The 61,228-nt window shown below is 43.3% G+C and overlaps 1 protein-coding gene across 1 annotated transcript; it reads left to right on the plus strand.

The window, feature by feature from the left end:
• The first annotated feature begins 43,509 nt into the window (after positions 1 to 43,509).
• Positions 43,510 to 50,394, plus strand: LOC124677802 (protein LIKE COV 1-like). Its single transcript, XM_047213757.1, has 7 exons — positions 43,510 to 43,807; positions 43,952 to 44,004; positions 44,631 to 44,740; positions 45,453 to 45,620; positions 45,710 to 45,807; positions 49,562 to 49,688; positions 49,784 to 50,394. The coding sequence occupies exons 1-7, from the start codon at positions 43,619 to 43,621 to the stop codon at positions 49,888 to 49,890; spliced, it is 852 nt and encodes a 283-aa protein (XP_047069713.1). The 5' UTR covers positions 43,510 to 43,618; the 3' UTR covers positions 49,891 to 50,394.
• The last annotated feature ends 10,834 nt before the right edge of the window (positions 50,395 to 61,228 follow it).

The raw sequence follows: 61,228 nt of genomic DNA on the forward strand, positions 1-61,228 counted from the left end.
TCACGCGTAGCTGATCCGACACCGAAGCCGGTCCTAGTTGAGCCAAATATCGGCCGACGTGCTCGATGGAGCTGGAGCCATCTGATCCACTAAATTTGGAGAAGTCGGGGAGCCGATATTTTGGTGGCAGCGGGATCATCTCGTAATCGTCGTGGTACGGCTTGGAATAGCCGACCGCCCTTCTTTTCGGCATCATGCCGAACCGGTCTCTCGGCATGGTACCGATCCGATCCGCCGTACTGGCCGTAGGAGTTGCACTCCGAAGATTCGCCGGGGTGGCGTACTTGGCCTGCCACATTTGCTTTTCCAGCTCGAGCCGACTGCGGGAGCTGGGCTCGGGAGTTTCGTCGGTGTGGCGTATTTAGCTAGCCACGTCCGCTCTGCCGCCGACGTTCCTCCCTGTCTTCGCCGGAGTCCCCGATGTTGTGGCCTGGTTTGTGAGTGCCCAGTCACCACAATCCGGCACATACATGCATGCGTACCCATGAGGGATCTCCTTAGGCGCCTCCATTAAGAACTGGTAGTCACTGGCAGGGCCGGCCCACAGGCCGGGCAAACGGTGCGCCTGCACTGGGCCCCAGCAAGCCAGGGGCCCTAGCCCAGCTAATAGTTCTATTACTAGTAGTTGAATTTTGGTAAAGGCCCATGTGCAGCCCACGGTGCCCAGGCAGATTAGCACGTATGGAAACAATCACCGATCCATTGATTCTGTCTTAAAGAAACAATCAATCGATTGCTCTGCTCGCGACTTCTCCTGTAACCTCTCGATGATTCGACCGCTCCCAATAGCCCGACGAGATGACTCATCTCCTCGAGAACTCGACTCCTCCTTCCCAAAATTCCTAAAACGGCGCCACCGCCTCTGTGCCTTTCAGAAGTTGCAGGCATTAATGGAGGCCGAAGCGCAGCTCCATTCTTCCCAAAACTTCTCCCCTTCAATTCTCAACGGATGAAATAGCGGTTTGGGATTAGATTTTCCTGCCCTTACCGTGGCTTCTCAGACCTCAATCCACTCTTAAATAGCCCCCTCTTCTATTCTTCAGGTCAAGCAGTCAAGATCTCCATAGGAAAAACGAAAAGTGATGGATTGTGGTCTTGATTGGATCTCACAGACCGAGAGTGCTCATTGAGAATGAGAAGAATCGTTCAGTTCGTGAGGGTGTGGTCTTCTTATTTGTCCGAATCATCGAGCAGGCCAGGTGCTTCCGTTTCATCTCTTGGCCTTTTTTACTTTTTAGGCAATTTGTATTTATTTATTTCTTGATATGTCTTCTAGAAAGGAATTACCTGGTAATATAAAAAGCAATAAAAAAAAACATAGAAATGCGTTCAAGAATCTCAAAGCCATCTTTTGTTGAACCATTATGGTTCCTTACTAGGTATTAGCATGATTTATCCGCTCGACTAAGACAACTGCAAATAATGTCATTTTGGGAGTCATGTTCAGTCATTTTGAGTTTCAAAAGATCAGGATTAGTGCTACGTACTTAATATTATTGGGTAATTAAATATGAGTTTTTTTAGCTTGAAATATACTGTTTTGAGAGTTTGTTGTTGTGAATAGGGGCCCGTTTTTCTCATTTTGCACCAGGGCCCCGAAAAATGATGGGCCGGCCCTGGTCACTGGGGTCGCCACCAATTCTGTAGACGAGGAATGCCGGTGTAGTCGGCACTTCAGCAGGTGCTGCCAACGCAAATGGCAGCGGTGGACGGGACTGGAGTGGCAATTCTCCTTGATGCGTCCCGAGAGCTGGTCCCGACGGCGAGTACCGGTGGCTCATGATCTCCTGGATCACGCGCGAGCGACACGCTCCAGCACGTTGACCAAGTTCTCGAGTGGCGGTGTAGCGAGTGAGCCACCGGGTAGTTGGTCTCCTGCCGCGGACCCCCGGTGCGTTCCTCCGACGGGGAAGAAAGGTCTATCCCATCGAGTGCACCTTCCGGTGAGAACCCCTTCCATCCGATGCCACCGGAACGGGTTCTCTCGAAAAGAGCCGATGAGGTCGGCTTCGAGGGTAGCCTTGATCTCGTTGTATTGCTTCTTGAGGTCGTCAGGCAGTTCCTCGTAGGTGACTGGCGTGCCGTCCGCCATCTCAGACGTAGATGGCGATGTGGATGATGTAGACGATGTCCCACCGGGCGTGCCAGAATGTGTTGACTGCCAAAACCCACCGGCGGGCAGCGGCCTTGTCAACACTGTAGAGCCGGGGGGAGCCTAGAGCTGCGGCTGGCCGAGACCCCTCCGAGCGACGGCCCGCAATGCTCTTCTGGTCACACGCGGCGTTGCGAAGTGCAAGGGCGTGCCACCTGACCTATACCTGGTCAGGAAGGTGATGAGATTGCCTCGCTTAGTTTCCTGCGGGGCATACATGTAAACGTTAAATACGAGCCTCGATCGGCTCTCGGGTTATCCCGTGAATCGGCTCAAAGAGCCGATCCACCCATGATCCGTACGGGGTGTACGAATACTTGGTGGTCCTGCTTGATCAAGATGAAGCTAATGAGATCTACGACGATTTAGGGTTTTCACCACATAATCGGATCATCCTACTCCGAGGTTGGGCCGGATGGCCACGCACGGTGCTCGTAAGCCGATCCTAAACAAGGCCAAAAACCAACATGAAGTTGATCCTAGGAACATCCCGTTTAGGACTTGCGAACGCCACCCTACGTGCCACAGGATCCTCCCCCCCTTTGTAAGGCCAAACTATTGCAGATATTAAACTAATCCTTGTAGAACAAGGAGCAATCGTAACGGACCAGATCTACTAAATAATGATCAAGCGGGGTGCCGCCCCCACACCTGAGATAGGCGTGAGGACGGCTAGATATGCAAGGGTTGCACTACGTAAGCATGCTTAAACGAAGAACAATGCTAACCCTAACACATCTAATGATAACTACGTTGCTCGCCATCAAAAGCGCTTCAGTACGAGCAACGCATGAACAACGTGGGGCTTGTGCTGCCTAGATCGCAAGATGCGATCTAGGCAGCATGTCGCTTACCCGATAGAAACCCTCGAGACGAAGGAGTTGGCGATGCGCCGAGATTGGTTTGTTTTTGGGGTTGAACGTGAGTTGTTGTTTATTCCATAAACCCTAGGTACATATTTATAGTCCGAGGGACTTTCTAATGTGGGCATGCACTAAACCGTGCACGACTAAGATTCTATCTCTAAACTAAAACGGATCTAATATGTTACAGATACACGGGCAATTAAACCCAACAGGCCGATTCATAGAATTCTCCACATATACTTCCTTAAGCCCATCTTGACTGCGGCCCACCTCTGACTCGGTTAAATCTTGGTGATAACAATGGTTACACTAGGTTCAAAGGTTGATAATGATACATCTCACTAATGATCTGGATACTTTGTGTGGAAGATCACCACTTTCGGTTTGTTTACCATGATGTCAATGTATTTAGATATAATGGACACACCATTCTTCTACAATAATACATTTAGAAACTTAAATTGCCATTGAAGATTGAGACGTTTACGTAGTTCTTATTAGAAAAGTGATTCTCACTAAAGATAACCTTAGTAAGAAAAAATGGAACATGTGTAATAAATGTTTGTTATGTGATTCCAGGAAATCTATTCACCATGTACTTATCACATGTCCTTTTACTTTTGATACCATCAACCATCGAAAATATCACGCTCGACCAGTGCCGACACACAGGAAGGAACTGAGTCGTGCATAACACCACATACACCACGCTTACCTAGCTGGACGTGTTACCTAATTCAATAGTCACGTTTTCCCTAAAAAAGAAAATCAACCATCTAATATCAAGAATATCTTGGGGAATTGGTTAAATGTGATTGGTTAAGACATTAAAGCTAAGATTTGTATAGAAATCTGTGCTTTAATTTGGGCCATCTAAAAATGTAGGAATGATGTTGTCTTCAACAAATTTGGAAATGTTTATTTTCTACACGATACTCATATGGCTATATATTTTATCTACGCATGGTCATAATTTCTACTAGGGCGCAACGAGCGCATATGGAGTCTGGGTGCATGCACCCATCGGCATACGGTTTCTTAGGATATCTTCAACTAAGGTGGTAGTGGATTTTTAAAAGTTTGCATGATGCATAGGTGCTTTATATTTATCTTATTTCGTTGGTTGATCTATATGTACACCATGTCTAACCTGTGAGATGTTATCTTTGAACTACAAAACTATGTAGTAAATAGATTGTGTGCATAAATTGATGAAGATGATGGAGCTTTGTTCCATTTTTTACGAAATAAAAGTTATGTATCATCGGTCCAGTTGATGGAAAGTGCGAACTGATCGATCACATGCCCGCCCCCCCTATTCATTTGTGGCCCTCAAATCCAAAGCCCGCAAGTTCAGCGCTGCATCTTCCACCGGTCCATGTTGCCCTGCATTTTTTTTCTCTGATTTTTTCGATCAATGGAAACATGTCTCCATGCTGGTGTTCTCACGGAAATATTGAAAAAATAAAGAACGTGATACCTATTGGGGCCCTAAATCGGAGGAAAAATCGGTCGCTTTCATATGTCATCCTCACTCCGGTACTACAAAGGAAAACAGGGCTTCCTACCCCTATAAAGAAAGGAAAATCTCTCTTTCTCACCCCGCTTCCCGTGGGGACCAATGCAAACATCACTTTCACACGTTTCCTACAACTTTGTAGCAAAACCAAGAAAAAGTCCATAACAACAAGTACCAACAATTCGTTCATAGGAATTCATTAGCAACAAACATGGCCAACGATTCTCTAATTTGTTCACACAAAAATTAACAACAATAGCATAATTTTACAAACAAAAATAACAACAATTCTAACAATAATAATTCATCGTGCAAAAATTTTTGTAGCAAAATTATTTTTGCAACACTAGTGACCAACGACTTGCAAAATATTATAACACATTAATACATAAAAATGATTAACTATACTAATAAAAAATGGAACAACCCAACATTAGAATTTCACATGCCAAATCATGTTGCAACAAATTACAAATATGTATCCAACAACAATCAAAAATGATAGCAATGAATATTTAACAGTTCCAACATTAGAATTTTTCCACGAAAAAACTCTTTGCAAGAAAATACATACTCCCTCTATCAAGAAAAGGATGTCGATTTGTCAAAATTTGGATCTATCTGTGCACTAAATCTTGTCTAGATATAACTAAATTTAGACAAATCTGCGACATCATTTTCTGAACGGAGGGATAGATGTTTGTAGTGATAATGATCAATGTTTTGAGTAAAGAAATAACATTACACATTTTCTTGTGTAATCTTTTTTAAGCTTACATTAGCAGTCACCTCGCAAAATGTTTTACATCAGATTCATTTGCAACAACAATCACCACCAATTGTAGCAAAAATAAACAATGATTCGACCAAAAAAGTAACAATCCTATTAGAAAAAATTCATGCACAATGCAAAATATTTTGCAAAAACCAAAAACAGTAACGACATCAACAATTTTGGAGAAAAATCCAGCAATTAAAATTTTCCTTATGTGAAATAACTTATGCAACGGTCAGATGTTTCACCACCTTGCAGCAATAGATTTGGGTAAGAAAGCGCAAAAAAAATATATGCATACACCATCTACACTACGGATCAAAAGTAATTAAATAGTGTTTATTAAGAAATGAGTCAAACATGGTGAACTAGTGGACCGATGAATGAGTAGAATAGCAACGCCAACCGTTTTGGTTGATCGTCCACTTTTTAAACTATTTCTTCACTAGCTACATGGATCGTCCTAGCTACGTTTTTAATTTAATTTTTTTGCTCCGGAGATCTAATTTATATGTCAATATAGGACTCAAAATTCGTTGAGACGGCGTTCTCTACTATTTTGGCAAGATATTAGACCATATAGGGTGAAAATCTTGACATAGTGTAGGTGAAGATGCTATAGATAAACGCTAAATCTTTCAAATGTGTGTTTTTATTCTGAAATGTGATGTGTTATTTAATTTTTTAGGTCGTAATTAGCTACTGTACTATTCCTAGTCACTTGTGCATTTGGTCATGTATCCGTTGACCTAGGAGCCCAAATTACGAAATGTTTTGCAATAGAGACCTTATGTTGTTGAAGTCATATGAAAGTGCAAGATTTGTGAAAATAAATGAACATCTTACTCCCACTAGCACAAGGATCAAGTTCATCTGCAATACCACGTTGACATCATCACGATAGGCGATCAACTACATCCTTTTCTAATGGAGGTAACTAATCATTTCAAAAATTCATCATCATATTAAGAATGGCCATCATCACTTCAAATGTAGGCACCAAAATAGGGAGATAGGATGATTGAATCTAAGGAGGACTCAAAACATAAGTAAAAAACATATCCTTTCTAGGAGTGAAGCAAAGGGCGCCTTGCACCTGATTTTATTTACTTATGATAAGACTTCAATTTCAAAAACGTTTGGAACTACACTTCATTGGTTAATAAACAAGTTAATGAGTCATAGCATATGTGTTATCCATTGGCACTCCTAACAATGCCAACTATGTTTGGTGGGTTTTTTTTCCATGTCTCACGGTGATGAGGCTGATCCCACATTTTGTCCATGTAAAAAAGGTTCACTTCCTCGTTTATATATTCCATTTTCAAGTAGCAGGGTAAAGCCCCTACATATTTAAATTGTTAATTTTGATGTTACCATATAATAGAAGTTTGTAGGCCCCATATGCGAGTGTGTGAAAAATAATCAATCATGCATAATGATGGACAGCACTGAAAGTATTCTAACATATGTTACAATGGAAACTGCTTGACATGCCATTTGTTCCTCCATGTTTAGGCACATCACAAATGGAAGAACTATGGTTCAAGGATTTGGATACAAGGAGGAGAAAAGGAGTAAGATGATACCAAGCAATAGTGTTCCCGGTAGAATTTTGTGGAAATCCCTATTCAATAGAAATCGTTCCCGGAGGGAGATCTTTCCTATTATTTGAGATCCACCCTACAATATATGGTCAAAACTCTTGAAACTAAGAAGAGGTCTGAACCAATTGATGTTCAAGAATTGACGAACGAGTTGTGGTTAGGGGTGAATTTCTACTCGAACTCAAAGCAAGTTGGTTTTCCGTGAGATGAGTTGAGGCACAATAGTTGAATAGGCATCTAGTGTTAACACACTATTTTTGTGGATAATCGACTCTTATGGCCCATACGAGATAGGGTTTTTCCTAACCGTTCATGCCTCTTTGCTATTAAATTAGGCTAACTACTAAAGAGATTGGCATACCAAAATAATGGAATAGGAAATTTCACAAAACCACAAACACTAGGGGCTAGACTTTGACCAAAAAAAACACAAAATTTATCGTCAAACCTCTAGTTTGGGGTAATTGTTTCATATGCCCTAGGGGAAGCCCCTAAGGTTTTTTTTGAACCTTTTACCCTAGGGGAAACCCCTAAGGTGTAATTTTATATATTTAAAAGAAACAAAGTACAAAGATTACGTCAAGGAGGAAAGAAATGAGCAAGCAGACTAAAGATAGCAAGCAATCTATCAGTACGGGGTTGAACGACGGTTGACTTGACTTGACATCTAGCCACGATTGGTAAGTTATTTGACATTGTTTTTCTTGGCATTTTATTTAGTAAACAATTTTTCGTCGAAAGTTAATTTTTTTGGAATACTTGGTTTGGTTCAAGTACGACCCAACTCTAATTTGATCTGCGAAAAACGGATATATGGAATCGCCTTCTCTTCCATACAATACACCACAACACTAGAACCCCGATAGACAAGTTGGTTAGGAAAGCCGCTTTCACCGATAGATAGTCAGTAGAGGATTAGTTTTGCCGACCGACTCTTCGATGACATGACTGGAGCTTTGCCGAACGACATTTGTTTGCTAACATACACTTATTTCGCGACCTACATTTCTTTGCCGACCTAACTTCGGACCACAAAAGTTTTGGCAACCAACTTTATGTTAGCCTGTGTCGCAAAACTCTCCCTTCTAACAGTCAGTCGGTGTTTCTTTTGCCGACCAACTATCCGAGAGAACAGTGATTACCGACCAACTTTCAGCCACATTCACCAACATTGATGTATTTTGGATATTTGAATGGAAGAATTCAATATATTCCCATATTCCACACAAGCATGCATGCATATCACAAAATAATAGCACACTTGATATGCATTGCATTCTTACACTATTGATTGCTAATATGTTCTCAATTGATTACAATTAACATAATCAGGTTCGCAAAATAATAACTAACTTGTAACCGCATCATCAGGTTCACAAAACGGAAGCTAAATGACTACCATATAAACAGGTCTACAAAATGATAGCAAAAATATAAACATTGAGACCAAATCTAAACCATTTCACAATTCATCATCTTGATGGGAAACATCCAGCTACTTGGTGGTTTGCGGCAAGTTTTTTGCATGATAATTCATATTTGAAGGGACACATGCACAAATAAGTACAAACAGATTAGATCGTTGTTAATTAGATTGAGCTATATGTAGCACAAGAAGAACTCGACTACTAAAGGAATGATGTTACATGCGTTCTCAGTTTTTCTTATTAGTGATGTTATCTCCTATCGTTCATTTCTATTTGGTGTAACACATGCGTCGGTTTCAATACTATATTGTCACCTTCCATTTTCTCCCCCAAGTTCAAAAAACACATCCAGGAAGCATGCCATTCCCCAAATAAAATTAAGAAATGTAGCACTAAATCTGTTGAACACGGCAGCAAGCGTTACTTGAACACCTAGAGCAGCACATTTACACATGAACATCGATAGAATATTAGTATACCATTTCCTGTCTTTTTTATAAGTATGTGCAGTAGAATGAACTTTGACTCATGATTTCAAGTACATAATTTTCTTTTGGGTATGTATCTATCTAATTTATACATTATGTTCTATTTTGTTTAAAGTGATGTCATGGTCTACACAAAATTTCACGTTACAATTTTTATGATACTGCATTTGTGGCAAAGCCCATTCCTACTTCAAAGTAAAATGTATGTACCATCAGGCAGATACTATAGGAAGGAAGAGAAGATACTACACAAGTGTTGAAGCTATACTCACATCATCTTCAGTTGTAGTCCTCGGAACTGAATTTCAACTGAAATATACCTCAACAAACGTGATGAGCAAGACGTTGCTGGTTTGTAGGGATTCATCGAGCAAAATAATCACAAATCAGCATAACACAAACAATGATATATAGGATGTAGATAAAACACACTTGCATCGATGGTGTTTACCTTGCTAGATGCCATGCAATGGACCTTGAGACAACATAGCATGCATCGTAAATCATTATACTGATATGGAGCATTGCATCCCTTTTAATCGCAACATTCGCAATAACCTCATAAGTCGCAATCCCAAGGGGCTCCCCTCCAACTATTGTGTCTGGATCGACACAGAGAACTATTGCCTTGGAAATATGCGATTCAAGAACACTCCATGCCTATAGAAGCACATCCATCCCAATATGAAAATAATAATATTTCAGAAACATAGAAGCGAAAAAACATTTAAATATGTAGTAAGGATGCATGAGAAGATTACAAGACTTTCATCTTGGTGGGTTGAAGACCATTTTTATTTGCAACAAATCTTCTATGAACATAGTCTTCTTCGTCGTCCTCTTCATGGCCTTCTTCGCCATCATTTTATTCCTCACGTTCAAGTCTTGAGTTCTGCCAAAAACAATACTCCCTCCGTTCCTTTCTATAGTGCCTATAGATTTTTGGCATTTGTTTCAGAATATAAGGTTGTAGCTTAGCTTTTTTTCAATTACCACCTCCCCGTTCAGCTCCTAAATCGTTCAACTCCCAAATTTGTTATGGTAAGTTAGGAAGATACGGATTTCCCAAATTTTACGTTGATCTCAAATCGTTTAGCTAGGGGTCTTGTGTAAAAAATACTCTTGCGCTAATTTCTGTGCCAAAAAACAATAGACACTATAGAATGAAACAGAGGGAGTACGTAACTTAATGCATGCATGATGAATACTTGATGCAATGAACATATTACGTATGTGCAAACCAGTTCATTACTTCTCGAGAATTAGAACCATGTTACGAGCTAGGAGCCTCCAAATTATGCCATCCTTATTGTGAAGCCGGCATCATTTCTTTCATTTTGTTCATTGATACGTCTCAAACGTATCTATAATTTCTTATGTTCCATGCTAGTTTTATGACAATACCTACATGTTTTATTCATACTTTATATCATTTTGATGCATTTTCCGGTACTAACCTATTAACAAGATGTCGAAGCGCCAGTTCCTGTTTTCTGCTGTTTTTGGTTTCAGAAATCCTACACAGGAAATATTCTCGGAATTGGACGAAACAAAAGCCAAACCTTCTATTTTACCGAGACGGACCCAGAGAGCCAGAGAAGTACCGGAGGGGGGGCCAAGGGGGCCCCACACCACCTGGCGGCGCGGCCAAGAGGGGGGGCGCGCCCAGCTATGGGGTGGGCCCCTCGGGACCCCTCCGACGCCGCCATTTCACCTATATAATCCTCCAGATGCAAAAACCCTAAATACCCCGACGATATTCCACGAAGAGTTCCGTAGCCGCCGCCATCGTGAAGACAAGTTTCGGGGGACAGAAGTCTCTGTTCCGGCACGCCGCCGGGACGGGGAATTGCCCCCGGAGTCATCTCCATCGACACCACCGCCATCTTCATCGCCGTTGCTGTCTCCCATGATGAGGAGGGAGTAGTTCTCCCCCGAGGCTAAGGGCTCTACCGGTAGCTATGTGGTTCATCTCTCTCTCCCATGGTGTGATCTTTATGTGTAATCTATGTGCTACTCTAGTGATGTTATTAAAGTAGTCTATTCCTCCTCCATGATGTAAAGTTGACAGTGTGTGCATCATGTAGTACTTGGCGTAGGTTATGATTGTAATCTCTTGTAGATTATGAAGTTGACTATTACTATGATAGTATTGATGTGATCTATTCCCCCTTTCATAGCTATTGTTGACAGTGTGTATGCTATGTTAGTACTCGGTCTAAGTTGCAACGGTATTGTCTTGGATTATGATTTGATGAGGATATCCCTATGAGTGGTGTTTGTCAAGTACTTGATGAACTTTGAGTGGAGCTTTCGTAGCCTCTACATGATTAGTGATTCCAATAGGAGAGTAATTCAGAGTAGCACAAGTAAGGAGAAGTTATTTATTTATTATGTGATCATTGTTGAGAGTGTCCACTAGTGAAAGTATGATCCCTAGGCCTTGTTTCTAAGCATTGAAACACCGTTTCCAACAAGTTCTGTTACATGTTTGCTTGCTGCCATTTTTATTTCAGATTGCAATTACTACTTACAATCATCCATATTACTTGTATTTCACTATCTCTTCGCCGAACTAGTGCACCTATACACCTGACAAGTGTATTAGCCTATTAGGTGTGTTGGGGACACAAGAGACTTCTTGTATCTTAATTGCAGGGTTGCTTGAGAGGGATATCTTTGACCTCTACCTCCCTGAGTTCGATAAACCTTGGGAGATTCACTTAAGGGAAACTTGCTGCTGTTCTACAAACCTCTGCTCTTGGAGGCCCAACACTGTCTACAGGAATAGAAGCGTGCGTAGACATCATTCATTCATTGCATTTGTTTCATCTGCTCCTCCAATGTGATCATGCGGTGTTCAGCTTCTCGACGTGCTACCATTTCAACTAGAACCCTTGTGCTCACTCTACCCCGCTGGTACCCGGTGAAACAACATCTTGAGAAGTTTGACCTGGACCTATACACGGACACGACTCCTTGGTTCTTTCATTCCACAAACTCGTGCAAACAAATCACCATCTTTCAAACTCTTTTGCTTCCAGTCAGGGAGTTTATCAACTACCCGTAGGAGTTCATTTTATAGAATGCATTGTATTTATGTTAATATAATTTATAAGTGATACAAAAGATAGATGGTAAAAAATTACATACAATAAATGGCGCTTCATGTGGCACATGCTGTTGATAACGCGTGAAGCACACGTCCGTTGGGAACCCCAAGAGGAAGGTGTGATGCGTACAGCAGCGAGTTTTCCCTCAGTAAGAAACCAAGTTTATCGAACCAGTAGGAGATGAAGGCCACGTGAAGGTTGTTGGTGAAGGAGTGTAGTGCGGCGCAACATCAGGGATTCCGGCGCCAACGTGGAACCCGCACAACACAATCAAAATACTTTGCCCCAACTTAACGAGTGAGGTTGTCAATCTCACCGGCTTGTCGTAAACAAAGGATTAAACGTATGGTGTGGAGAATGATGTTTTCTTGCAAAGAACAACAGAGAACAATGATTGCAGTAGGTTGTATTTCAGATGTAAAAGAATGGACCGGGGTCCACAGTTCACTAGTGGTGTCTCTCCAATAAAATAAATAACATGTTGGGTGAACAAATTACAGTTGCGAAATTGACAAATAGAGAGGGCATAACAATGCACATACATATCGTGATGACTACTATGAGATTTACTTAGGGCATTACGATAAAGAACATAGACCGCTATCCAGCATGCATCTATGCCTAAAAAGTCCACCTTCGGGTTAGCATCCGCACCCCTTCCAGTATTAAGTTGCAAACAACAGACAATTGCATTAAGTATTGTGCGTAATGTAAACAATACAAATATCCTTAGACAAAGCATTGATGTTTTATCTCTAGTGGCAACAGCACATCCATAACCTTAGGGGTTGTTGTCACTCCCCCAGATTCAATGGAGACATGAACCCACTGATACGTCTCCGATGTATCGATAATTTCTTATGTTCTATACCATATTATTGATGATACCTACATGTTTTATGCACACTTTATGTCATATTCGTGCATTTTCTGGAACTAACCTATTAACAAGATGCCGAAGTGCCAGTTCGTTTTCTGCTGTTTTTGGTTTCGAAATCCTAGTAACGAAATATTCTCGGAATTGGACGAAACGAAGACCCGAGGGCCTATTTTGCCACGAACCTTCCGAGAAGACCGAAGAGCATACGAAGTGGGGCCACGAGGTGGCGACACCACATGGCGGCGCGACCAAGGGGGTCCCGCGCCGCCCTATGGTGTGGGCCCCTCGTCGGGCCCCCGACTCTGCCCTTCCGCCTACTTAAAGCCTCCGTCGCGAAACCCCTGAGGCGAAAAAACCACGATACGGAAAACCTTACCGAGACGCCGCCGCCGATCCCATCTCGGGGGATTCGGGAGATCTCCTCCGGCACCTCGCCGGAGAGGGGATTCATCTCCCGGAGGACTCTACACCGCCATGGTCGCCTCCGGAGTGATGAGTGAGCAGTTCACCCCCGGACTATGGGTCCATAGCGGTAGCTAGATGGTTGTCTTCTCCTCATTGTGCTTCATTGTTGGATCTTGTGAGCTGCCTAACATGATCAAGATCATCTATCCGTAATACTCTATGTTGTGTTTGTCGGGATCCGATGGATAGAGAATACCATGTTATGTTAATTATCAAGTTATTACATATGTGTTGTTTATGATCTTGCATGCTCTCCGTTATTAGTAGAGGCTCCGGCCAAGTTTTTGCTTTTAACTCCAAGAGGGAGTATTTATGCTCGATAGTGGGTTCATGCCCGCATTGACACCGGGACGAGTGACGAAAGTTCTAAGGTTGTGTTGTGCTTGTTGCCACTAGGGATAAAACATTGGCGCTATGTCCGAGGATGTAGTTGTTGATTACATTACGCACCATACTTAATGCAATTGTCCGTTGCTTTGCAACTTAATACTGGAAGGGGTTCGGACGATAACCTCGAAGGTGGACTTTTTAGGCATAGATGCAGTTGGATGGCGGTCTATGTACTTTGTCGTAATGCCCAATTAAATCTCACTATACTTATCATATCATGTATGTGCATTGTTATGCCCTCTCTATTTGTCAATTGCCCGACCGTAATTTGTTCACCCAACATGCTTTTATCTTATGGGAGAGACACCTCTAGTGAACTGTGGACCCCGGTCCATTCTTTAATACTTGAAATACAAATCTCGTCGCAATACTTGTTTTTACTGTTTTCTATGCAAACAATCATCTTCCACACAATACGGTTAACCCTTTGTTACAGCAAGCCGGTGAGATTGACAACCTCACTGTTTCGTTGGGGAAAAGTACTTTGGTTGTGTTGTGCAGGTTCCACGTTGGCGCCGGAATCTCTGGTGTTGCGCCGCACTACATCCCGCCGCCATCAACCTTCAACGTGCTTCTTGACTCCCTACTGGTTCGATTAAACCTTGGTTTCTTACTGAGGGAAACTTGCCGCTGTGCGCATCACACCTTCCTCTTGGGGTTCCCAACGGACGTGTCAACTACACGCATCACCCACTATCGAGCATAAATACTCCCTCTTGGAGTTACAAGTATCAACTTGGCCAGAGCCTCTACTAGAAACGGAGAGCATGCAAGATCATAAACAACACATATATGATAGATCGATAATCAACTTGGCATAGTATTCCATATTCATCGGATCCCAACAAACACAACATGTAGCATTATAAATAGATGATCTTGATCATGATAGGCAGCTCACAAGATCTAAACATGATAGCACAAGAGGAGAGGACAACCATCTAGCTACTGCTATGGACCCATAGTCCAAGGATGAACTACTCACGCATCAGTCCAGAGGCGGGCATGGTGATGTAGAGCCCTCCGGTGATGATTCCCCTCTCCGAAAGGGTGCTGGAGGCGATCTTCAGAACCCCCCGAGATGGGGTTGACAGCGGCGGCGTCTCAGTAACTTTTCTCGTATCGTGGCTCTCGGTACTAGGGTTTTCGCGACGGAAGGATTATATAGGCGAAGGGGCAGAGTCGGGGGACGCCCGAGGGGCCCACCCCATATGGCGGCGCGGCCAGGGGTGGGGCTGCGCCCCCCTATGGTGTGGCCGCCTCGTGGCCCCTCTTCGTCTGCTCTTCGGTGTTCTGGAAGACTCCGTGGAAAATAAGACCGTGGGCTTTTGTTTCGTCCAATTCCGAGAATATTTCCTGTGTAGGATTTCTGAAACCAAAAACAGCAGAAAACAAGAACTGGCGCTTCGGCATCTTGTTAATAGGTTAGTACCGGAAAATGCATAAAAATGATATAAAGTGTATATAAAACATGTGAGTATTTTCATAAAACTAGCATGGAACATAAGAAATTATAGATACGTTTGAGACGTATCAAGCATCCCCAAGCTTAGTTCCTACTCGCCCTCGAGTAGGTAAACGATAAAAAGGATAATGTCTGAAGTGACATGCTACCATGATAATCTTGATCCATACTATTGTAAAGCATATGAGATGAATGAAGTGATTCAAGGCAATGGTCTATAGTTTGTTAACAAATCGATAATGACTAAACAACTGAATCATATAGCAAAGACTTTTCATGAATAGTACTTTCAAGACAAGCATCAACAAGTCTTGCATAAGAGTTAACTCATAAAGCAATAGATTCTTAATAGAAGGTTCTGAAGCAACACAAAGGAAGATTTAAGTTTCAGCAGTTGCTTTCAACTTTCAACATGCATATCTCATGGATAATTGTCAACACAAAGTAATATGATGAGTGCAAATAAGCAAGTATGTAAGAATCAATGCACACAGTTGACACAAGTGTTTGCTTCTAAGATAGAAAGAAGTAGGTGATGCGTGTAGTTGACACGTCCGTTGGGAACCCCAAGAGGAAGGTGTGATGCGCACAGTAGCAAGTTTTCCCTCAGAAAGAAACCAAGGTTTATCGAACCAGGAGGAGCCAAGAAGCACGTTGAAGGTTGATGGCGGAGGAGTGTAGTGCGGCGCAACACCGGGGATTCCGGCGCCAACGTGGAACCCGCACAACACAATCACGGAACTTTACCCCAACGTAACGACGAGGTTGTCAATCTCACCGGCTTGCCGTAAACAAAGGATTAGATGTATAGTGTGGATGATGATGTTTGTTTGCGAAGAACAAGTAAAGAACGAGTTGCAGCAGTTTGTATTTCGAGATGTAAAGAATACGACCGGGGTCCACGAGATCACTAGCGGTGTCTCTCCCATAAGATAGCAGATGTTGGGTGAACAAATTACGAGTTGGGCAATTGACAAATAAAGAAGGCATAACAATGCACATACATATATCATGATGAGTACTATGAGATTTAATCGGGGCATTACGACAAAGTACATAGACCGCTATCCAACATGCATCTATGCCTAAAAAGTCCACTTTCAGGTTATCATCCGAACCCCTTCCAGTATTAAGTTGTAAACAATAGACAATTGCATTAACTATGGTGCGTAATGTAATCAACACAAATATCCTTAGACAAAGCATCGATGTTTTATCCCTAGTGGTAACAGCACATCCACAACCTTAGAACTTTCATCACTCGTCCCGCATTTAATGGAGGCATGAACCAACTATCGAGCATAAATACTCCCTCTTGGAGTCACAAGTATCAACTTGGCCGGAGCCTCTACTAGCAACGGAGAGCATGCAAGAACATAAATAACATATATGATAGATTGATAATCAACTTGACATAGTATTCAATATTCATCGGATCCCAACAAACACAACATGAAGGATTACAAATAGATGATCTTGATCATGATAGGCAGCTCACAAGATCTAACATGATAGCACAATGGGGAGAAGACGACCATCTAGCTACCGCTATGGACCCATGGTCCAGGGGTGAACTACTCACACATCGATCCGGAGGCGATCATGGCGATGAAGAGACCTCCGGGAGATGATTCCCCTCTCCGGCAGGTGCTCGGAGGCGATCTCTCGAATCCCCGAGATGGGATTGGCGGCGGCGGCGTCTCCGGAAGGTTTTCCGTATCGTGACTCTCGGTATCGGGGGTTTCGCGACGAAGACTATATGTAGGCGGAAGGGCAGGTCAGGGGGCCACACGAGGGGCCCACACAACAGGCCGGCGCGGCCAAGGCTTGGGCCGCGCCGCCCTAGTGTGGCGCCACCTCGTGGGCCCACTTCGTAAGTCCTCCGGTCTTCTGGAAGCTTCGTGAAAAAATAGGCCCCTGGGCGTTGATTTCGTCCAATTCCGAGAATATTTCCTTACTAGGATTTCTGAAACCAAAAACAGCGTAAAACAAGCAATCGGCTCTTCGGCATCTCGTCAATAGGTTAGTGCCGGAAAATGCATAATAATGACATATAATGTGTATAAAACATGTGAGTATCATCATAAAAGTAGCATGGAACATAAGAAATTATAGATACGTTTGGGACGTATCAAGCATCCCCAAGCTTAGTTCCTACTCACCCTCGAGTAGGTAAACGATAACAAAGATAATTTCTGAAGTGACATGCTATCATAATCTTGATCATACTATTGTAAAGCATATGAGATGAATGCAGCGATTCGAAGCAATGATGAAGATAATGAGTAAACAAATGAATCATATAGCAAAGACTTTTCATGAATAATACTTTCAAGACAAGCATCAATAAGACTTGCATAAGAGTTACTCATAAAGCAATAGATTCTAAGTAAAAGCATTGAAGCAACACAAAAGAAGATAAAGTTTCAGCGGTTGCTTTCAACTTCAACATGTATATCTCATGGATAATTGTCAACACAAAGTAATATAACAAGTGCAATAGGTAAACATGTAAGAATCAATGCACACAGTTGATACAAGTGTTTGCTTCTAAGATAGAAAGAATAGGCAAACCGACTCAACAAGTAAAGTAAAAGATAGGCCCTTCGCAGAGGGAAGCATTGATTACTATATTTGTGCTAGAGCTTTTCATTTTGAAAACAAGAAACAATTTTGTCAACGGTAGTAATAAAGCATATGAGTTATGTATAAGACATCTTATAAGTTGCAAGCCTCATGCATAGTATACTAATAGTGCTCGCACCTTGTCCTAATTAGCTTGGGTTAACACCGATTATCATTGCATAGCATATGTTTCAACCAAGTGTCACAAAGGGGTACCTCTATGCCGCTCGTACAAAGGTCTATGGAGAAAGCTCGCATTGGATTTCTCGCTTTTGATTATTCTCAACTTAGACATCCATACCGGGACAACATAGACAACGGATAATGGACTCCTCTTTAATGCATAAGCATTCGACAACGATTATTATTCTCATAAGATATTGAGGATTAGCTGTCCACACCGAAACTTCCACCATGAATCATGGCTTTAGTTAGCGGCCCAATGTTCTTCTCTAACAGTATGCATACTCAAACCATTTGATTGTGAAAACCGCCCTTACTTCAGACAAGACGAACATGCATAGCAACTCACATGATATTCAACAAAGGTAAAAGAGTTGATGGCGTCCCCAGAAACATGGTTATCGCTCAACAAGCAACTTACTAAGAAATAAGACACATAAGTACATATTCTTCACCACGGTAGTTTTTAAGCTATTTTGTCCCATGAGCTATATATTGCAAAGGCAAAGAATAGAAATTTTAAAGGTAGCACTCAAGTAATGTACTTTGGAATGGCGGAGAAATACCATGTGGTAGGTAGGTATGGTGGACACAAATGGCATAGTATTTGGCTCAAGGATTTGGATGCACGAGAAGAATTCCTCTCAATACAAGGCTAGGCTAGCAAGGTTGTTTGAAGGAAACTCAAGTATAAAAGGTGCAGCAAAGCTCACATATGAACATATTGTAGCTATTATAAGACTTTACATTGTCTCCTTGTTGTTCAAACACCTCAACCGTGAAAATATCTAGACTCTAGAGATCAATCATGCAAACCAAATTTTAACAAGCTCTATATAGTTATTCATTAATGAGTACAAGGTACATGATGCAAGAGCTTAAACAAGATCTATATGAGCACAACAATTGCCAAGTATGACATTATTGAAGACATTAAACCATTTACCACATGCGGCATTTTCCGTTTCCAACCATTTAACAATGAATGAAGTAGTTCAACTTTCGCAATGAACATTAAAGATGAAGCTAAGAACACATGTGTTCATACGAAACAGCGGAGCGTGTCTCTCTCCCAAACAAAGAATGCTAGGATACGATTTATTCAAACAAAAACAAAAATAAAAACAAACAGACGCTCCAAGTAAAGCACATAAGATGTGACGGAATAAAAATATAGTTTCACTAGAGGAATCTGATAAGTTGTCGATGAAGAAGGGATGCCTTGGGCATCCCCAAGCTTAGACGCTTGAGTCTTCTTAAAATATGCAGGGATGAACCACGGGGGCATCCCCAATCTTTGACTTTTCACTCTTCTTGATCATATTGTATCATCCCCCTCTCTTGACCCTTGCAAACTTCCTCCACACAAAACTCGAAACAAACTCATTAGAGGGTCAGTGCATAATTCATATATTCAGAGGTCACATAATCATTCTTAACACTTCTAGACATTGCACAAAGCTACTGAAAGTTAATGGAGCAAAGAAATCCATCTAACATAGCAAAACAGGCAATGCGAAATAAAAGGCAGAATCTGTCAAAACAGAACAGTTCGTAAAGACGAATTTTAAAGTGGCACCAGACTTGCTCAGATGAAAATTCCCAAATTGAATGAAAGTTGCGTACTTATCTGTGGATCACGCACGTAAATTGGCAGGTTTTTTTGATTTTTCTACAGGGACTACTGCCCAAATTCGTGACAGCAAGAAATCTGTTCCTGCGCAGTAATCCAAATCTAGTATTGTCTTTACTATCAAAGACTTTACTTGGCACAACAATGCAATAAAATAAAGATAAGGAGAGGTTGCTACAGTATTAAACAACTTCCAAGACTCAAATATAAAATAAAGTGCAGAAGTAAAATAATTGGTTGTCTCTCATAAGCGCTTTTCTTTAACGCCTTTCAGCCAGGCGCAGAAAGTGTGTATCAAGTATTATCAAGAGATGAATCATTGGCAGAGGGGTTTGGAGCTTTCTCAACTATGCATTGTATCCTATCTATGTAAATTTCAGAGGCTCCTTTTCCATTACTCTTAGGCTTGCTATTCTCATCAAACAAATTTTCAGGAACAAGCCAACCATAGTTATTTTCTAGAGCGTCATTCATTCCCAGGAGCTTACAAGGTATTGTTGTCTTAATCTCCCCACCATCATTAATATTATTAGTGTACCTTACTCTCTCCATGTCCATCTTTTCAAGGATACTAACAAAATTGGTATAAGAGCCAAGCATCTTATATTTTATAAAGACCTTTCTAGCCTCTCTTGCTACTCCACCAAATTCTTTTAGAAGGGTTTCTAAGACAAAATCTTTCTTTTCCCCTTCCTCCATATCACCGAGTGTGAGAAACATGTGTTGGATTATAGGATTAAGATTAACAAATTTAGTTTCCAACATGTGTACTAAAGAAGCAACAAGCAATTTCATAAGTAGGAGCAAGTTCTACCAAGTGTCTATCTTCAAAATCTTCAACGGTACTAACATGAGTGAAAAAATCTTCTATATTATCTCTTCCAATTATAGACCCACGTCCTACCGGTATGTCTTTCAGAGTGAACTTAGGAGGAAACATGATGAAATAAACTAAAGGTAAATAAAGTAAATGCAATTAACTAATTTTTTTGTGTTTTTGATATAGAGAACAAGACAGTAAATAAAGTAAAGCTAGCAACTAATTTTTTTGTGTTTTGATATAATGCAGCAAACAAAGTAGTAAATAAAATAAAGCAAGACAAAAACAAAGTAAAGAGATTGGAAGTGGAGACTCCCTTGCAGCGTGTCTTGATCTCCCCGACAACGGCGCCTGAAAAATGCTTGATGCGTGTAGTTGACACGTCCATTGGGAACCCCAAGAGGAAGGTGTGATGCGCACAGTAGCAAGTTTTCCCTCGTAAAGAAACCAAGGTTTATCGAACCAGGAGGAGCCAAGAAGCACGTTGAAGGTTGATGGCGGAGGAGTGTAGTGCGGCGCAACACCAGGGATTCCGGCGCCAACGTGGAACCTGCACAACACAAGCATAGAACTTTACCCCAACGTAACAGCGAGGTTGTCAATCTCACCGGCTTGCTGTAAACAAAGGATTAGATGTATAGTGTGGATGATGATGTTTGTTTGCGAAGAACAGTAAAGAACAGTTGCAGCAGTTTGTATTTCAGATGTAAAGAATAGGACCGGGGTCCACAGATCACTAGCGGTGTCTCTCCCATAAGATAGCAGATGTTGGGTGAACAAATTACAGCTTGGGCAATTGACAAATAAAGAAGGCATAACAATGCACATACATATATCATGATGAGTACTATGAGATTTAATCGTGGCATTACGACAAAGTACATAGACCGCTATCCAGACATGCATCTATGCCTAAAAAGTCCACCTTCGAGTTATCATCCGAAACCCCTCCAATATTAAGTTGTAAACAACAGTACAATTGCATTAAGTATGGTGCGTAATGTAATCAACACAAATATCCTTAGACAAAGCATCGATGTTTTATCCCTAGTGGCAACAAGCACATCCACAACCTTAGAACTTTCTCGTCATCGTCCCAGATTTAATGGAGGCATGAACCCACTATCGAGCATAAATACTCCCTCTTGGAGTCACAAGTATCAACTTGGCCGAGCCTCTACTAGCAACGGAGAGCATGCAAGAACATAAATAACATATATGATAGATTGATAATCAACTTGACATAGTATTCAATATTCATCGGATCCCAACAAACACAACATGAAGGATTACAAATAGATGATCTTGATCATGATAGGCAGCTCACAAGATCTAACATGATAGCACAATGGGGAGAAGACGACCATCTAGCTACTGCTATGGACCCATGGTCCAGGGGTGAACTACTCACACATCGATCAGGAGGCGATCATGGCGATGAAGATACCTCCGGGAGATGATTCCCCTCTCCGGCAGGGTGCCGGAGGCGATCTCCTGAATCCCCCGAGATGGGATTGGCGGCGGCGGCGTCTCTGGAAGGTTTTCCGTATCGTGGCTCTCGGCATCGGGGGTTTCGCGACGAAGACTATATGTAGGCGGAAGGGCAGGTCGGGGGCCACACGAGGGGCCCACACAACGGCCGGCGCGGCCAAGGCTTGGGCCGCGCCGCCCTAGTGTGGCGCCACCTCGTGGCCCCACTTCGTAAGTCCTCCGGTCTTCTGGAAGCTTCGTGGAAAAATAGGCCCCTGGGCGTTGATTTCGTCCAATTCCGAGAATATTTTCTTACTAGGATTTATGAAACCAAAAACAGCAGAAAACAAAGAATCGGCTCTTCGGCATCTCGTCAATAGGTTAGTGCCGGAAAATGCATAATAATGACATATAATGTGTATAAAACATGTGAGTATCATCATAAAAGTAGCATGGAACATAAGAAATTATAGATACGTTTGGGACGTATCAGTAGGTAAACTGACTCAACATAAAGTAAAAGAAAGGCCCTTCGTAGAGGGAAGCAGGGATTACTCATGTGCTAGAGCTTTTTATTTTGAAAACATGGAAACAATTTTTTTAACAATAGTAATAATTCATATGTGTTATGCATAAAACCTCCTATAAGTTGCAAGCTTCATGCATCGAATAATAATAGTGCCCTCTCCTTATCCTAATTAGCTCGGATTTCCATGGATTATCATTGCATTACATATGTTTCAACCAAGTGTCAGAAAGGGGTACCTCTATGCCACCTGTACAAAGGTCCAAGGAGATAGATCGTATTTGATCTCTCAATTTTGATAGATCTCAACTTGAGGACATCCATACCGGTACAACATAGAAAACAGATAATGGACTCCTCTTTTATGCTTTAAGCATTCAACAACATATAATATTCTCATAAGAGATTTGAGGATTAATGTCCAAGCTGAAACTTCCACCATGATACATGGCTTTAGTTGGCGGCCCAATGTTCTTCTCTAACAATATGCATACTCAAACCATTTAACTCATGGCAAATCTCCCTTACTTCAGACAAGATGAACATGCATATCAATTCACATGATATTCAACAAAGGTGTGAAAGGTTGATGGCGTCCCCAGATAACATGGTTACCGCTCAACAAGCAACTTATAAGAACTAAGATACATAAACGACATATTCCTTACCACAATAGTTTTTTAGGCTACTTTCCCATGAGCTATGTATTGCAAAAACAAGGAATGATTTTTTTAAAGGTAGCATGCAAGCAATTTACTTTGGAATGGCAGAAAAATACCACATAGTAGGTAGTTATGGTGGACACAAATGGCATAAGTTTTGGCTCAAGGTTTTGGATGCACGAGAAGCATTCCCTCTCAGCACAAGGCTTTGGCTAGCAAGATTGTTTGAAGCAAACACAAGTATGAACCGGTACAGCAAAACTTACATAAGAACATATTGCAAGCATTATAAGACTCTACACTGTCTTCCTTGTTGCTCAAACACTTTTACTAGAAAATATCTAGACTTTAGAGAGACCAATCATGCAAACCAAATTTTAACAAGCTCTACGGTAGTTCTCCACTAATAGGTTTAAACCACATGATGCAAGAGCTTAAACATGATCTACTTGAGAGCTCAAAACAATTGCCAAGTATCAAATTATTCAAGACAATACATCAATTACCACATGAAGCATTTTCTCGTTTCCAACCAAATAGCAATAAATGAAGCGGCTTTCAACTTTCGCCATGAACATTAAAAGTAAAACTAAGAACACCAGTGTTCAATATGAAAAAGCGGAGCGTGTCTCTCTCCCACACAAGGAATGCTAGGTTCAGAATTTATTCGAACACAAACAAAAATAAAAGCACACAGACGCTCCAAGTAAAGCACATAAGATGTGATGGAATAAAAATATAGTTTCACTAGAGGTGACCTGGTAAGTTGTTGATGAAGAAGGGGATGCCTTGGGCATCCCCAAGCTTAGATGCTTGAGTCTTCTTGAAATATGCAGGGATGAACCACGGGAGCATCCCCAAGCTTAGATTTTGCACTCTTCTTGATCATATTATATCCTCCTCCTCTCTTGATCCTTGAAAACTTCCTTCACACCAGACTCAAAACAATCTCATTAGAAGGTTAGTGGATAATCAAAAATTCACATGTTCAGCAAGAACACAATTATTCCCAACACTTCTGGACATTACCCAAGGCTACTGAAATTTAATGGAGCAAAGAAATCCACTCAAACACAGTAAAAGAGGCAATGTGAAATAAAAGGCATAATCTGTCAAAACAGAACAGTCCGTAAAGACGAATTTTTTCGAGGCACTTAACATGCTCAGATGAAAAAGCTCAAATTGAATGAAAGTTGCGTACATATCTGAGGATTACTCATGACTTTTTGCAGAATTTTTAGATTCTCCTACATAGAGAACATCTCAAATTCATGACAGCTAAAAATCTGTTACTGCGCAGAAATCCAAATCTAGTATCAACCTTCTATCAAAGTCTTTACTTGGCACAACAATGCAATAAAGTAAAGATACAAAGGTATTGCTCAAGTAGTAACAAGCACCTTGACTCAAATATAAAACAACAATTGCAGAAATAAAATAATGGTTTGTCTCCCATAAGCGCTTTTCTTTAACTACTTTCAGCTAGGCGCAGAAAGTGTAAATCAAGTAACATCAAGAGAAGAAGCATCAACATCATAATTTGTTCTAATAATATAATCAAAAGGCAACTTCATTCTCTTTCTAGGGAAGTGTTACATACCTTTCTTAAGAGGGAATTGGTATTTAGTATTTCCTTCTTTCATATCAATAATAGCACCAACGGTTCGAAGAAAGGGTCTTCCCAAAATAATAGGACAAGATGCATTGCATTCAATATCCAAAACAACAAAATCAACGGGGACAAGGTTATTTTTAACCGTAATGTGAACATTGTCAATCCTCCCCAAAGGTTTCTTTATAGAATAATCAGCAAGATTAACATCCAAATAACAATATTTCAATGGTGGCAAGTCAAGCATATCATAGAGTTTCTTAGGCATAACAGAAATACTTGCACCAAGATCACATAAAGCATTACAATCAAAATCATTGACCTTCATTTTAATAATGGGCTCCCAACCATCTTCCAACTTCCTAGGAATAGAAGCTTCGAGTTTTAATTCCTCTACTCCAGCTTTAATGTGAGCATTTGTAATATGTTTTGTAAAGGCCAAGTTTATAGCACTAGCATTAGGACTTCTAGCAAGTTTTTGCAAGAACTTAATAACTTCAGAGATATGAAAATTATCAAAATCAAAACCATTATGATCTAAAGCAATGGGATCATTGTCCCCAATACTCTGAAAAATTTCATCACTTTTATCACAAACACTTTCAGCAGTTTCAGGCAATTTTGCATGCTTTGTATTAGAACTAGAAACATTGCCAACACCAATTATTTTACCATTAATAGTAGGAGGTTTAGCAACATGTGAAGCATCAACATTACTAGTGGTGGTAATAGTCCAAACTTTAGCTACATTATTTTATTTAGCAAGTTTTTCTTCTCTTTCCCACCTAGCATGCAATTCAGCCATCATTCTAATATTTTCATTAATTCGAACTTGGATAGAGTTTGCTATAGCAAATGACTTAATATCTTTAGTTTCATTAGGCATAACTTTCAGTTTTAAAAGATCAACATCAGCAGCAAGACTATCAACCTTAGAAGCAAGAACATCAATTTTACCAAGCTTTTCCTCAACAGATTTGTTAAAAGCAGTTTGTGTACTAATAAATTCTTTAAGCATGACTTCAAGACCAGAGGGTACACTCCTACTATTGTTGTAAGAATTACCATAACCATTACCATTATTAGAAGGATATGGCATATAGTTGTTGTTACAGAAATTATTCCTATAAGCATTGTTGTTGAAATTACTATTTTTAATGAAGTTCACATCAACATGCTCTACTTGAGCAACCAATGAAGATAAAGGAACATTATTAGGATCAAAATTAGATCTACCATTAACAAGCATAGACATAATAACATCAATCTTATCACTCAAGGAGGAGGTTTCTTCAACAGAATTTATCTTCTTACCTTGAGGAGTCCTTTCAATGTGCCATTCAGAGTAGTTGATCATCATATCATCAAGAAGCTTTGTTGCAGCACCCAAAGCGATGGACATAAAAGTACCTCCAAAGCACTGAATCCAATAGGTTCCTTGAAGAAAAATTTAATCCTGCATAAAAGGTTTGGATGATCATCCAAGTAGTTAGTCCATGGGTAGGGCAATTCTTTACCAAAGATTTCATTCTTTCCCATGCTTGGGCAACATGTTCATTATCCAATTGCTTAAAATTCATAATGCTACTTCTCAAAGATATAATTTTAGCAGGAGGATAATATATTCCAATGAAAGCATCTTTACATTTAGTCCATGAATCAATACTATTCTTAGGCAAAGATAGCAACCAATCTTTAGCTCTTCCTCTTAAGGAGAAAGGAAACAATTTCAGTTTTATAATGTCCCCATCTACATCCTTATACTTTTGCATTTCACAAAGTTCAACAAAACTATTAAGATGGGCAGCAGCATCATCAGTACTAACACCAAAAAATTGCTCTCTCATAACAAGATTTAGTAAAGCAGGTTTAATTTCATAAAATTCTGCTGTAGTAGCAGGTGGAGCAATAGGAGTGCATATGAAATCATTATTATTGGTGCTAGTGAAGTCACACAACTTAGTGTTCTCAGGAGTATTCATTTTAATAATAATAAAAATAAGTAAAGCAAACCGAATTAAATAAAGTAAAACAAGTAACTAATTTTTTTGTGTTTTTGATATAAAGAAAGCAAACAAGACAGAAAAGAAAATAAAGCAAGACAATAAACAAAGTAAAGACATTGGGTGTGAGAGATTCCCCTTGCAACGTGTCTTGATCTCCCCGGCAACGGCGCCAGAAAAAGTTGCTTGATAACGCGTGAAGCACACGTCCGTTGGGAACCCCAAGAGGAAGGTGTGATGCGTACAGCAACGTGTTTTCCCTCAGTAAGAAACCAAGGTTATCGAACCAGTAGGAGATGAATGCCACGTGAAGGTTGTTGGTGAAGGAGTGTAGTGCGGCGCAACACCAGGGATTCCGGCGCCAACGTGGAACCTGCGCAACACAATCAAAATACTTTGCCCCAACTTAACAGTGAGGTTGTCAATCTCACCGGTTTGCTGTAAACAAAGGATTAAACGTATGGTGTGGAGAATGATGTTTGCTTGCAAAGAACAACAGAGAACAATGATTGCAGTAGGTTGTATTTCAGATGTAAAAGAATGGACCGCGGTCCACAGTTCACTAGTGGTTTCTCTCCAATAAAATAAATAACATGTTGGGTGAATAAATTACAGTTGGGCAATTGACAAATAGAGAGGGAATAACAATGCACATACATATCATGATGACAACTATGAGATTTACTTAGGGCATTACGACAAAGAACATAGACCGCTATCCAGCATGCATCTATGCCTAAAAAGTCCACCTTCGGGTTAGCATCCGCACCCCTTCTAGTATTAAGTTGCAAACAACAGACAATTGCATTAAGTTATGTGCGTAATGTAAACAATACAAATATCCTTAGACAAAGCATTGATGTTTTATCCCTAGTGGCAATAGCACATCCATAACCTTAGGGGTTGCTGTCACTCCCCGCATTCAATGGAGACATGAACCCACTATCGAGCATAAATACTCCCTCTTGGAGTTACAAGTATCAACTTGGCCGGAGCCTCTACTAGCAATGGAGAGCATGCAAGATCATAAACAACACATATATGATAGATCGATAATCAACTTGACATAGTATTCCATATTCATCGGATCCCAACAAACACAACATGTAGCATTGCAAATAGATGATCTTGATCATGATAGGCAGCTCACAAGATCTAAACATGATAGCACAAGAGGAGAAGACAACCATCTAGCTACTGCTATGGACCCATAGTCCAAGTATGAACTACTCACGCATCAGTCTGGAGGCGGGCATGGTGATGTAGAGCCCTCCGGTGATGATTCCCCTCTCCGGCAGGGTGCCGGAGGTGATCTCCAGAACCCCCCGAGATGGAGTTGACGGTGGCGGCGTCTCAGTAACTTTTCTCGTATCGTGACTCTCGGTACTAGGGTTTTCGCGACGGAAGGATTATATAGGCAAAGGGGCAGAGTCGGGGGACGCCCGAGGGGCCCACCCCATATGGAGGTGCGGCCAGGGGTGGGGCCGCGCCCCCCTATGGTGTGGCCGCCTCGTGGCCCCTCTTCGTCTCCTCTTCGGTGTTCTGGAAGACTCCGTGGAAAATAAGATCGTGGACTTTTGTTTCATCCAATTCCGAGAATATTTCCTGTGTAGGATTTCTGAAACCAAAAACAACGTAAAACGAGAACTGGCGCTTCGGCATCTTGTTAATAGGTTAGTACCGAAAAATGCATAAAAATGATATAAAGTGTATATAAAACATGTGAGTATTGTCATAAAACTAGCATGGAACATAAGAAATTATAGATACGTTTGAGACGTATCAGCTGTCCTTTGTGAGATCCTTTCTTGAGTGTTTGTGTTCTGATATACACTTCGTGTCTCTGAGGAGCATAACCAAGTTCGTCATCTTACAACCATTTTTTGTTTATGAATATGTATTAGTCCTTGAAACACAGTGGCATTTATTTTCTAATTGGGGTAATATTCTTAACATTTCTGGCTAACACGGGCAAGACTCTTGATGCCGGCTGTATGAGGCATTGTTGACGTGGCGCACTTCTCTTTGGCACCGCGAGCCTGCGATAGAGATAATTTTCATTTGCAAATGATGCAAGTGGTATTCGACTTATATGGGGACAGTCAAGCAGGGGAACAACTTAATTACTGAGCACGGTTCTCTTACGAATTGACAACTAATCTAAAAAAATAGATAAGGGAGCATCACCCTAATCTCTGCATCAATAGATGCACACGGCTTGCTTTATTAACACACAATACGAATTCAGCAAAATTCAGTCATTACAATCAGGGATAATCTAAGGTCGATACATTTTCTATTTTGTATCAACCATAAGAAAACACGGCATACGGAAAAGCTATCCATTTTCTATTTTGTTAAGATGCCGCCATCCAGTTGCCTGGAAAAAGAAGTCCTGAGCAACCACTAGCATCCGGTTGCATCCATTAACCATATCCTCCCGCTGCTCCGGCGGGAGAAGGAAAACCCATTGTTGAATCCAATGAGCAGCGCGCCGGATAACCTGCAAAAAATTAGTTCCTGATTGTTTATTAAATATAATATCATTCCAACTTCTCCATATAGACCAACAAAGTGCAGAAACGCCAATACGAATCTTTTGTTTATCGGTCGTTGGTACTCCATTAAGCCATTTACCAAACATATTAGTAATATTAGCTGGTGGAGAAATGTTATAAGAGAGATATATCATATGCCAAATTAATTTTGCAAATGGACAACCAATGAACAAATGGTTAACGGTCTCTGCAGAATCACAAAAACAACATTTTTGACATCCATTCCACCTTCGTTTAGCTAAGTTATCCTTAGTAAGAAGCACCTTGTTACTAAGGAACCACATAAATATCTTAATTTTTAGAGGGATCTTCAATTTCCATAGATACTTACTGAGGAAAACATTGTGTCCATTCATCAAGTCAAGAAATATAGACTTAACTGAAAAAACACCTGAATCAGTAAGTTTCCAAACAAACTTATCAAATTAAGTTGATAAAGTAACTGTCATTAGTCGCTGGCATAAATACATCCATTGCAACCACTTATTATCATTCAAACCTCTCCTAAGTGAAATATTTATAGGCACAGTAGCAAATACCGTTGATACTAAAACATTTTTATGTTGAACAATATTATAAAGCGCTGGATATTGCTGGGATAGAGGCAAATCTCCCATCCAAAAATCCTCCCAGAACCTCACACTTGTCCCATCACCAATTTTGAAACAACCCCTGTTGAAAAACTCACTCTTTACATGCATGAGACATATTTAAAAGGGTGAATTAGTTGGTTTAGCTTCAACTTGTTTGTTCTTCAAGTACCTCAATTCTTAACCCACCTTGATTATTGGGTCTACATAGTATATTCCATTTCGATAATCTATATTTTTTCTTATTTTCATCAGATTCCCAAAAGAAATTAGATCGAGAAAAGTCTAGTCTCTTCCTCACCCCAATTACGATTTCCAAAAAGGAAAGCATAAACATAGGTAGAGATGTAAGCACAGAATTGATCAAAACAAGTCTATCGCCCTAAGATAGCATTTTGCTACGCCATAATCCTAACTTAGATGCAAACCTACATTCAACGGGATTCCACTCCGCATTTTGGAGTGTCCTATAGTGTATAGAAATACCAAAATATTTAAATGGTAAGGATCTAGATTCGCACCAATAAATATTTTTATATTAATGCTCCATGACTTTAGCCTTTCTGAAACAGAAAATTTCACTCTTATGAAAATTAATTTTTAGTCCGGATAACTGTTCGAAAATACACAGGATGAGTTTCATATTAATATCTTTTGCAGTAGTATGCACTATGTTAGGACATCTCCAACGGGACGACGCATATCGGATTCCCAAAAGTGCTCATGTGCATCCGTTTGTATCGTCCCGCGGATATATTTTGACAGTGGGTGTGCTTCCAGCGGGGCGACTCATTTTAATTTTCCAATAATATTTTTCATTCACCAAGTAAAGAGCTACTATACTACAAACCAAATGAGATACATGCCCTAGTCTACTTGCTGCCCAACGGCCCGGCCCCATCGTTGCGTCCATCCCTCATCTGCTTCTCCGCTGCCAGCCGTGTGGCCGCTAGAGCTCGGCGTGCCGCTTCGTCCTCTAGCAGACGCTACCGCAACATCTCGTTTGCGGAATCCTCGGCCTCCTTGAGCTTGTCGAAGGATAAGACTAAAGCCCTCTGCACGGCCGCCTTCTCCTCCGGGGTAGGCTCATCAGGGTCATGAGATGACCAATCGATGTCGCGGGAGTCGTCCTCTGTGGCGGCCACCTCCTTGTGATGTTCCATCTCGGCGTCGAACGCCGCGTGGGCCGCCCGCTCCTCCTCTGCTTCCTGCTCCACGTCAGCCATGAACTTCGCGTCCATGGTCGTGTCGAGGACGATGTCGCTGCTTTCGTCGTCCTCCAACTCCTCATCTGAGCTCTTGACCGGGGGAGGTGGAGTCGGAGGTGGAGCCGCGGTAGCCTGGCCGCAGCCGGCGCTGCTCATGGAAAAGGTGGAGGTTGTGCGGCGGCAGCGCTACGGTGGAGGTTGTGCGGCGGCTAGGGTTTTGTGAGGGAGGAGATGAGATCCGCGTGCTCCTGTTTATATAGGCCAGAGGCAGGCGACGATCGCGGCAAGCGTGGCATCAACATTACTTCATGCGCAGAGGTAGTCGACACCCGCTCGGCACGTGAGGCACCGCCATTAACGTGACCGCAAACTGGCGAAGCAACACCTCGGCGCCAGTACTGGCGCGCGTGAGAAGACGCATCTTGCCTGGACGGCTACCAAGCGGGCCCGACAAAACATCTGCCTGACGCGAGCGGACACTCGGCGCGTGCGCGCAGCATCCGCAAAGACGCATCCGAGACGCATATTTGGGCCAAGTATGTGTCTCGGCGGACAGCCCGGACACTATGCGTCGAGCCGCTGGGCCTGGTCCCAAACGCATTTTCGATTCACGCGGACGCAAACGGTCGCTCAGCATCCGTTTGCATCGTCCCGTTGAAGATGCCCTTCGAAGAAGAAACGTTTTTGTAAGAAATATTTTTGTACGTAAGCGCTGAGATATTCTGATTGCACTACCTCGAAACTATGTATGTTTCACTTTGCCCCTTGGTCTTAGAATAAATATCGAGAAACCAAAAATGTAGTGAGACAACCTAAGAGTCGTTAGCTCGTGGGAATGTCATGTGCTGACGGCAATAGTGCGTCATTTTTCAAAAAAAATCCAAATTTTTTGTTCAATTTTTTAAGGATTTTTTTGAATTGTTTGAAAGTTTAATCTCTAAGCATCCTTGACATTAGGTCGAATTACTTATTAATAGGCAAACTTCCCACTAAGTTACTCATTCTCACACTGATCCCATCCCAACTTCTTCGTTTTCTTGTGGGTGAGCCTCCGGCGGAGAAGTTATTCTATCTTGACAATACATCAAACTTATTTATTATTTGAATTCCAAACAATTATTTGACTAAAGAACCAAGAATACATTATTGTTTTTTAATAATAAACTTGAAACCAATAAAGTAAATTATTATTATTATTTCATCAAAATCTAAAACCCGAAAAAACTCCTGTTTCCTTTTGATTTTTGGAAATCTAAAAATTGTCTAGACGGCCGTAGGTGGTTTGAAATCGGAGTTAATATTTTACATAGAAATATTTTCATATAAAAAGTGTTTTCATCGGAGGTCGTATGCAACCAGAAAAGTTATTTTACCGAAACATGACACCATTTTGCATAATAAATCGAAATTCGTGCTTGTTAATTTTTCTAACAACTAGACCACATAATACATGGTCATCTCAAAATATTTTATTTTTTTAAAATTTATAACATTTTTTTATATTTTGTTTTTGAAAACTGAAAGGGGATTCGAGGGGGGTGGTGTGGAGAAAAGGAATCTTGTGCCAACGGAGACACCCGTGCCGACGGCCAGACCGGGGTTATACGGACAACCTTTTTCTGTGCTGATAGTGGCCGCCGACACAGATCATGGCCGTCGGTACCTTGATGTTTTCCCATAGTGACGGTGGAAAATGATATACTATTTTGTAAATCTATATCTCTCTCAAGTTATCACTTTGCCAGGAGAAAAGGGATGGATCCAAATTTAATATATCATTTGGGTATTTCAATGAAAGATTTTGGAGCATAGGCAACCTAGTTATAACGGAATTAATTAATATAAGGCGAGCCCATATGAAAGAATCATACCTAAATGTAGAATTGCAGAATAGTTGTTTTATTGATCGTGCCTTATTTGCTATTTATGTAGAGTACAAAACTTGGAGGTCAAGAAGCCTAGTAGAGATATATCTGGATTACAATGTTTGTTGGAGATATGCCCAAGAGGCAATAATAAATGGTTATTATAATATATCTTTGTGTTTATGATAATGTTTACATACCATGCTATAATTGTATCAACCGAAACATTGATACATGTGTGTTATGTAAATAACAAGGAGTCCCTAGTAAGCCTCTTGTATAACTAGCTTGTTGATTAATAAATGATCATGGTTTTGTGATCATGAACATTGGATGTTATTAATAACAAGGTTGTGTCATTAGATGGATGATATAATGGACACACACCCATATAAGCGTAGCATAAGATCAAGTCATTAAGTTCAAATTGCTATAAGCTTCCGATACATAGTTACCTAGTCCTTTCGACCATGAGATCATGTAAATCACTTATACCGGAAGGGTACTTTGATTACATCAAACGCCACTGCGTAAATGGGTGGTTATAAAGATGGAATTAAGTATCCGGAAAGTATGAGTTGAGGCATATGGATCAACAGTGGGATTTGTCCATCCCGATGACGGATAGATATACTCTGGGCCCTCTCGGTGGAATGTCGTCTGATTAGCTTGCAAGCATGTGACTCGGTTCACAAAGAGATGACATGCCACGGTACGAGTAAAGAGTACTTGTCGGTAGACGAGGTTGAACAAGGTATGGAGATACCAATGATCGAACCTCGGACAAGTAAAGTATCGCGTGACAAAGGGAATCGGTATCGTATGTAAATGGTTCAATCGATCACTAAAGTTATCGTTGAATATGTGGGAGCCACTATGGATCTCCGGATCCCGCTATTGGTTATTGGTCGAGAGAGGTCTCAACCATGTCCGCATAGTTCGCGAACCGTAGGGTGACACACTTAAGGTTTGATGTCGTTTAAGAAGATATGGAATAAGGAATGGAGTTCGAAGTTTTGTTCGGAGTCTCGGATGGGATCCAGGACATCACGAGGAGGTCAGGAATGGTCCAGAGAATAAGATTCATATATAGTAAGACATATTCCAAGTTTGGAAATGATCCGGTGCATTTATGGAAGGTTCTAGAAGGTTCTAGAAAAGTCCGGAAGAAATCACCATGGAAAGTGGAGTCCCGGAGGGACTCCAACTTGCATGGCCAGCCAAACCCTAAGGTGTGGAGTCCCATGTGGACTCCACCATAGGTGGCCGGCCACCCCACCTCAAGGAAAGGTGGGAGTCCCACCTTGGGTAGGACTCCCCCTTGAGTAGGTTTCCCACCTATGGGAGGTTTTGTTGTTGGGGTCTTATTCGAAGACTTGGACTACAACTCTTGGGGATTTCCACCTATATAATGAGGAGGAGAGGGAGGGGCCAGCCACACTTGGCCACACCACCTAGGCCGCTGCCCTAGTTGGCCGGCGCCCTAGCCACCCCTCTCCCCAAACCCTAGCCTACCTCTCCTCCACATAATACTCCCGCAGCGCATAGGCGAAGCCCTGCCGGATTTCTCCACCACCACCGCCACCACGCCGTCGTGCTGCCGGGATTCCGAGGAGGATCTACTACTTCTGCTGCCCGCTGGAACGGGAAGAAGGACGTCGTCATGAACACCGAACGTGTGACCGAGTACGGAGGTGCTGCCCGATTGTGGCACCGTCAAGATCTTCTACGCGCTTTTTAAAGCGGCAAGTGATCGTCTACCGCAACAACGAGAGCCTCCTCTCGTAGGCTTTGGAAATCTTCAAGGGTTAGTCTCGTTCATCCCCTCGTTGCTACCGTCTTCTAGATTGCATCTTGGCTTGGATTGCGTTCTCGCGGTAGGAAATTTTTTGTTTTCTATGCTACGAATCCCTTCAGTGGTATCAGAGCCGTGTCTATGCATAGATTGGTTGTACGAGTAGAACACAATGGTTTTGTGGGCATTGATGCTTTTGTTGCTTTTAGTTAGAGCACTTTGCATCTTGCGGGATGGTGGGATGAAGCGGCCCGGGCTAACTTTTACATGACCGCGTTCATGAGACTTGCTCCACGCTCGACATGCAACTTGTATTGCATAAGTGGCTTTGCGGGTGTCAGTCTCTCTCACCATAGTGAAGATTCAATACTCTTTCTATTGACAACACTAGTATCACCGTTATGGTTCATGTTCATAGGTAGATTGGATCTTACTCGAAAACCCTAAACCACGTAAAATATGCAAACCAAATTAGAGGCGTCTAACTTGTTTTTGCAGGGTTTGGTGATGTGATATATATGGCCATGATGTGATGATGAATATGTATGAGATGATCATTATTGTATTGTGGCAACCGGCAGGAGCCTTATGGTTGTCTTTATATTTCATGTTGTAGTATTATTTCAAAGTAGTTGTAATAGTTGCTACACACGGTGAACAACCATGAAGACGACACCATGGACCTTGACGCTACGCCGACGATGATGGAGATCATGCCCGTTGATGATGGAGATCATCTCCGTGCTTTGGAGATGAAGATCAAAGGCGCAAAGACTAAAGGGTCATATCATATCACATTATGAATTGCATGTGATGTTAATCCTTTATGCATCTTATCTTGCTTAGATCGTGAAGGTAGCATTATAAGATGATCCCTCACATTAATATCAAGATAATAAAGTGTTCTCCCCTCGTATGCACCGTTGCTATAGTTCGTCGTTTTGAAGCATCTCGTGATGATCGGATGTGATAGATTCTACGTTCACATACAACGAGTGTAAGCCATGTTGCACACGCGGAAATACTTGGGTTTGCTTGATGAGCCTAGCATGTACAAACATGGCCTCGGAACACAGGAAACCGAAAGGTTGAACACGAGTCATATGGATGATATGATCAACATGTAGATGTTCACCATTGAAGCTACATCATCTCACGTGATGATCGGTTTTGGTGTAGTGGATATGGATCGTGTACCACTAAACAACTATGAGGGATATTGTATTAAGTGGGAGTTCATTAGTAATCAGATTAAAACATGAACTAATTATTGTGAACATAGTCTGAATAGTATTTTGAATTAAATTTGTAGAATTGGCATCCGTTATCTACCATGCGCTAGTCTTGTAATTGAGATAGAAATACTGTTAAGTCTGACAAGAAACTTCACGGACTGGTACTGTATTGTTAAAGAATCAAGAAATGATTAAGTCCTATTGCAAACTTTTAGTAAACCTCACATTGCTAATTCAAAGAACAATGGTTTCAATTAGTACCTAAAATCATCTTGTCTCCGTGAAACTTGAAGTTCAAATCCGTTTGAAGGGAGCTGGAAATTTTGTTTTCAGAAATAAGCAAGGTATGAGATATATGTGATATCTAAGACCTTATTGCAAGATGATAGAATATAATTTAGTGAGACTACATAAACTCATAAGTTTTATGGGAATGTACGAAGGTTGAAGACGCCAGGCGTCCCGATCCTCCAACTAGTTGGGCACTAACGATATTCGTATCATGAAGTGATCGTCCTTAGTATGCACCATTGCTAAGACCCGTCGTTTCGAAGCACCACGTGATGATCGGGTGTTATAGATTCTACGTGTGCATACAACGGGTGCAAGCCAGATTTGCACATGCGAATACTAAGGTTAAACTTTACGAGCCTAGCATGTACATACATGGTCTCGGAAAGTTGTCATGATTTGATGGATAAAATTATGAGTGAAATTGTTCATCACATTACAAAGTTACTAATAGTGAAATCCGGTACACTTGTCATATGATGATCAACTTCAAAGTAAGAACCTCAAGGTTATTGGTATTTGACCAACAAACCTAGAAGTTATTGATGTTGATTTCTGAATAATGAGGAAAGCTAAAAGAGAAACTACAAAAGATTTTTGGCAGAAAGAAAGAAAAGACTAGAAAGTCTAGCTCAGGTATATATAGTTGATATACATGTTTATGAATGTATTCCTAGTTTGGTCACACAATGAAATTCTTGGTTATGTGTACCATATTGGTTGGTATGGAGTGTCATACAAAACAACGCAATACAAGAATACAATGGCCTAAGTGACTGACAAGGAATATGATAGGAATGCACGTCTGGAACAAAAATAAAGTGTTATTATGTTCATCGTTGGCATTCTATCTAGCCCTTAGAATTTATAATAAACAACTTAATAATTGTTATTTTGCTCTGGTCAAATAAAAACAATGAGTTGTTCAAATTATAACATTATTCCATATACGATGGATAAGTTATTATAAATCTTAATGGTGAATCACACATACATAATACTGACGCTAAAATGCCATAAGGCAAATGATTTGAATTCCACTTATTTGTGGAACCGCCATTTAGGTCATGTTAGAAAGGAACGCACGAAGGAACTCCATGTAAATGGATTTTTGGAGTCATTCGATTTTTGAATCGTTCGGCGCTTGCAAATCTTTTCTAAAGAGAATGACTAAAATACCGTTCATAGGCCAAGAGTTGAATGGGCAACTAACTTAGTGGAAACATATATGATGATGTATGTGGTTCACTAGGCATAGTTGTGTGCGGGAGATTCTTCTACTTCATGAAAACTTCCAACAATGAATTGAGTATATATATGAGGATATATTCAATAAGGAAGAATTCTGAAAAAATTGAATGGATTCAAATAAATTTCAGCATGAAGTGGATATCATCGTAATAGAAAAGTCAAATATCTATGATTGGATCATGGTGGAAATATTTGAATTACGACTTTTAGCGAACATCTAAGAGAGTTATGAAATTGTTCTACAACTTACGTTTCTTGGAGTATCATAGTGATGATAGGAGTATCCGAGAGATGTATCCAAACCTTATTGGGTCAATGATGAGATAAAATATTGATGCCATTATATTTTTGTGAATTATGCTTTAGAGACTACCGTTTTTACACTAAATAGAGCATCATCATGATCCGTTGAAATGACACCATACAAGTTATGGCATGGGTATAAACCCTAATAGTCCTTTCTTTAAATTTTGGTCTAAGAGTTTACAACCAAAATCGGATGATTGTCTTTGTTGGTTATCCCAAAGAATTGATAGGGAATTTTTCTCCACTATGAAGTAAAAGACAAAAGTGTTTGTTAATGTTACTTGCTTATTTCCAAGAAATTGTTTTCTAGCAAAGTATTTGAGTGGGAGGACAATAGAACTTGATAAGGTTTATGAACCTGAGCATAATGATCAGAGTAGCGCAACATCGGAATTGGTTCCGGAAGCGGCCATGACGATCATGGCTCCCATGTCTACAAAATGTTATAGTCATGGAGATCAAAGTACCTATTGAACCTTGTAGATATGGTTTACTTTGTGATCAAATAAATGATTTGTGGACAAAGGATTGATTTTGAACAATGATAAACCAACTACATACAAAGAAGTTATGATGGGCCATGACTCCGTTAAAATGGCTATGCGCCATGCAATCCAAGATAGATGAATATTTTTTGAAAGTAAATGGATCTATAAAATTGATGGACTTGGATGGAATATCCTTGAATAAGCTCGACTTGTCGAAAAGTTGTTTACGACAAAGTTCAAAGAGTTGACTACGATAAGATTAGATCTTTCGTAGCATTGCTTATAGTCTATATGGATTATTCTAGTAATCGCTACATATTTCTTTTATGAGATATGTTAGTAGGATGGCAGAAATACATTCCTTACCAGAAGTACGTATGAAGGATGTATACTAGATACAAACCAAAGAGTTTTGCTAGTCCGTGAACTACTAGATAAGTATACAAACTTCAATTGTATGAAGTGAGTATCGCGGAGTTGGAATCTTCACCGGATGAAATAGTCAAAGAGTTTTTGATTTCATCAGAAACGATGAAGATGCTTGCATTTGCAAGAAATTAAGTGGGAGCGCTGATGTAGATGACATATCGTTGATTATAAATGATGTAATTATATACTTGATGTGAATAAAAGGTTTCATTGAGAATTAACTTCAATGAAAGGATATGGACTGAAACATATTTAGTGTCAAGATCTATGAAGATAGATTGAAACACATAATAAGTTTAAGTCAAAGTACATAGAATGGATATTGAAGTAGTTCAATATAGAAATATTAAGAAGGTGTTCTTTTAATGTGAAGGTTTAACAAGACTTGAGTGTATCTGACACTCAATGAGTAAAAACACATGAGTGATCACGATTAATATGTACACAATCAGATATCATGTGCTCTAAAATGTTATGAGCATGTACCAGAATGATTCATGTGATGATCATTGGACGACACTAAGAATATCATTGGGTACTTTAGAAGAACCAAGGATATATACATAATTTTGTATGGGGTAATGACAATAAAATCGATGTAAGGTGTTGCACCGATATTAGTTTGGTCACATATAAAAATAAATTTCAATCTCAATTAGGATAAGTGTTGATTAAAAGGTAGCACAATGAGCTAGAAGAAATCTATGCTAGATTTAGATGAGTTCTAAATATTGTGACGGATTCTACAAACGAAGGCAGAGTATGTCATAGTTTTGACAATGACTGAGGATGTTAAGTCGAAAAGTTCTTTGAGAACTTGGTGTAGTTCCGATAGTGTCAGAACTTTGAAGCTATATTGTGTGTGACAATATTAGTGACATATTTCAGACCGCGGAATGAAGGTTCCACCAGAAGACCGAACATATACGATAAATGCCGACTCATTTGGAAAATGAGTGATGCGTTGAGACGCAAATGAATTCAAAATACATATGTTTCTGAGCGTGTCAGATCCGTTGACTAAAACCTCTCCCGTGAGCAAAACATGATAAAGCACCAGAAGGCCAAGGTGTTATATCTTTACAAATGTAAACTAGATTATTGACTCTAGTGCAAGTGGAAGACTGTTGGAGATATGCCCAAGAGGCAATAATAAAGTGGTTATTATAATATATCTTTGTGTTTATGATAAATGTTTGCATACCATGCTATAATTGTATTAACCGAAACATTGATACATGTGTGTTATGTAAACAACAAGGAGTCCCTAGTAAGCCTCTTGTATAACTAGCTTGTTGATTAATAGATGATCATGGTTTCGTGATCATGAACATTGGATGTTATTAATAACAAGGTTGTGTAATTAGATGAATGATATAATGGACACACACCCATATAAGCGTAGCATAAGATCAAGTCATTAAGTTCAACTTGCTATAAGCTTCCGATACATAGTTACCTAGTCCTTCGACCATGAGATCATGTAAATCACTTATACCGGAAGGGTACTTTGATTACATCAAACGCCACTCGCGTAAATGGGTGGTTATAAAGATGGGATTAAGTATTCGGAAAGTGTGAGTTGAGGCATATGGATCAAGAGTGGGATTTGTCCATCCCGATGACGGATAGATATACTCTAGGCCCTCTCGGTGGAATATCGTCTGATTAGCTTGCAAGCATGACTCGGTCACAAGAGATGACATGCCACGGTACGAGTAAAGAGTATTTGTCGGTAACGAGGTTGAACAAGGTATGGAGATACCGATGATCGAACCTCGGACAAGTAAAGTATCGCGTGACAAAGGGAATCGGTATCGTATGTAAATGGTTCAATCGATCACTAAGTTATCGTTGAATATGTGGGAGCCATTATGGATCTCCAGATCCCGCTATTGGTTATTGGTCCGAGAGATGTCTCAACCATGTCTGCATAGTTCGCGAACCGTAGGGTGACACACTTAAGGTTTGATGTCGTTTAAGAAGATATGGAATAAGGAATGGAGTTCGAAGTTTTGTTCGGAGTCTCGGATGGGATCCAGGACATCACGAGGAGGTCCGGAATGGTCCGGAGAATAAGATTCATATATAGGAAGACATATTCCAAGTTTGGAAATGATCCGGTGCATTTATGGCAGGTTCTAGAAGGTTCTAGAAAAGTCCGGAAGAAATCACCATGGAAAGTGGAGTCCCGGAGGGACTCCAACTTGCATGGCCAGCCAAACCCTAAGGGGTGGAGTCCCATGTGGACTCCACCATAGGTGGCCGGCCACCCCACCTAAAGGAAAGGTGGGAGTCCCACCTTAGGTAGGACTCCCCCCTTGAGTAGGTTTCCCACCTATGGGAGGTTTTGTTGTTGGGGTCTTATTCGAAGACTTGGACTACAACTCTTGGGAATTTCCACCTATATAATGAGGAGGAGAGGGAGGGGGCAGCCACACTTGGCCGCATCACCTAGGGCTGCCCATGGCCGGCGCCCTAGCCACCCCCTCTCCCCAAACCCTAGCCTCTCCTCCTCCACATAATACTCCCGCAGCGCATAGGCGAAGCCCTGCCGGAGTTCTCCACCACCACCGCCACCACGCCATCGTGCTGCCTGGATTCCGAGGAGGATCTACTACTTCTGCTGCCCGCTGGAATGGGGAGAAGGACGTCGTCATCAACACCGAACGTGTGACCGAGTACGGAGGTGCTGCCCGATTGTGGCACCGTCAAGATCTTCTACGCGCTTTTGAAAGCGGCAAGTGATTGTCTACCGCAGCAACGAGAGCCTCCTCTTGTAGGCTTTGGAAATCTTCAAGGGTTAGTCTCGTTCATCCCCTCGTTGCTACCGTCTTCTAGATTGCATCTTGGCTTGGATTGCGTTCTCGCGGTAGGAAATTTTTTGTTTTCTATGCTACGAATCCCTTCAAAAATGTCCTTTGGCATGACGGATTTGATGACACGTGGTGACCTAATCACCGGTCCCCCGGTTCAATCCCTTGGTAACTCCCCTTTTATAAAGGAGAAAACAGATTTTACTTCCCCCGTTCTTCTCTTTCACCGCTTTCTTCCTCCTTTGCTCTTCCCTCTCACAGCTACCGCGCCGCCACCGCCGTTCTTCAATCCATCGTTTCACTAACACATACCAAGATGGTGAAGAAGAAGGGCTCTGCCGCCACCGCCGGTGTTTCTTCGAGCAGCGCCGTTGCCAAGGCAACTGCTGATGCAACGAAAAGGGTTGCGCCGGAGGTTTCCACCGCGGAAATGCCCACCTTTAGGGGCTTAGGGTTGACGGAATCCTGCAGGCTGACACGAGACATCGGATACCAAATAGACAGGGAGAGAGATTTACCTAGGTTCGGGGTCCTCGATGAGGTAAAACCCTTACTTCCTGCTTGTCTGATCTTGATTATTGAATTATATCGGGTTACAATGGGGTAGCCGAAGGCTATGAGTATGATCTCATCGAGAGGCTAAGATTCTAATGACCTAGCTCTAGACTTGCGATGAATCTATCTGTTGTGGTTGTGTCCCTCGGCAGACCCTGTCCTGGCCCTTATATTGCAGGCTAGGTCTCAAGAGTTTTGTCCGGGTTCGACTGTGTTACAAAGAGTTCCACTTCTAATTTTTCCTTGTTTAACGCCTTCTTGACTTGTTCGTCAAGAATCCTTCTTCGGGTGAATATCCTTCTTTGGAACCGACGCATTGGCCCATCTTGGTCGGTAGATGATGTTCATGGGCCCCTGGTTGGGCCATAGGAGGTAGCATAATACTAGTTACCTGAAGGGTAATGCCCACATCACCTGGCTGTTCGGGAATAGTTTCCCACATCGGTGGAATACGGTTGTTCGTTGATTGTACCGCCACCGAGAATGGTGGCAAAGCTTGCCTCGGCTTGCCTCTCTATCGTGGGTAAGCTGGTACCTCTTGCTTGCCCGACACCGGCCGCCTAGCGAATGTCACCTCCTGTTCCTCTCCCTTGAGTGAGTTTAGGGGGCGAATATCAGACCAGGCTTCAAGGCCAGAGTTGGCGCTTGCAAAGCCATGATCGAGAGCCTAGGTATCGATGCTTGCAACACGAGCATCACGTGGCCGTAGGGACCACCGACAACACCACTGGAAGCAACGACGAGCGATCGAAGAGTGCCGAAGCGGATCGTGTCGTCGCTCGCCACCGGAACCGGTCGAAATTGACCGCAAAAATCTGCGGCGATCTCCGACCCCAACTCTGCCATGGTCGGGCCTTCCGAACTTCTCAAAGCAACATCTCTGTGCCTTGGATTCATCTCCGGCTTGCGGCTGCATCCCCTCATCCTCCGCTACCACGATCACTAGCTTTAGCCTTCGAGTGGCCTTAGAAAAGGTGCCGATGAGGTTTGCAATCGGCGACGGAGACAGAGCTTTCCCGACCGACGAGAGCGTGTGGAAGTGGAGAAGGTGCCTAGAAGACAGCGCGTGTAGGCTATTAACGCCAGGAGGCGCCGACCGCGGCCCTTCATGGTTAGGGATCGAGGTGATCCCGCCATGAATAATGCCCCGGGTCAGAACAATGGTTATCGCCTCTCCTGTCGCGAGAGCGTTCCACGGAAATATTTTCGCTTTTCCGATCATAGGGGTATGTGTATGTGATCGTCTATGTTTGCACTCCGTTTCGTATAAGAAAAATACCTGTTTAGCAAAACCTTAGAACCTGTTTTTCTATTGCTATGATTTTTCAATCCTGTAATTCCAAGAGGCCCTTCATTGTTAATTAAAAAATCCTGCTCACTATTGTTAAATCCCATCGGCCACCTAAGCAAAGTAGCGAGGCCGGCACGGCACGGCACGGCACAGCAAAACATACGCGCAACCCCCAAACAGAAGAAGCCAGCAACGGCGGCGGCAGCAGCAGCAGCAAGATAAAAGGAAGCAGGGGGAGAGGAATCCACCACTGCTGGCGATGGGGGATGCTAAGCCGTCGGTGCTTATCCCGATGACCAGCCGTGACCGGGACCGCGACCCGCTCGTGCCGCCCACCGCCGCCGCCGCCGCAACGTCATCCAGCGCCGTCGCTGGCTCCGATGACGACGATGAGTCCAAACCATCGTCCGCCTCCGCCGCCTCCGCGGCGGCGCAGACCGGCCGCGAGGTTGCCGCCCTCACCCAAACTCCTCTTGTCTAGTACGTCTTCCCCGAATCAGATTTGATCTGGTGGGGAGCAGTAATGCCGGAATCGCCGTGTTTTTTTTTTCTTTTTTGAAATGTGACAGCTTCCGGGTGTTTCTTGTTCCAGGCATTCCATAAGGTCGTGCATAGCTGGGCTTCCAAGAAGTTCATGACCGGATGGTATGTCTGCTCTTGGATTTTTAGATTGCTCCTTAATTTCGCGCGGTTCTGCTTGTGCAATGCAGAACTAGATCTAAATGCCGTCTCTTACTGCTTTCCAGTGCAAATTAGATGGGTGTGGTGCTTCTGAGTTTGTCCAACGTTGTTGTAGGCTATGCTGTTTCATTTGGGTTAAGCCATTCAAATGTGGAAATTGTATCTAGTTTGTTGGGTATGCCTGTGAGTTCAGGTCAATATTAATTTAATTCGGATGCACGCCATAGCCATATTAAGAATGGAACTATATCATTGTTGTGAATTGTCTAATGTTGATTGTGCGGAGGTCGCCGGTGAATTGGGATTCAAATCTTAGCATGGATTTTACAGAAATATATGACTACTGTAGCTCAACTTTAAACTTAATGACAATGTATGAATGTTTGTTGGACTTGGAGTACATAGTGTACCTTCCTACTGTAAGCATGTTTGGATGAGTACATAGTGCACTATCTTCAGTTCAATTTGAGAAATTGTACGGGCTATGCCAGTTTTGCATCCCTAAGAAACTTAATATAATGGTGATTATTTTATTTTAACATTTCCCCTCTATTGCTGAGTACTAATGAAATACCACCCTTTTGTTTCAGTGTAATCCTTTTCCCGATTGCAGTTACATTCTATATAACATGGTGGTTCTTTTGCTTTGTGGACGGCTTTTTCTCTCCAATATATGCTCATCTGGGAATCAATATAATCGGTATGAATAATGCTTGAAATTATACTGTTTGTTGTTGCACCAGTTTCTTACCTTTGTGTTCATCTTCTCTGCATGTACTTGCCGCAGACTGAACATTTGTAGATATATTAAATGGATTAACCGATACTTGTTACTTCTTATCATTTGTGGGCAAGTAGACTTGCAAACTGCTGATTATAGAAGCACGGCAATGGCAAGCCAGTGCCCTTGGGACATCTATGCTATCTTGTTTCTAGTACTTCCTTGTATTTTTATTTTGAAAGGAATACGGTAGAGGAAGCCCCTACAGTGATTTTTTTTTAAAAAATAAAAAGAACCCAAATTTGCGTCCGTGAGGACTTGAACCTTGGTGGTTGGGTTGTACATCCACTTCCCTAACCAAGTGAGCCAGGCTCACTTTACTTCCTTGTAGTTTCAATATGTCACGATGTATTTCTTCATGTAATGTTGGGCTAAAGCTCTTCCTCAAACTTATTTGTCATCCTCCATCTGCTTGTGCTTCTATTGTGTATATGTAAGAGTCTATCTCAAACCCATTCATACTAAGTTTTTCACTTACCTGGAGCTCATCCTGTGCAAACCCATTATTTTTTTGTTTGACCTGGAAATCCACTATACGCCCTTTCTTTCTACAACTGAGCATATTTATAGGGAATTCTAAGGATACCTTTGGATTTGCAATAGACTCTGAAGATTTTTACCTCTTTTGCAGGCCTTGGTTTTGTAACTTCCATATCGTTCATTTTTGTGGTTGGAGTGTTCATGTCTTCTTGGCTCGGGGCTTCTGTTCTTGGTCTGGGAGAGTGGTTTATAAAGAGAATGCCATTTGTTCGACATATTTACAATGCATCTAAACAAATCAGTGCTGCCATTTCACCTGGTTATACTTCTTACCTTTTGTGGTTCTATAAATAACAATTGAAGTACTGAACAGTCCAAGTGTAGATAACTTGCATGGTTTCAATGCAGATCAAAACAAGCATGCATTCAAGGAAGTGGTCATCATAAGGCATCCTCGAATTGGTGAATATGCTTTTGGATTTATCACTTCAGAAGTTCTACTTCAGGTTTGAAACACATCATATTTACATTTGTAGCCGCCCATTCATGCATTATTTCATATTCTCATACTTATTTTCATGATTGCCAGTTGTATATTTATTTACTGCATTAAGATGTTGCCCCATTCTTCTGGTTATTTGATGGATGCTTTTTTAAAAACCGACTCCTGTAATCATTTCAAAAATTTCCCTGCTAAAATTAGATGACCATCATTTAACATTAGATGAACTTTGCTACATCTAAAAAGAGAGATGAACCTGCCAAATGACAGTCCAAAGTCCAAAAGTTTCCCTGGAGAGTGCTGGCTTCTTCTGCAAAGGGGTGAGTGCTGAGAGCAGTTGGTACTTGGCGGTATGTGCTCAACTGTTTACCACAAAGTGTGATGGTACTGCAGGATTTCATGCAAGGATTACAAGTCGATCTGGTGTACTGACTCATAGATAAGCCATGACCAGTCGTGAGAGTATCTAGTGCTACCAAGCCTTTACCTCGTACTTGATTCCAAGAATCTGAACCGTCCAACCAGAGTCAGCGGACAGATCAAAACATAACTCCAGGTGGGCTGCCCACAATGACACATATGCAATTTAGGCCCTGTAATACCTGGAATTGTAGCATAGAGTTCATGCTTTCCAATCTCTCGCTTCTGGACTGCTTTCAGAAATCAAAGTCGGAAGGCAACTACCTCCTTGCAACACCATGGCAAGAATCTGCATCAATTTGACCCTGCTTGCCACGCTGGATGCTCAACTTCCCTCAAGACCTTACATCTAGATCATGTACATCTGCGCAGGTGGCATGAGGAGCAAGGTGTTGCAATGTTTAGTCCAGTTCCATTCTTGGCGGTCGCGTGCTGAACTGATCCCCCAAGCTTGCTTCTTGTTTGGGCGAATGAATCAGGTGGTGGCCTATAGAGTTGCTGATTGCATGGATCAAGGACAAATGAAATCCTTTGAGCGAGGAGAGATACTAGACACAATGGATCCTGTGTCACAGTCTAAAAATGGTGGAACTTATTTGCATATGTTGTGGGTGGCAGACCTGCTGCTATTATTGATCCTATCTGTTGATATATATAAATTGAACGGTTCAGAATGTTGTGGTAACTAGTAGCACACAAAGCCCTTGTAGTACTAGATATGTTCTCCATGAGTTAGAAGGAAAAATAACCTCCAATTAGCGCCTAATCAACCCTGGGCTTGTGTTAGCGGCCAAGGGAGAGAAATGGGTTGAGAGAGGCTCGAGTTGTTTCTCGGGAGAAGACTGTGTCGGGAGCTAGGTTCAAACCAAAGGCAGGTCGATATTGTCAAAATTCTGAGAGGTGGTTTTTTTGTGGTCGCTCGACTCAGGATGCCTGAATAGTCAAGATTAGTCGTGACTAGTCAACTTTTAGCTTGACTCGGCCCATGAGTCGAATCAACAAATCGAGTAGACCTCTGAATGATTCCTTGACTAGTCGTGCGGCTTGTAATAATCCTTAATGTCATGTTGGAAGGAGAACCACAGGAATAGAAGGCCCCATAGTCTTGGCAGCACAGGGGGTGGTGGTCACACAGTAATATCATCGAATGGTTGTAGGGCAATGACAGCATTGTAGGGCTAGTGACTGAGGCTCAGTTTGCAGTTGCTGAATTTATTTTGTTATCTGCTGTGGCAAATGGGAAGGGCGGGCCTGGTGCAGCGGTAGAGCCTCACCGCCTGTGACCGAGGGGTCCCAGGTTCGAGTCGCGGTCTCCTCACACTGCACTTCGTGAGGGTAAGGCTTGCCACTAACACCTTTCCCAGACCCCGCAGAGTGCGGGAGCTCTCAGCACTGGGTACGTCCTTTTTTTTTGCTGTGGCAAATGGTCACAGAAGCTTAGAAAAGTTGGCTAGCCAAATGGAGAAATAGGAATAATCTGGTTTGAAAAGTTGGATCATCATAATCCGCTCCAGTGCCAAAATGCATCCTGACTCCCGAGAGCTTTTGCTATATGTCTTATGGAATATTGGAATGAGGTTGCCACATGTAGTAACAAGGGCTGTGCTGAGTGATCGCCATGAATGAGATGGTGATAGTCACATGATGTACACATGTGAAGGCATGAGGTTTGACTGCCATGCTGGCAGTACATGTGGTGCTTGAGTGGCAGGCTCGCAGCAATATTGTAGAGGTTGCCATGTAGAACTGGGGTAGTGGTCGAACCAGGTTTGTCCCAACTCCCACAAGCAGGAAAACATATGTGAATGGGAGGAACAAATAGATGTTTGGGTATACTGGAAAAATTACTGAAATAGGCTGAAGTATAAGAATTTTTCAGTCCCGTTAAATTACAATGTGGTGGAATTCTCTTAAAACTCTCTTTGGTGCGTTTATTTTTTCTTTTTGATAATTAGTGTAATTATTAAGATTAGGCTTCTTGGGACGTAGTCTTTGGTGAATGATTTATAGGAGTGCACTTGGGCGCCATGAAAGGGGACATGCGACCACCATAGGCTCTGCTTGCTGCACGCGAGAGCAGAGAAGGAAAGGATATATCATTTCTTTGCCTAATTCATTAGCTCATATCTGATGGTCTTATACAGTAGTCTCCCCTGGAACTAGGGAGTGTACTACTTAGTTCATATCTGATTCATTAGCTTTTATCTGATGTACTACTTAGTAAACCAACTCAGTTAACTAAGACAGTGATTGAACTTTTATAGTAGCTATTACCTGTCAATAGGAATACCACGTGGACTAGACTTCTACTAGGATTCAGACTCCTGGAACTGCAGCTCTCGGGGCGCTCTCCTCCTGTGGTGCTCTGGATGTCGTCTAGTCATCCATGGCGCTTGTACTGACATAACATTAATGTTGTTATTTTGAAGAAGGGTCTGAAATTAGAGATTCCCAGCATTTCAATGTTATTTGATTTGTTTGGTGCTAGTGTGGTTGAACAGGAAGTTGGGAAATCTCTGATTGGCACTAGTGCCTACTGGCCAGTACCAACAGGTAACCTAAAGTGTTGTCAGTGAGCCAGCGACTTTCTGGGTCGAAATTCCGATATACTCCCTCCATTGAAGTGTACTTGTAGCTTTTGCCCTAAGTCAAATATTTTAAAGTTTGACCAATTTTATTAGAAAAAGTAACATTTATTGCACCAATTTAGTATCACTAGATTAGTCTTGAAATGTAGTTTTGTATTATACTGATTTGACTGATTTGACGTTATATATGTTGCTACTCATTTAACTTTTTTTGACTTGGCACAAGAGCTAGAAGTACATTTATTTGAGGATGTGGGGAGTATAGTTTAACTAAACTAATCCCTCCGGTTTTGTATACAAAGGCCACTATCTTAATTCTCAGATACCAAAAAATCAGAGCTAACTATTAAATAGCATGATCAATTATGTGGAGGATCTCTCGTGTTCCGGGCTAATTAAACATGTTTCATGCGGTTCCTCTTTCTCTATGGCTGAATGCAACGCTCACATTAATGAGCATCATCGTATGAGCCTATTTGGTAGAAATCTAACCAATTCTTCGTGCGTAGAGGTAATGGCCTTGTATAACTGCAAATCATACGAGGGAGTACCAGTCCTCGGTTGAATTTCTGGTTTCAGTTGTAGCATTCCTGCATTTGGTTCCCAAACATGTCCAACTATTTTTGCTGGATTGTGTCTCTTTTATGTATCTTTTGTCTTTCACCATGCAGTCATCAATTACATAATTTTGACAACTTAAGCACATGCATAATAATATGTGTATTAAGGGTGTATATCCTTGTTTCTCAGAGCTATTCTAGAGAGGAAGAGTTGTACTGTGTATATGTCCCAACAAACCATCTTTATATTGGGGACATGTTTCTGATCACCTCGAGCGATGTTATTAGACCAAACTTATCTGTCCGTGAAGGCATTGGTATGATCGTCTTCTTTTTTATTTATTCATGTTTACACCTTGTCTCATATAATGTAGATGACCATGGTTAGTGCTCTTGTTTTATATCGTTGCAGAGATTGTTGTCTCCGGGGGCATGTCAATGCCTCAAGTATTATCAATATTGGAAACAGAGGACAACCAATTGAACAGGATGAGATCTAGTACGTCAAAGCTGAGATAGCTCCTAACATGCCAGATTATTTATCTACTCTACCATCGAACCATTGCTGGTCACAGTAAGTACCAGAGTAGGATTGTGCAATTCTCTTGGCCGGAATGGGCAATCTTTTGTACACTCTCTGAAGCATTCACTTACTGCACACTACCTGAAGCAGTCAATCGACCATAATCTGCGCGTGTGTGGGCTCACTTGTCTAAGAATCAAGCCTAGCTCCTTCAGAAACCGACATATGTTATGTTCGGTAAATGACAGTCCTGCTTACCCGGTATAATATAATTTCATAGCATAATCTTTTGGTATCCAGGAGCTTTAGGTCTGGCAATTTCTCTAGAGCTTACAATGTTTGTTGACCTAAAGAACTACCATTGTGGGTTATCATGTATAAGTTCCTGCATGAGATTATATTCCCGATGTACATTATGTAGAGGTGCATTTTAACTATGAATTTAGTAGGACTTGTCAGCCGGTGCCCTGTGGCTTCAGTTCTACCGGGGTTCAATCAGAATTAAATAACTTGTAGCATTGTTTGCTTACAGCGAAGCTGATTAGAGCTAATAGAATACCGTATCCACTTCATAGGGAAAGTTTTAAAAGGTTCCAAGATTTCAGAATGTATACATATAAATGTTTTCTACCGATCTATAATTTTTTGTAATGATAGTAAATTAATTTGCAGGCTACACATTCAAAGGGTAAAAAAATAACTCCATTTAGCTCAACGCATTTGACCGTCAGTACAAGCTCAATCTTTATTATGCCATTTATTATATTTGTTGTATATATGCACCTCCTGTCACATGTTCTGTCTCAATGGTTTGAGGTTGAGGCGTTTGACATCTTGAACCTCCAACTCTCAATGGTTTGGTCGTCCACTCCTTCATTAGACCCCATGGACGAATGGTGTACCGATAATTGACTAGAAGGTAGTGGTTGTCTCTGGAACTCTCTTGCAAAGAGGGCATACACCACAATTTGGTCGCCCAAAGCCTTGCAAGTCATGCAAAATTTGATGAAAACCTCTAAATAATATCATCTTCCATACCATCTTAGTTGAACGTTGCTAATTGAACCCAAATGTTCATGAATTGAGTCGCCTGCTCCAAAGTGAAAGCCTCATCCATGGTGATATTTTCTATCCATGCATTATTTTCCATGGCTTTGTTGACTCCAAATTCTTTGTCTTGGATGCCGCAAAAATGGAGCGTTCTTACCATCTCCTAAAGTGATAAATGTGTAGGAAAATTCCTTGTCTAAGGTGGTAAAAGGTTTCCTGATCCCACCTAAATTGTGTCTTCGTCCTTCCATTCAAGCCACGACTATGTTAACTATAGCGCTCTAGTTAGTTTTTCACGGCACACATTGTACCAATTCACTTCACATTGCTCGTCCCCGGTCAAAGGAACACCCTGTCCAACTTATTGATGTACTCGATGGTGCCTGGGGGAATGATGAGGGGCATCAAATGGTAAATCGCTCAAGAGGGGATCATTGATCTTACTAACTTGGTAAGCAAGGCCGCCGTGAGTAGTTACCGTTCCAAGTTAGCGGTTTTTTCAGTGAGTTTATCCTACATTTAGGAAAGAAAGTGAAAAGGTTCAGTGATCACATAGAATTTTTTTTAGGCTAGATCTCTTTTCAATCAAGTAGGCGTCTGCTGCACTTCATCTCAATGACGTTAGAAAACCCTCGTCTGCAATTGGTTAATGCGGTAAATTAGAGAAGAGATTTGTCGCCTGATTTCCTTGCTGTCGAGCAGGAACAGGAGGCAAAGCGAGCTAGGCTGGACGAAATCCGTCAACTGCTTTTAGAGCAGTATCGGATTGTCGAATCGCACAAGAGATTATGGAAGATGTTGGAAATCTAATCGCCTAAGAACATCTCAAGCCCTCCTAAAGGTCCCCTAAGAGCATCTCCAACAGGCGCTGTAAAATCTGGCGCGCTATACTGGCGATTGGGCGCGCTGTAGACCGCTGGCGCGCGGCATAGCGAAATTGCGCGCGGCATAGCGAAATTGCTCCCGGCAGAGGCTCTATTTTGCAACGCGCGTTGGTGTGCGAAAAACGCACCTCCGGCAGAGGCTCTATTTTGCAGCGCGCGCGTCACAAACTGCTAATATGACCGTTTTTTTTTTGAAAATTCATCAAACAAACTATGAAACTATGATCGAAAATACGAATATATTTTAAAAGTTCAACGATACAATGCGACATTTAAAACGAAAATACTAAATAAACTACTCCTCCGACTGCTCGTCGGACTCCCAGTCGAAGTCGGAGCTGCTCAGAGTCGTGTCCGACACCGGCGTCAACGTCGTCGTCCACTGGAAGGAGGAGGAGGAGGAGGAGGAGAGGACGATGGTCGACGGCCCTGCGCCGTTCTTCTTTTCCTCCTTCCTCCTCGCCACCGCCTCTGCCCTCGCCTTCTTCCTCGCCGCGGACTCGGCGCGGCGCTTCTCGCGGCTCGCCTTTTTCTTCGCTTTCATCGCCGCCTTCTCCTCCTCCTTCTGCGCGTAGAAGGCCTCCGTGGCGGCGACGTCCTCGGGGAAGCGGCGCGCCCATTCGAGGCGCAGCGCCTCGTCGCGCTCGGCGATGAGGAGGCGCTGCTCCAGCTCCCGCTGTCGGCGCTGCTGCTCGCGCGTGATCATCGGCGGTGGCGGCGCGACCATCTCCGCCTGCTCCCGCGTGAACACGTCGTGGAAATTCATTGTTCGGTGGGAGCGGCCGAGTAGCCAGGCGACGGCGTCGTACGCCCGCACCGCCTCGTGCGCGGTGTCGAACGTGCCGAGGCGGATCCGCTCCTCGCCGGAGCGGATTTCCGCGTCGAACCGGCCGCTCGGCCGCGCCCGGACACCGTGGTAGCCGGAGGAGGGGCGGCGGCGCGGAGGCATCTCGCGGAGGCGGCGCGGTCGGAGGCGGAGCAGTCGGAGGTGGAGCGGCGCGGGAGGGAGAGAGGCGGGGACGAAGGCAGAGGCGTCGAGGAAGTGGCAGTTGGACGCGTTCGCGCGTGGCGTGTTTATACCGCGCGCGGCAGCGCACGCGGCAAGTTTCCCGCGCGGGATAGCGCGAAAGCGCGCGGGCGGCAAAAACTTTAGCGCGCGCGCCTTTTTCCCGCCTCCGCTGGAGAAGCGCGGCAGCGCCCGCGCGCGGCAAACCGGCGGTTTTTTTTGCCGCGCGGGGCTTTTATAGCGCCTGTTGGAGATGCTCTAAAGAGATTTGGGGTGTGTGGGACAAAAATCGTTCGTAGCCGCGCGCGCCAAAGACCCTTTCCGTTCAACGCGGTCCAATACGGTGTCCGCCGTTCGAGTCCGTCTCTGCTACATAGGGGACACTCCGGGCACCCGGACACAACGAAAAGCGAGGCCAGGAGATACGGGCCCGAAGCATCAGTGTTTCGGAAGCCTAAAACCCTGTCGCTTACCTTTGGTCAAGCGACGTTAATAGCGTCCCAGCTTTCCCAGGCGACGCAGGAACACGTCTCGTTGTGCATGGCCGCGTGGCCATCCGTGCCGGCGTTTATTGCGTCCAACGCCCCGCTGCCGCTTCGCCTGCCGCCGATGTACATTAAGAGCGCCTATGCTTCCTTCCCCATCCCAATCTCTCGCCGCTCCAACCTCTCGCCGCTCCCAAATCTCCTCCTCCCTCGCTAATGTTGTCGTCCCACAAGATCGCCGCGGCGAACGGCTTCGGCCGCGGCAACCTCACCGTGGCGGAGGCGGAGGCGCTGTACTACGCGGGATATCCCGTCCCGCTGGACATGCGCTTGCCAAGCAGTAGCGGGTGGAGGATGGCCGTCAATAGCGTAGGCGTCCCGCCACCGCCGCCAAGCACGGAGCGCTGGAGGGACGCGAATAGGGCCCGGGGGCTCGCCTCACCGCCGAGGAGCGGACCGATCCAACCTGGGCGGCCACCGACAACGATGTCTGATGGGTCGTCTACTTCCAGGCGCAACACGACGTCGAGATGAACAGCACCGTCGGCCTCATCGGTCGGCAGAACAGCTGGAACAACGATGGGCGCCTCCTCTTCTGGGGCATTCAGGGGCGCACCCTGGAGCACATCGTCGACGACATCCAGATAGGCGCGCCGAGGTTGGAGACACCATCGTCGCCGCCACCATCTCCCGCAGCGCGCTGGCAACCGAGGAGGACGTACTCCCCTCCAACTCTTCCTCGTCAGGGCCGGCGTGATTGGCGCCTTCCTCGTCGCATCGCGTCGGCCCTACACCGTGCCCAAGCGCGAGGTGAAGGAGGAGCCAGAGTTCGTGACGCCGCCCGTCAATCCGAGGCGCGATGGCAGTGGCAACTAGCAGTAGCAAAGGCGCGCGGGCGGTGTCCTCCTCATCCCGAAGCCGGAGGTGAAGGAGGAGCAGGACGACGAGGCAGTCGGGAAGGTGGCGCTGCTGGTGGAGTACGAGCGGCAGCAGCGTCTCATCGCGAGCAGCGACGACACGAGGACTGCCCATGGCTGCGCGCGGCTTTCGCGGCGTCGCTGAACGACAAGGACGCCTGGAGGGGCGACCTCAACGCGGCGATCGCCATGTCCATCCGCGACACCGGGAAGCCGCTCGTCGACCTCACCGACGATGGCGAGGCTGGACCAAGCGGCGTGGTGAAGGGCGAGCCCGTCGACGAGCCCGACGAGCGCGGCAAGCAGGAGGTCGTCACCGACGACATGTACAACTTCCACCAGTACTACGACGCCTCTGGCCGTCACAAGTACTACTAGATTAGGGTTTAGTTTAAATTTTATTGAATTTCGTTCGAATCTATGTTATATATAGCAAGTTTGAATGAATTCGCTTAAGTTTTAAATATCTGAATTTTTTTTTGGGGACACGGCTGGGGAGCGACGTTCCCAAACACAGCACGAAGCACGAAGAAAACACGTCTCCCAAACACTCGATCCACGCCGTTTAGGGGACGCTTTGGATAACGCTGCTGGAGATGCTCTAAGGCATCACACCAAAGGTGTTAGTCCTAGGTATCACATGGGTAAGAGCATCTCCAGCCGTCTCCCCGACGAAGCCCCCAGGCCGCTTTTTTTTTTCCCATCCGGATGGACGAAAACGGCCCAGCCGCGCCCCCGGCTTCTCGTTTTCGTCCGGATTAGGCCTTTCATCCGTCCGGAGAGCCCATGCCATCCCCGGGTTCCCGAGGCCCGGCAGGGGACTCCGGACGAAACAAAAACGCGCGAAACGTCAAGCGGGCCCGCGTTGTCGGCGACACAACCGGTAGTTCCCTCCATTAATTTCTTTTCCCTCCAAATTGCGCCGCATAGAAGCATTTTCCCCGCCGAAATTCTGAGCTACCGCCATTCCTCCCCCACAGTTGCAGCTCCTCCTCTCCCCTTCCACCACCATGCCGCCGAAGAAGCTCGCCGTCTAACGCGGCGTGGGCGACAGATCAGGAACGGCGGCAACACGAAACTCGCGCCCGGGCGGAGAGGGAGAAGAAGTGCAACGCGAAGAGGGTGGCGGCGGCGGCGGAGGAACAGGCGAGGCTGATCTCCATCAACTTCGGCCGCCCGCACATCGCCCAATTCCCCGGGGGCATGGCCTACCCAAGGTATGGTCGGATCTCCTTCCTTCTCGCCGGCGTCGCCGGCCACGGCCATGTACCATGACACCTACGTCGCCGCCGGCATGGCCGGGTTTACGCCGTCGCCGGCGACGTACGACGGTATCTCGCCTGCCCTGAGGCATGGGCCACTGCCCTTCTCCAACCCCGGGATGCCGCCGCCAAATGAGCCTGTGACGCACGAGATGATCACGTCGGGCTCCATGGCCGTCGCGGCGAGCCCGAGCTTCACACAAGAGGAGGCAAGGGCGGCGGAAGTTGTCGCGTCGCGGGGCGGCTTCAACTCCAACCTCGAAGAAGCTCAAAGAGCAGAAGAAGGCCGGCCATCCAGCCGACAGGTTGCAGGCGTCCTTCGACAAGTGCTGGGCCGACGCGAGGGCGCACGCCGCCGGGAGAGACGACAAGTACGACGTGCGGTGGAAGGCGATGCTCGTCAACCAGGGCGTCCGGATTGCCTTGCTCAAGGAAACAACGGCGATGAAGAAGAGGAACACCGACCTGGCGTTCCTGATCGACGGCAACGACACCAACTTGGACGAGGAGACGAGGGCTTGGTACGACGCCCATCGCCAAGACATCCTCCGGCCACCGTCGGCTCCCTCGTCCTCCGCTTCGACGTCTACTCCCGCCGCTTCGACAACTGCACACGCCGATGCTACGCTAGACGCCACGCCAGTCGCCGATGCATCGCCCGATGCCGCGCCAGACGCCTGTAGTCGTCTAGTTCCGATCGCTGGAATGTGGCTGATCCGATCGCCGGACATTGGCGATTCTTTTGTGTAGCGGGAAGACAATATTTTGAATCTACCATTGCTAATGGGCGAAAGCCGGGGGTGCGCCTGGGAAAATGTTGCCCCCACGCCTTTTTTACATTCAATCTGACGTTTGTTAAATCCGGATTTTCACCCGGGGGCGTCGAACGGCTGGGATGCTCTAACGACGTGCGCATGTCCAGAAGACCTCAAGGAGGTGAGCACTGCCCAGCAGAAAAGTCAACATTTATCTGTCCACCCAGACACACGCATCGGGAGAGCGGGAGGTTTTTACACAGAAATAACCCTTTTGTGAAACTATAGCACATACTGACCCTCCGGCCAAACTATTTAACCCATCTAACCCTTTTGTGTGGCGCCCCTCTCATGGGCGCCACACATGCCCATGTGGCGCCCGTGCTGCCGGCACCACAAACCCATCCGACGTGGCGCCGTCGACGCTGAGCTGTGCACCGATCCGACGTGGCAGGCCATGTGGCGCCGCTCTCGCCGGCGCCACACTTTGAAAGTGTGGCGCCCGTGGCAAGGGCGCCACACATCCACTTATGTCTGGCGCCCGCGCCCGCCCCCAGCCCGACCCAGCCATTTCCTCTCTCTGTTTCTTCTTCCTCTCAACAAGGCGCCCGGTTCTCTCTCCCCCCCCTCAAATCCCTACTCTAATCTCTTGGATTTCGTCAGATCTGCCCGTGGAGATCGTTCCCAACCCGTTCCTTGAGGTAATCTCCTCCGTTCCCCTTCTTTTCATCCATTGATTTTGTGTATTTGGTTGAATCTACATGTGAAACCCTAGATGTGGATTTGGTTGATTTGAGGGTGGAGATGGATTTGGTTGGATGTTAGGGTTGTTGAAGTAGGAGAAATGGTAGTGTGCTAGTTTGTATGGGTAGATTATGTTGATTATGGTAACTAATGAACACATGTGTGTATGTGTTGTTCCCATTATGCTAGGGGGATGGAAAGAATTGTTCATGTTCATCATGTGGACAAGGATGCTTTCTTGAAGGGAAACATAGAGCCGGACCCGGAAGAGGTTGACTTGGTGTTTGACCTTAGCCCTAGCTTTGCGGAGGTGGTAGCACAAGTGAGGGTTGTGTTGAATTGGAATGAGCCAAATGATGGTGTTGAGCTAGAGGGAAGACATAATGTGGGGTTTGGAATGCACACCCGTTGGAAGACAATGCGTATCAACTCCGAGCAACGTTGGTCCGTTTACAAGGAGACGGTTGCCGGGTCACAAGACAAGGCTTTGGAGTTGTTTGCAACCAAGACGGTTGATGCTCGTATCGAGCTTGACCTTAACCGGCCCTCCTCCCCCGTTCGAGAGAAGAGTCCACCACCCATGAGCCAAGAAGAAGGCACCCAATCTCCCATTGCCCAACAACCTCCGTTGGATAATGAGTATGACGAGCATGATGATGGTGATGATGGTTTCGAGATGAATGACAACAATGTCGGTGATTTGGATAAATATTTGACGCAAGAGGAGATGGACCACTCCATTCCTTATTCCCGATGCTATGCGTCGGACTCGGATGATGATGGACCCGAAGAGGAGGTTGACGAGGATGGCTTGACGGCTAAGGAAGCCGAAAGAGCCGAGATCTTCAAGAAGGTAACCGGACGGGATATTCGGGTACCATTGTTCCGTGATGTTAGTCTTGCGGATGGAGCCGTGGTTGATGGTGGCAAAAGTTTACTTCTTGGAGCTAGGCCAATTTCCAAGAGAGATGTGGATGGTAGGACGGCTATGATCTCTAAAGGGCTCACGTTTGATACCTTCTTGGAATTGAAGATATGGTTAGAAGCGGTTCTCCATTAAGCATCATCGCCCTTAGATCGTTGTTCACTCGGACTTGAAGAAGCGGTACACGCTAAAATGTGTGGATAAAAGGTGCCCATGGGTTGTCCAGTTGCAAGACCTTTCAAAAAAGAGGCCCTCTTGGCACATAACAAGTTGTGTAGCCACTCACATGTGCCGGGGGCCGAAGCTTGATGGCAAGGATGCGCAGCCTGACCACCGTCAACTCGCATCCGAGTTCATTGCATACAAGCTCTCGGCAGAGATATCATCACTTCCTATCATGAGCATTAGGTCCCTGCAAGATACGGTGAAATCCCGGTTTGCCTACGACGTCAAGTACGGGAAGGCATGTGATACGTCTCCAACGTATCTATAATTTCTTATGTTCCATGCTAGTTTTATGACAATACCTACATGTTTTATTCATACTTTATATCATTTTGATGCCTTTTCCGGAACTAACCTATTAACAAGATGCCGAAGTGCACGGTTCACATACTCTAGCTGTTTTGGTTTGGAAATCTTACACGGGAAATATTCTCGGGTGGACGAAATCAACGCCCACGATCTTATATTTCACGGAAGCTTCCGAGAGACGAGGGAGAGGACAGAGGAGCCCTGGGGGCCCCACCCCACATGGCGGCGCGGCCAAGGGCGCCGGCCCTATGGGGGCCACGCCACTGGTCTCGGAGGCTGCCCTTCACCTATATATTCTACTCCGCCTCGAAAACCCCTAGAAACATAAGCCACGGGACGAGAAAAAGTTACGCGCGCCGCGCATCGCAGAGCCAAGTTCGGGGGACAGAAGTCTACGTTTCGGCACGCCGCAGGGACGAGGAAGTGCCCGGAAGCCATCTCCATCGACACCACGGCCATCTTCACCGCCCAGCTTGTTGTCTCCTATGATGAGGAGGGGTAGTTCTCCTCGAGGCTAAGGAGCTCTACCGGTAGCTATGTGGTTAATCTCTCTCTCATGTACCTCAATACAATGATCTCATGAGCTGCTTTACATGATTGAGATCCATATGATGAGCTTTGTATCACTATTAATCTATGTGCTACTCTAGTGATGTTATTAAAGTAGTCTATTCCTCCTTCATGATGTAAAGGTGACGGTGTGTGATCATGTAGTACTTGGCGTAGGTTATGATTGTAATCTCTTGTAGATTATGGAGTTAACTATTACTATGATAGTATTGATGCGATCTATTCCCCCTTTCATAGCTATTGGTGACGGTGTGTATGCTATGTTAGTACTCGGTCTAAATTGCAACGGTCTATTATGCTCTAGAGGTTACTTAAATATGAACTCCGAATGTTCTGGAGCTTGTTTACTCCGGCTTGAGGGAGCTATTGTAGCCCTACACAATGAATGGTGTTTGTTATCAAACAAGAGAGTGTATGTAGCACAAGTGAGGAAAAGTTATTTATTTGTTATGTGATCAATGTTGAGAGTGTCTACTAGTGAAAGTATGATCCCTAGGCCTTGTTTCCAAATACTGCAAACATCGCTTGTTTCTTTGTTTCTTGCATCTTTACTTCCTGCAATATTACCACCATCTATATCACCTGTGTTTTACTATCTCTTCGCCGAACTAGTGCACCTATACATCTGACAAGTGTATTAGGTGTGTTGGGGACACAAAAGACTTCTTGTATCGTAATTGCAGGGTTGCTTGAGAGGGATATCTTTGACCTCTACCTCCTGAGTTCGATAAACCTTGGGTGATTCACTTAAGGGAAACTTCTTCGCTGTTCTACAAACCTACTGCTCTTGGAGGCCCAACACTTGTCTACAAGAATAGAAGCGTGCGTAGACATCAAGCTATTTTAAGGCGCCGTTGCTCGGGGAGGTAAGGTAAAGGTATTCACATCCTCCAGACTACTAAGCTATTTCCTAGCATTGCTTAGGTGTGTGAGTGCTCGAAGATATTTCCTTTAGATCCTGCAATTATATCTTTTTGTTTCTTGTTTTCACTAGTTAGGCTTAATGGAAAACAACAACAAAATGAGAGATCTTTATGAACTTTATCTTGAATTAGGACATGATGTGTTTGAAGAGAGAATTAAAAAACCCATGGAACTTTATATGCATGCTAATGGGAATGTTATTAGTATGAATGCTTTGAACACCATTGTTGCTAATGCTATGGAAAATTCTAAGCTTGGGGAAGCTGGTTTTTGATGAGCATGATATTTTTAGTCCCCAAGTTTTGAGGAGAAAATTTTCTTTGATGATACTTTACCTCCTATTTATGATGCTTATAATGATAGTGGTATTTTGGTGCCACCTACTATGGAGGATAAAGGTTATTATGATTATACCATTCCTGCAATTTATGATGATTACAATGATGGTTATGGTAGTTTTACTCCCACTATTACTAATAAAATTGATTATGCTTATGTGGAGAGTAATAATTTTATGCATGTAGCTCATGATAAGAATGTTTCATGTGATAGTTATATTGTTGAATTTGTTCATGATGCTACTGAAAGTTATTATGAGAGAGGGAAACATGGTTATATGCATCTTAATAATATTAAGTTTCCCCTCTTTATGTTGAGAATCTTGAAGTTGCGCTTGTGTTGCCTTTCTATGCTTGTCGCATTATGCTTGCATGACTTGTTTATTTACAAGATTCCTTTTCATAGGAAGTGGGTTAGGCTTAAATGTGTTTTGAATTTGCTTGTTGATGCTCTCTTTTACTTCAACTCTTATTTCTTGCGTGAGCATCATTAAAATTACTGAGCCCATCTTAATGGCTATAAAGAAAGCACTTCTTGGAAGATAACCCATGTATGTTTTTATTACTGTTTTGTTGCGTCTTGGAAGTTGTTACTACTGTAGCAACCTCTCCTTATCTTTATTTTATTGCATTGTTGTGCCAAGTAAAATCTTTGGTAGTAAGGTTGATACTAGATTTGGATTACTGCGCAGAAATAGATTTCTTACTGTCACGAAATTGAGCAGCCCCGTCTGTAGGTAACTCATACAAATCTGCCAATTTACGTGCGCGATCCTCAGATATGTACGCAACTTTCATTCAATTTGAGCTTTTTCATTTGAGGAAGTTAAGTGCCCCTGAAAAATTCGTCTTTACGGACTGTTCTGTTTTGACAGATTCTGCCTTTTATTTCGCATTGCCTCTTTTGCTATGTTGAATGGATTTCTTTGTTTCATTAACT

The sequence above is a fragment of the Lolium rigidum genome, chromosome 7 (assembly GCF_022539505.1).
Source record: "Lolium rigidum isolate FL_2022 chromosome 7, APGP_CSIRO_Lrig_0.1, whole genome shotgun sequence".
Lineage (NCBI taxonomy): Eukaryota > Viridiplantae > Streptophyta > Magnoliopsida > Poales > Poaceae > Lolium > Lolium rigidum.

Excerpts from the sequence above, each read along its gene's own strand:
- LOC124677802 (XM_047213757.1), top strand. The coding sequence starts at position 43,619 with ATGGGGGATGCTAAGCCGTCGGTGCTTATCCCGATGACCAGCCGTGAC. Across the intron at positions 44,005-44,630 it reads AAGAAGTTCATGACCGGATG|TGTAATCCTTTTCCCGATTG; the intron begins GTATGTCTGCTC and ends CTTTTGTTTCAG. Across the intron at positions 45,808-49,561 it reads CTTCAGAAGTTCTACTTCAG|AGCTATTCTAGAGAGGAAGA; the intron begins GTTTGAAACACA and ends CTTGTTTCTCAG.